Raw genomic sequence first — 72,089 nt, forward strand, 5'->3', positions numbered from 1 at the left:
CTTAGAGTTATTGGGAAACATTGAGCCGCTGGTAAAATCCCTAATATTACCATTAGTGGAGAGGATGAAGAAAATTGCAGAACAACTAGCATCATTAGAAGTCATGACTACCACTAACACTGAACTTCTAAGTAAGTTGTCTTCTCATACGTTTAAACCGCTCACACATGTAATCCCCACAGGGCCGGCATTCAATAACGAAACGACTAGCCAGAACCTGCTACCTATTTTTGAAGACCACACACTGGCAGCTAGGCCTTCTGGGAAAGGACAAATCACACATAGCCAAGGGAGCAAAGGAGGGCAGGCAAACAAACCGGATCTTTCTTTAAGAAATAGTATTAAAAATCACCTACCTTTGAAGAACTTGATGGGTAATTTACAACATATAGACCTGCCTCCGGAGGCAGCACCCTACGTAGTAGTACTTACAGGTGTTCCAGAATTAGCAGCTGGCAAATCAGAAAGGTATCAGGAACTCAAGAATAAAGTGGTTTACTGGCTGAGGCAAAATAGACCACTACCTCCAAACATTGACGGCCAAGTTTTATATGTGAGAAGACTAGGATGGGTGGGGCTTAGACCGAAGGACATTCAGGGGGATGTTATCATTATTAACTTTAAAGATCGAAGGGCAACAAGTCACATAGTAGACTGGCATACTGAGAGAGGTGGGGGAGGAATATTGACACATGATTTAAGTTACTTCTACCCTCGCTCCTTATCTTCTAACCAGCAAAGACCTGGCCCAACATACTCGGGCATTCGCGAAGGCCCACTTTTTGACATCCCCATTTTCAATCGCTTTGCCATCTTTTCTAGCCTGGATGGAGTGGACTGACTCCTCAATTCGGTGCTTAGGGCCAGGAATCCCCTACACACTCTAAATTATATAGCAACGCAAGCGACCCCTAATCGAGAATTGGAAGATACACAGCTTGATTGTATGAATTCGAGCAAGGCATCACATTTGGCAACGGTATCTTGTGCTGCCAACACAAAGTTATTAAACATCGGTCCGGATAGCTTTCCATCAATCTCTGAGCCAGACAAATCAAACTGCCTGCCACTAGTTAATGCTCCATCAATGCAACTATTAAATAGTGATAAGACTCACGGTTTGCTTTCTACTTTTTTACCTGCCCAGGGTTCTAGGCAGGGATTAACAGCTCGTACTGATTGCACTGCCCCTACTAATAAGGATGTCCAGATGCATAACCTAGTATCGTGGAATGTGGCAGGTTTATCTAACAAGCTCACTATTCTTTTATGGGCTGATACTGTGACCCGATTTAGCATCATTTGCTTACAAGAAACCTGGAACATCGAAGAGATTCATCTTCTGGGCTATAAGACTTTACACACACCAGCAATATCTAGTTTGCATGGCAGAAACAAGGGGAGATTATGTACATATATCTCAACTGAGTGTGGCTTGACACCAGTAAAGTTTACTGGGATGGAATTTTATCAAATTCTTGTCCTCTCATGGGGGCATTTAAAAGATCTCATTTTGGTAAATTTTTATAACAATGTTCCAACTCCCTCTGTTGAATCAGTTCTTACTAACTTGAAGACGGACTTAATAAAGATAGAACAACAGGCGGGAGCTGACGTGGTCCTCCTTTGGACAGGGGACTTCAATTGTCCTCTGTGCCCTTGGAGTAATCTGGGCGTCTGTGGCTTGGGAAAGTGTAGGGAAGACACCCTACACATTTTTCACACAGTAAATTGGGGGATTTTCTTAACAGTCTGATCTTTCACTTTGATCTCTCTTATGTAAACGAACTGTGCACCCCACCGAAGCCTTTTCAACCAACCTATAATGGGAGAGGTTGTCATTCTATAATTGATTTTACACTCTTATCATCTAGGCACTCGGGGATATTGCATGACTGGGCCACACTAGATATCGCTCTCAGCGACCATTATCCCATCTCTGTGTTCTTAACACTAAGTACATATGCCACCGTAAATAAAAAGAACAGCCCTTTTAATACTCCACCGGTTACATTGGCTAGTACCAACGGGTATTATCTTAAATGGGACAAAGTAGTCCCTTCCGACTTCCTCAAAGCCCTGCTTAAAAATACCTATGACTGCATCCAATCTTGTCTTTCAATCGCTGAAGACCCCCAGATAGTTAACAACTCTTTTTCTAAAATCTCCCTAGAGATTAAAAGATTACTGGTCAGGGTACCTGGAATAGCATCTCCGCATAGCCAAGGCTGGTTTAATGTGAGTTGTACCAAGGCTTTGAAAGCCCTAAAAATGGCCCTACGCACTATCCCTAGACAACAGGCACAAATACGGTTAGCTAGCCAAGCGTATCGTGCTGCCCTATCAAGCAGGAAAAAGCAACTGAAGAGAGAGGCTTGGATGGCCTTGCAGGAGGCGTCTGATAGGAGGGATAATATAGCCTTTTGGAAGGCAGTAAAAGCCCCTTTCCTGCAGAGTACGATGTCCCCAAATATAGACCTAGTAATACCTGGTGATACCTGGGTTAGACACTTTGGTAGCCTATATGACAGCCGGGAAGTTGCAGGATATCTGGGCATACAGCATTCTGACCCTGGTATACCCCTAGGGTAAAATATTTCTAGTCCTTTTCCAATAGGCATTACATTCGACTATGAGGAGGTCCTCGTGGCCTTGAAACAAAGTCCTTTGGGCAAAGCTCCGGGCCCGGATTGCATACCAATTGACATCTTTAAATCTCAGTTGGATTTCTGGGCCCCTCTGCTCACAAACGTGCTAAATTCGCTAAACACCACCGGATTCATCTCTACCTGGCAAGAAGCTATCGTAGTGCCTATTTTCTAAAAAGGTGACAGGAACGATCCCTCCTGCTATCGTCCAATATCACTACTTGATGCCCTAATGAAAGTTGCTGGAAGAATTATCCTAAATAGAATCCAGGAGTGGACAAATGAGCACAATGTAATTTCCAATTTACAATACGGCTTTAGACCAGGAAAAGGGACTATCGAACAAGGTTTAAATTTAGCTCTTATAATCGCTAAATACACTCAGGCAAAAAAAGGTAACCTCTTCATGACATTTGTTGACCTAAGTTCCGCTTTTGACTGTGTTGACCATGAGTTGCTCTGGGTCACACTTGCAGAGATTGGAATAGAGAAATGCATTCTCTCTTTTATTAAAGAACTTTACAGGGGAGAGGGAGCATGTGTAAGATTCAGGAGAGGGGGCGAATGTTCCGATACATTCCAGATCCGCAGAGGCGTTAGACAGGGATGTATACTAGCACCCTTATTGTTTAACCTATATATAAACTCAGTTGGCAACCACCTCAAGAAAACTTACCACGATTATTACACTATAAACGGTACACCAATACTGATATTATTGTATGCAGACGACGCTGAAATTCTGTCTCAAACGTCCATGGGATTACAAAGGGCAGAAGTGAAGTTTACCGACTTCATGAAACATAGAGGCTTAAATGTCAATGTGTCTAAAACTTTTACCATGTCTTGCGGACCTGTGCACTTTAAGAAACAATGCCCAATCCTATTGAATGGAAGAAGGACAGACCACATAGATAGGTTTTCGTATCTGGGTATTAATTTTGATAAGAGGGGCACTTGGCTGGCTGCCGCACAGGCAAGGGGAATTGCGTTTTCTAGGGCTACGGGCGCTCTCATCAATTTTTCAAAAAAACTGGGAGGGAGACCAGTCAAGCCCTTATTACAGATCTACAGGGCCAAATGTACATCTACTGGCACCTATGGATCTGGGATATGGGGGATTGAGCACCTACACAGCCTCCAATGCTCCGAGAATTCCTTCCTCCGCTATCTCCTTGCCGTCCCACGTGGAACTTCAATATATGCGGTACATAAGGAATTAGGCCTCACATATATCACGGACATCATTAACTCATCACCAATTTTACTGTGGCACAGTGTATGGACCAATCAGGAAACTAGCTTGAATAGGGAAGTTATAAAAGAATGTCTTAGCTTGGCGGGGGCTGATAACAAAAAATGGCTAAAGTATGTGAGAAACATGTTAAACGATCTTGGACACCCTGAATTCTTTTCCAATCCACCATCCATGAATAAACTGCCTAGGGCTACCTTTAAAAAAATGATCTTACAGCACCTGGACAGTCATCGATGGCTCATGGAACAGGGCAAGAGCATGGTGGTTGAGTATCAACTGTCAACCTCTGTGGAAGGGATCCAACACTACTTAACACAAGAACCATCACCCTTTACGCGTATGCTCCTGACCCGTTTTCGAACTGAAACTTTTTTCAGACTAATAACATTCCCACGTCAAAACAGTTGGACCAGAAACTTGGGGAAATGCCCATGTGACTGTATCTCACCGCAGACTAACATTCATTGCATCCTTTTTTATAGGTTTTATCAGCTTCCGAGGGTAAGCTTTTTGAAACCCCTATTAAAATCTTGGGGTATACGCACTTGTAGAGCAGCCTATCACAAGTTAAAAACCTTAGACAACCCCCTCATCATCGCAGCTGTTTCCGCTTATTTAAAAGCGATTGTTAGAGTCAGGGTTTCGATGCAACCTGTGCTTTTTTAAATGCATTTTTAAAGTATTTATTTTTCATGTGGAATTTTATTATTGTGTTTTGTACTATCATGAAAACTGTTTGCTTTTCTGATACTGTTTTTACATATCGAATAAAGTTTAGCACAGGATTGTTCCCCACCACGCCCCCTCCCCACACACACACACACACACACACAACCATGGGCGTTTCCACAAGTCAATAGGAGAATCCGTAATGGAGGATGGTGTGTCTAAAGATAATCACTTTTCAGCCAGTGCGATTGAATTAGATTACACCCACTACCTGTTCTAGAAAAGAGTATAACATGAAACCCTAAGTGTTAGATTGACAATGCTCCCATTTTTTGATATATTGAATGTGTATTATGGAGAATTTTAGATTGTTAAATTGGTTTTTAAATCTGATGCATTTTATCTGTACTTTTATGGTATTTTTTTTATACCGAATAAAGTTATGAGATTGAGATAGTAAAATGGTACTAAATGTACACAGGACCTGTAAATTAAATGGTACTAGTGGGCCTGCAGAACTTATTATGCCACCCACTTGTGTGGCCCTTTTTAAACATGACTCAGGCTGCCATTGTACCCTGGGTGCGAAGTTTAAAACTGCAGTTTCAACCTGGCACAATAAACCTTTTGCCAGCCCTAAATCTTCTTTTTTAATACATATGTCACCCCTAGGATAGGCGCTAAACAGCCCATAGGGCAGGGGGCAGTGTGTTTGAAAAGTTGGACATGTACGTTTAACTTTTACATGTCTTGGTAGTGAAAAACTCTTAAATTTGTTTATCACTAGTGCAAGGCTTGCCTCTCCCATAGGACTGAGTTGCCTTATTACATTTAATGGGTGATAACTTTCAATTGGGAGCAGATAAGAAAGTTGAACTGTAATTTAAAACCCTCTTTATGGTAAAGTTGGATTTTAAGTCACAATTCTGAAAATGCCACTTTTGGAAAGTTGCCATTTTTTGTGTTTACCATTTGGTACCTACAGCTTGTAGCCCCGGTCACATGAATAGATGTAGTTTGCAGTTACTCTTTGTGTGTTACTCCCAGACAGTGAGACAAAGGGGGAATACTTGTTGGGAGGATGGGCCGTGTCTGCTCTGATGAGGGGGAGAAGCTGTCACCTACCACACTAGCACATCACAAAAGCTATGCCAAGCACAGTCATGATCCAAAGGCCACCAATCAGCACTTCTCAGATGCCTTAAATCATATGGACTGAACATTTAGTCCCCAAAGGATCTTTAATCGCCCTCTTAGATGATGTTGAAGCATCAACCTTCAAATCATCATTCAAGTCATCATCTTGGTCTACATTATAAATGTATTAATTGTAGACTTTTTCTGACCCTTCTAAAACTGTGTCATCAGTTTCCATTAAATAATAATCCTCTGATAAATCTTGCGTGCTGCCATGGACACCTTAGCTCTGCATGCCATCATGGGCACAAATGCTTGTGATGGAGTTAAATTCATCCTTGCTGTTTTTATCCATACGTTTTGTTTTCTTAAGTTTCTTCCCTGGTCTGCTCTTTTTTCTATTTCCTTCCTCTTCTGTAAAAGACCAAAAATCATTCCCTGATTTAACTTCCTTTCTTTTCTTATCCAAAACAATCTCTACAACCTCCCTTACTGAAGCTTTCATTTCATTTTGAATCAATCTTCTCAAGTTTCCTCACTTCATCTCCCTTCAACCACCTGCAGCTGGACACCACTCTCCTCAGTGGACAAGTGGACATCTCCTTTTTTTTAATATACCACTAACAAAACTTCAACCAAACTCTTTACCTGATCTATTCTGATTAATATATATTTTCCGTAACCCCTAATGACCTTCTCTCTGTCCGCTTGTAAAATTCAAAGCACCGCTCTTCTCAGCTGATTGAGAGTGTGCCTAGCAATGCTTCGCACTGCCTCCTGTCACAAGCAGCAGTGCGAATATAAGCCAAATACATGGTGGTCCACCCAAACCAAGGTCACCATGATCTCACTAGATCATGGAGAACCAATCACTGGACCCACTTACTCCGTGTACGATCTCGTGCAGTTTCTTCTCTTCAACTGCCACGTTACAGGACCTCGTACGTCCGCACGAGCCCAGGTAGGTGCCAGCCCATGTCTAACTGCAGTCACTTTCCTCTCAAAGACTCATGTCGGTACACGTGCTGCATGCTGATCAAACGTTAAGTCCATCTTAGTGGAGGAGCCGCCACTGCTTTCTTTCCTCTATCTTTTACTTTGCTTTTCTCTCTTTTATTTTCATGCGCTGTCTTATGCCACAAGCGCTCCACACTCTCTCTGGTTTGCTTTCTTTCTCACGCTCCTCTCTTGGGGCCAAATACGCTAACCTGTTTTTGTGGTTGGAAAGGCAGGGTTTTGTGACAGTCCCAGAATCGCAAAGAGTAAGGCGTTTGAAAGAGGTGTTCCCATCTTCTTTTTGAGTCAGAATGTTTTGTGACCTAAATACCGATATCTTAAAGAGGGTGATAACCCACCTTGGGATAGATTCCCTTCTGGGATTCGACTTACATTGCTGGTGTGGGCTGGGGAAGACAGTGGTCCTCTTTCTGCTCCTCCTGACGTATTCCAAAACAGGAAACATTTTTAAAGCAATACCTGTCTCTTTAATCGACACAAGCTTCTCTTTCATAAAAGGTTTCTCTTTTGGGAAAGCAAATTCAGGGATGGTGCTTTGCTGTTGTTTGTAGCCTAACATTCATGCATTTTTTGCCATTCAAAAGGGGTCACAAAATGGGACCTTATTACCTATTATTCTTTGGGCAATTGGGACAGAGATTTCACAGCAAATTACATCTCCATTTGCAAACGAGTCAGAGAGCAATTTGAACAACCTTGGTTTGCTACCTGGGTTAGTGCATCAGACCCTAGCTCTCTCTTCCCCTCAATCTCTCTGTCTCCCATGATTCTTCTCTAATGTGATTTACATGTGAGGGTCGTGTTGTTATGCCTGGAGTGAGTGGACAGGAAGCTGTTGTAATCTTCGCTCTTTTGAGGTCTCCAATCACGTTTGCTTTTCTTGATTAATTAGCGGAGTTTGTTCCATCACCTCTGATATCTTTGCACCTCACACAAACATTAGGTCTTCCATCGATGTGAATCACCCGATGAGACAAGACTCAATTGTAACTCATGTTTAGCTAGGTTGGAACAAATAATGCAATAACTGCATGTTGGATTAGATGATACACAATATTTATTTGTTTTTTTCTGTGGATATTTAATTGACATTCTCTCAACTGCACAAAGACAGCTTTAGCCACATGCCTCTCCTTCTTCTATGTCCATGATAAGACTTACTGCACCAGATCCACCTACGTTGCCAGTGTTGAGTCCTTCTGCAATACCATGGACTCTAATGAGTGCTGCATCACTGTGATTCCATTATACACAGAGATTAGCAAAATCCTTTTTGAGGTGATTTATGGCCCCAAAGACCCTAACTATATTCTCTATGGCTTTATTCTTAATTATTAAAAAGGTTTACAGCTGCATAAGAAGTCCATGTGGGGCTATCAACAGACAGTCGGTTCATAGAAACAGCAAAGCGCTGAGATTAATATGATCAGAGTTAATGTCCAATCTCGCTGCTCTGCCTCCCAGCACACAACAGGTTGCATGGGGAGGGAGCCTAAAGAAAGACGAGACTGGAGGCCGCTTTACACAGGACAAGCTGCACTGGCATACAGGGGGTTTAGCTGTGTAGCTGGGAGATTCTGATATAGCAGAAAAACACTTAGGGCCCACCGTCAAATAGTGGCGGAGGTGCCACGCTCTCACTTTATTAACTAATGTATGTGCCGGAAGCAAAGGTCAAAAACAAAGAGGGATCTAAAAGGAGCTGTGAATAGGTGGACCGAAGGAAAGATACAGGGCATGCTCATTTGCCTTGTCTACTGCCCAGCAGGCAAATCCTTTTGGGTTCTACCACAAAGGGGGTGGAAAGCCATGCCATAGAACAGGCACACAGGTTTTATATTACCTTTATTAACAATGATTCACAATGTGCACATATGTTTCACTCTCCGTCCTGTAAGAGAAACGCCATGAGCCACTGGAGAACAACTGCTAAACATCTGGCAGTCAAACTATCAGAGAGCGCAATCAACCATGCACCGTGTGATCTTCTCTTTCTGGTTAAGGATAAAGAACCCATTCTCAGCAAGCTGTATTCCCTGAAACCAATGTGATCAATTGTGATCAGAGAGAGAGAAACAGAGCTTACTTTCCCTTTCATGTCAAATATATACAGTGCAGCCCTTAGTGAAACACAAACCTGTGTCAACGTATTTTATGCACTGAATGTAAGCCTATGATAATATGTCTATCTCTATAATACATTGGTCAGGTAAGTCTGTGTTCACAATACATTACTCCTGTCTCCACCCACAAGTAACTTATAGTCACAAATATCTGTCCACTTAGCAATTTCTTTATTTGAAAATTAAAAGTAGTATATTTATGCAACTTTTTTTTATCATTGATGTCATGTGTTTCACCTATAACCATTCTCCTTTGCTCCGCTGTCACAATTCGGAAATGTACCTTTACTTTTTTGTAGCAGCTGCTAGAGCTAGTCATAAAAGTCCACCACTTTCTTCCAAGACACAAGTTCAGCACCTGACATCAAGGGAAGTATTCGTGGTCAAGGCAGGTGAGGTGATACCGTATATCCTCTGTGTGTGAAACTACAACTAACCATGCTTGCAACTATAATTTTTGATTCATCTATGCTAAAAAGCCATCTGTAGCTTTTCAGATATTCTACAACATAAAAGACAAAGAAAAGACAACATTGTACAACATAGTAAGACAACATCATTAAAAGACTTTCACAATGTACGCTTCAAATGAACAAAATTATTCATTGGAACAACAAGATTTCTCATCAATGAGCATTGTCAACCAAAAATGAATGCGTAAGATACTCTAGCAGATCATTAAAAGTGCACATTGTCAACTTTAAAACCACAAAAAACAACAACGAAAACAGCAAAAGGGATCAAAGAAAATCAGCCAAAACAAGTGTGCCAATCATGTAAAAGAAATTCATCCCAACCCTAAGTAATATATTATCCCTCCATCGTTCTCCTGGCTCTAACAGCAGCTTTTAAGAAAGAGCATATACAATAACAGACACTGTCTTTAATATCAGACTTACTAGACTTACAGGTAAACATTTTCTTTAAGCTCCTGGAGACTGATGATAATGCCATGCCATCCACAAGTGGAGGATGGTGTGCAGTCCTTGAAGTAAACACTATTCTCTACTGAGTAGCATTCACAGCTGAAGAAGAAGAGGACATTGGAGGTCCAATATTTCAAGAAAGATCTCAAGGAGCACCAGCAGTCTTCCTCTTAGGGATCTTCCCCCACTGCAAATCCACATGGATTTGTCTCATCTGCACAGGAATATCCTGAAACCAGTCCTAGCCTACAGGCAGCTCAGTTGGCCGCATTCTGCACCGCTCAACACATGTGCAGTTCTGGTCTTCTCTCACCCTTCTGAGGGGAAATAATCCCTTGGCGACTTGTTATCCATCCAACAGTATACCTACTACAACCTCCCCGATGTCAACCTCTACAATGTGATGGCACTGTTAGATAGTGATACATCTACGGTGGTGTTGAACTTGGCAAATCCTGTCCTCTGAAAGGGTTACTTCCTCCAAAAACAATCCTTTATGCAGGGGAATATTTGTAAGATGGTAGCGGCCCTGCACAATGTTGAAACCCACCATAGACAGATCCCTAGGTTGGCTGAGAGAGAGGTTCAGATCTTGGAGAACACTGCGAAATAGCTCAGAAAAATGGTGAAGTGGCACTGTTTGCTTCTACGTGTATTGAGGGGGGAGGATGTATGGTGTCATGCCATTGGTATGCAGAAAAAACAGGCCAAATCTCACAGCTGCCTGTGTCAAACTGCAGACCCAAGTCATGTACCTCATTCAACAGGGGCGTGCCACCAACCTGCAAGACCAACTCCACCCAAAAATCCTACAAACAACCCATTTGCACCCAGACAAATCCAGCATCTCTTTTGCACAACATTATATTAATGTGGGCAGAGTACTGCTTAGTTGAATACTTAAAGAACACCCCCCATGGAAATGAGCATCCTCCACCATGGTATGAACAATTTATCTACCACTGATTGACTCATGGTCATGTAACATGCCCCAACATTTAAAACACTTTTACTATGTTTTAATGTTCATATTCAATAAATATTACTTTGACTTACCTCTCCCATGTGTGTTATCTCTTGTATCGCGGTCCATGATTTTGGATATATGAGACTGATGTAATGTAATCAGACAGAGACTGTGTGCATACTAACCAATAACCATTGTAACAACATAATCATATACATCGACAAGCATGCCCACTCATGCAGAAAACAAACAAGTTTTCATAAAAGAATCTACATCTGTTTATAGTTGTATTATATTTAAAAAGGGGCAAAATAATGTTAGCATCTGCTTGATGAAAGCCAGCTGTCCTCGAGAAGAGGAGAAGGAGCAAAAATAATGCAGAAGTCCATGGAGATAAATTAAACTTGGAGTGGTGGGAGGGGTCGGCTGAAAGAAACACTCTGGGAATGCCAGTGGATCAGTCCATCTCCCAATGTAGATGGAGTTTCTGGAATGCTTGAGGGGCACATTTCATGGCCCTCTTCCTCAACAGGGACTTGGACTACCTTGAGTTCATAATCAAACACTGGCACTTGAGGTGTGCTGAATTTGACCAGATACCAACTGAGTATTCAGACACATTAGAATAGTTTTAGGGACAGATATAGAAGGCATACTGGGGGGGACACTACAACACCAGTAAGGTGTGGTTGAGAGATGGTACAAGTGGAAATTACAGCAGCTCAGGACAAAAAATAGGTCATAATGTACCTCTCATTGTGACCTCATATCCTCTGCAGACTCTTGAAGGTCCTGAGCAGTGGTGGCTTCTCCACAATGGCAAAGGAGCATCGCTCCACTGACTCAGAGCCAGCAAATGAAATATAAAACGAAGTTCTAGCATCGTTTTATTTTTCATTTGTTGGCTCTGAGCCAGCTTGTGCAGGGAGGGGCGAGGCATGGGATGGGGGAGTGCTATGTGCACTTCCTAAGTGCGCATGTGTGTTTGGCAGGCCGTCTCAAGCTGGCCAAACACACATGCGCACTTAGGTTTCTCCAGCCCGGCTACATTGAACAGCCCGGCTGGAGAAACCCCACAGACTCCCTGATCTGAGCAGACCGTTTTTTCAGCCCGCTTATGCAAATCCCTGTGTGGCTCTCATAGCATGAGGGCAGCACAAAGATTGGATGGGAGTCTGTCCCAGGGACTGCTGGGACCAGGAAGAGGGAGGCAGTCGGCAGCTTCAGGCAAGTTCATTTTTTTATATATATTATTATAAACACCCCCTCACCATGTGTGCTCCCCCCACGCTCACCCTTATGTGTTCTTCCATCTCCCCCGCCACCCTTTGTTTGTGTCTGCCAACAATGGTCATGAGAGAGTGTCTGCTGACAAGTCATCAACTGCCTCGTGGCTTTCTGGAAAGCAGCTATGATCACATACTCAGAAGATGTTTGACATGACAAAATTGCTATTGATTATGTATGTAATATGCATTTAACATTAAATAAATCACTCATTGTAATAAATAAGGGCATACTACATATGTGATGCACACTTTTTACCAAACGTTGGATGCTTAATAAAAGGTGTGAGCATAATGTATTAAAAATTGGAATTCATTATTAAAAAATAACATTGCACATACATATAGGATTACTCACATTAATATAAGTTGTCCAGCTACACATTTTAGTCAACTTCATATGAAAGTAACAAAGTGGACATACACAATCAATTTAAACATTAAGAGGCCCATTAGGATGGCGGGCGGACTTTAGTCCGCTCACTACCCTAGCGGTGCTGGGACTGGCCGCCAGTGGTGCGGCGGTCCACACCTGCAATTAGGATGCCCCGCCACCGTGGTGGTGGCATCCTCCATTCACAGCAATGCCCGCCACAATGCTGGGAATGCACTGTGTGCATTGTTGTTAGACCTGGCACCTTGGCGTGAGTTTCCCTTCCACTTTTTGATGGTGTGCCTCGACTGTTTTGCTGGTGTTGTCCGCTCAGGGCACTGCGCCACGGCTAATCCGTGCCGCAGTGCAAGTGCTCCCTAGATAAAGTGTACCTGTAATTGATGTCCATGATTGGTTTATTGGATTCACTGTCAGTCCCCAGTAAAGTGCACCAGGGGTGCCAGGGCTTGTGAATGCCAATGCTGCTGGTGGGCTTGCAGCGCTGGTTGCGCCACCCACGGAAGCGGCCTTGTAAAGTGTGTCTAGGGTCTGCCACCGCAGACCCTGTGCGCGGTCCGGGACCGTCGCGCTGACTGCGCAAGTGCCCCCACTTGCCAGTCCCTAAACCTTCCCTTACCTACATATTAGCCACCCCTCTGGTAGGCCCGAGGGCAGGGTGCATTGTAGGCATAAGGTAGGACATGCCCTGATGTGTGTGGCGTGTCTTAGTAGTGAATTACAGCCTTGTCGTTTTTCACTATTGAAGGCTACCTGCTCTCCATAGGCCAGAATGGGCTGCCGGGGTCACGCCAACGCTGTGACCCCAGTGGACTCAGAGAGCATGGTAGAGTGTCAAGTTTGGTATGCCTGAACTCAGAATAATAAAATACTTCTTGTAGTCAAGTTTATTTTAGTATCCTGGGTTTGTAAATACTACTTTTAGAAAGTTAGTATTTACTGACCTGACCATCTCAGTCCGCCTCTGCTGTGTGTATGTGTTCTGCCTGGCAACAGTAAGGAGCAGGGTGGGGGGATCCCCAGAGACAGGTTGGCTGCCAGGTGGTGGGTAGAGAGATTACACCTGGATGGGTGGGAGGAGTACACCTTGACTCTTGAATAGACCTGTGCTCTGCCACCACAAAGCCGGCGCCACCCCCTGTGGGGCGGCTGATGTCTCTGCCCTGCTGCTGAAAGGAAAGAGCAGAGTCACCATAACCGAGTGCTCCAGAACTGGACTGAGCCAGGCCTAGGCCCCCTGGCGCTAAAGAACAAAAGAATTGGTGTATAAAAGTAGGAGCCTGGCTCCTAAGAAAGCAGAATCCTGTTTACCACAAAGGACCTCTGCCCGACTAGAAGGAGAAGAAGACGCCGGAGGAGCTGGCCTGCTGCTTGCCTTGCTGAGAGAGGAGAGGAAGAGACTTACTGAAAAGACTTTGCTACTTTGTGCTTGAACATTCTCCAAGGGCTTGATCTGAGCTTGCCCCCTGAACTGAACCCCAGGAACAGTGGGTTCTCTGTGCTTCTTGCTCGTCCTCCAATTCGAGCCGTGTGTGCATCCCGCTGGAAAAGAGACTGCGCCCCTCATCGCCCCTCCTAGGGCCGTGACACTCAGAAGCTCGCCTGCCTCCAACCCGTGAGAGCCCCGCTCCGTCCCGAGCCGCTCTCTGTCCCCGGGCCAGGCCGCCTGCATCCCTGTCACCGCCTGCTACTGGAGCGCGCTGACCGCGCTATCACCCCTCCTGCCGGAAGCCGTCCGACGACTGTGATCTACGCCGGGTCACCCAGCTGCACTGACTGTGCCCTGTGGCCCCGCTTCGCTATCCTCGGACATCTCAGGCCGCGCCGCCCCCGCTGTGGAGACCCTCCTGCACCGCCGTGCTAAAGGGTCGCGGGCCGCGCCTGCCTACTTGCCCACACCTGCTGATTGAGGACCCAAGAACACTTCCCAAGCTGAGAGTCGCACCGACCTGTGCCGACTCTCCACATCACGAAAGAAGTTCCAGTATCGGGCTCGGGGCCCGCAACGCCTTATTTCCCCGTTCCCAGGAGTCGATCCCTGTGAGTACTGGAACTACAAGTAAAGAGACTACAAAGTATCCATTTGAAACAACGAACCAAGAACATTTGCCTGCTGTATAACCTGGTGGCCTAGCGAAAACGTTATTGGTCTTGTGATAAGTCTGTTGAGATATATATACCGTATTTTTACATAAAGAAGCGTATTTTTATATATATCCAAGCCTGGTGTCCGTTTCTGGGGGGATTGATGTATTTGCTGTGTGTATGATTGTAAGTGCTTAACCAACAACGCCTGAGGAATCGCCTTGGCTGCTCACGCCACGCACCTAGAGGGTGAGCAAGGGTCATTCGCGAGGGGTTATCCTGCGCCCTGACGTGGAGGAGAGGGTTCCTGCTTGACACAAGGGCAACCTTGCGCCAACCAGAGATCCCCGACTCTAACATTGTTGGCAGCGGTTGGGATTTCGGATTTGCACTTGTAATTTGCATACAGTGAATTATTAATCACCAGATAGTGAGAGCAGACCAAATAACGCAGCCACAGGTTTAACTTTGTTGAGACATCTGCCATTACTGCAACCATGCCTGGCTCACACTCCGCTGGGAGAGCACTCTCTGTGATTTCTGGAATCGATGAGGTGGATTGGGAGAGACTGGAAGGCTACACGATGGAGCAATTGAAAGGCTACAGTGTACAATTCAGAGTCCCCCATGCTGGATGCAAGAGGAAGCCCCAGTACACCAAGGCGTTGAGAGCCTGGAAGGAGTCACGAGACCTACGGAATGCGGGGGACATCGTTCCACCCGACAACCTTGAGGAGCCCAGCAGAGTCCGGTCGCCAGAGGAGCTGGCAGACAGGGCAGCAGACAGGGCGCATGCAATGGAGATGGCAAAGTTGGCAGGACAGATGGAAATGGAAAAGCAGAAGTTGGCCCTGGAGGCACAACAACGCCAAATGGATCATGATATCAGATTGAAGGAGTTGGAGCTGAAGGCAAAAAGTTTGGACACCGCTCCTTCTGGTGGCAGCACTCCACCAGCGCAGGTAGAGTCCAAGGTGTACATCCCCAAAGATGTAGTAAAGGAGTATTTCAGAAAGGATGACATAGGGCAGTGGTTTAGGGCCTACGAGGTGGCCATGTCCTCACACCGGGTCCCTGAGAAAGACTGGGGAGCGGGGTTGTGGGGAAGGTTCCTTGCTGAAGTGCGTGACACCCTGTTAGATTTACCCTTAGATCTCCAAACCTCATACCCCCATATGAAGGAAGCTTTAATGACCAGGTATGGGTTAACTCCGGAGCTATATAGACAGCGGTTCAGGGAGACGAAGAAGATCCCTGAGAGTACGTATGTGGAATATGTGACCTTTTTCTGCAGAGCGCTGGATGGTTGGGTGAAGGGTAGCAAAGTGAATGATTATCAAGGGCTGCTTGATTTAATTGCATGGGAGCACTTGTCCAGTCAATGTTTTCCTGAGCTACGCCAGCACCTGATAGATAGCAAGCTGTCCAACCCGAGGAAGCTTGCTGAGGAGGCGGACCGCTGGCTCAGCACCAGGGTCCACAAGGGTCAAGTGGGAGACTCCGCCAAAGGTGGGCAGGGTCCCCAGCAGAAGAGTGGGGGGGACAAGGGTAAACAGAAGGGGTTCCAAAAAGGCCCCCAAAGTAATTCCCAAGGGAACCAGCAGAAGGGTTCTCAGCCTCCCCCACCCCCGCAGCAGAACGGGGCCCCGACCGGTAGACCTGTTCCAAAGGGGCCCTTCAATTGTTATAAGTGTGGTGATCCGGGTCACATTGCCTCTGATCCTAAGTGTCGCCTGTTTGGTAAGACCGCACTCACTGGTGCTCCACCCCGGCAAGTAGCTAGTGTTAACTTTGGGGAGGAAGTAGCAGTCCAGGAGGGTGGGGGTCCCAGGCAGATGACCCTAGTCTCGCTAGGAGACAGTGAGATGGTCCCTGTAACCTACCTACCCTCTAACACTAAGAAATATGGGCAGGTGGTGACCATCAATGGAAAGAAGGTTGAGGCTCTTAGAGATACAGGAGCCAGCGTGACCTCGGTGAGGCAACACCTGGTGTCTCAAGAGCAGATTGTACCCAATGCCTACTGTAGGGTTGTCAATGCTGACAACGTAGAGAGTCGTTGTCCAATGGCTCAAGTTCCCTTTGAGTGGGGGGAGGTCTCTGGTACTCTACAAGTCGCTGTGAGAACTGACATGCCTGTAGACTGTCTGCTAGGGAACGACCTGGAGAGTTCCCCTTGGGAAAAGGTGGAGAAGACCACGCATCTGAGGATGGTGGGTCTACCCGACTGGGCGTGCGTGACCACCCGGTCCATGGCAGCCAGTAGGGGTGTTGAGAGGGTCCTGGAACCTGAGGGAGAGGTCCAGGGACCGGCCTTAGGGAGAAGGCGCAGGAGGCGCGGGAAACCGGCCCCCGAAGTTCCCACGGCCCAGGAGGAAGTAGACCCTGAGGGGGATGCTCTGGAGCCTACCGGGGAACAGATTGCCGAACTGGGAGATCTGCCTGAGCTGACCCATTGGCAGCAAGAAGGAGGTCCCTCCAGGGAGGAATTCTGCAGGGAGCAGAAAGAATGCCCTTCTCTCGTAGGTATGCGGCAACAGGCTGCAGACCAGGCCAATGGTGTTCAGGCCAAAACACACTACGTGTACTGGGAGAGTGACCTCCTGTATTCCGAGCCTAAGGCTGCTGAACCTGGGTCAGCCCGTGTGCTGGTGGTACCCCAGAAGTTCAGAACCTTCCTACTGGGGCTGGCTCACGATGTGCCTTTAGCAGGACATTTGGGGATGGACAAGACCTATGACAGGCTTGTCACCCACTTTTACTGGCCCCAAATGCACAAGAATTCCGATTCCTACTGCAGAACCTGTCAGACTTGCCAGGCAAGTGGTAAGAGCGGAGGGAAGCACAAGGCTCCTCTGCAACCTTTCCCTGTGGTCGGTACGCCATTCCAACGAGTGGGTATTGACATTGTGGGGCCTCTGGACCCCAAGACAGCCCTGGGCAACAGGTTCATCCTGGTCTTGGTGGACCATGCCACCCGGTACCCTGAAGCCATCCCTCTGAGGACAGTGACGGCCCCCGTGGTGGGACGGGCACTGATGGGGATTTTCTCCCGAGTGGGATTCCCTCTAGAGGTGGTGAGCGACAGGGGGACCAATTTCATATCCACATATATGAAATCCCTGTGGAAGGAGTGTGGGGTAACTTACAAGTTCACCACTCCTTACCATCCCCAAGGAAATGGGTTGGTTGAGAGATTCAACCGAACCCTCAAAGGCATGATCATGGGCCTGGACGGTCCAATGAGGCGTAAGTGGGACGTCCTCTTGCCATGCCTGCTCTTCGCTTACCGAGAGGTGCCACAGAAGTCTCTAGGGTTCAGCCCCTTTGAGCTTCTGTATGGTCACCCGGTAAGAGGACCTCTGAGTTTGGTGAAGGAAGGCTGGGAGCAATCTCCCAGGAAACCTCCCCAGAATGTATATAGTTACATGCTGGCCTTCCGAAACCAGACTCGGCGTTTCAGGCAACTTGCTGAGGCAAATCTGGAAGCCAGCCAGGAGGAGATGAAGCGGTGGTACGACCGGAATGCCACTCTGGTAGAGCTTCAACCTGGACAAAAGGTGTGGGTCTTGGCCCCAGTGGAGCCGTGTGCACTTCAGGATAAGTGGACAGGTCCATTTGAGGTTGTGGAGCGCAAAAGTCCTATCACCTACTTGGTGGACATGCAGACTCCCAGGAACCCTTTGAGGGTCCTACATGTTAACCGCCTTAAGCCCCACTTAGAGAGGACCGAAGTGGGCATGCTGCTGGCCACTGATGATGGAATGGAAGAGGAGACCGAGCCTCTTCCCGACCTCTTAGTGGCCTCTGAGAAAGATGGGTCAGTGGAAGGAGTTAACCTCTCACCCTCCCTGACGCCCGAACAACAGGAAGATTGCCGCCACTTGCTGGGACAATTTTCCGACCGATTCTCCCTGGTTCCTGGTGTCACAGATTGGTGCGTCCATGATGTGGACACAGGAGACAGCTTACCTGTAAAGCACAAGGCTTACAGGGTAACTGACAGGGTCAGAGCCTGCATTAAGGAGGAGGTCTCCAAAATGCTTGCGCTAGGGGTGGTTGAGTCCTCCAGCAGTCCTTGGTCCAGCCCCGTGGTCTTGGTCCCCAAAGCTGCTGCGCCGGGAGCCACACCTGAACTCCGGTTCTGTGTGGACTACAGAGGACTCAATTCAGTCACGAAGACTGACGCGCACCCCATCCCCAGAGCTGATAAGCTCATTGATCGGCTGGGGGCTGCCCGGTTCCTCAGCACGTTTGATTTAACGTCTGGGTACTGGCAGATCGCCTTGACCGATGGGGCCAAAGAGAGGTCAGCATTCTCTACACCAGATGGGCACTTCCAGTTCCGAGTCATGCCATTTGGGATGAAGAATGCCCCTGCCACCTTTCAGAGGTTGGTCAACCAGGTACTGGTTGGGCTGGATGCGTTCAGTGCCGCCTACCTGGATGACATCGCAGTGTTCAGTGCCACCTGGCCTGAACACCTGCGCCACCTCTGGGAAGTGTTGATGGCGCTGCGCCGAGCAGGCCTCACGATCAAGGCAAGCAAGTGCCAGATCGGGCAGGGTTCCGTGGTGTACTTGGGACACCAAGTGGGGAGTGGCAAGGTGGCACCCTTGCAACCCAAAATCGAGACCATCCTGGCTTGGGAACCCCCCAAGACGCAGACCGCAGTGAGGGCCTTCCTGGGGCTCACTGGGTACTACAGGAGGTTTGTCAAGGGCTATGGAACGATCGTTGCCCCCTTGACAGAGCTGACTTCGAAGAAGCAGCCCAGGAACGTGATTTGGACTGACACCTGTCAGAAAGCTTTCGACACCCTGAAGACTGCCATGTGCACGGCGCCCGTGCTCTTGGCCCCCGACTTCTCCAAGGAATTCCTAGTCCAGACAGACGCTTCAGAGCATGGTGTAGGGGCTGTTCTCTCACAGATGACTGAGGAGGGCTGGGACCAACCCGTAGCCTTCATCAGTAGGAGGTTACTTCCACGGGAAAGTAGGTGGAGTGCAATTGAGCGAGAAGCATTTGCTGTGGTCTGGGCGCTGAAGAAGCTAAGACCCTACTTGTTTGGGTCTCACTTCCGGGTTCAGACGGACCACAGGCCCCTCAGATGGTTGATGCAAATGAGGGGTGAAAACCCGAAGCTGTTGAGGTGGTCCATCTCCCTACAGGGTATGGACTTTACGGTGGAACACCGTCCTGGTACAGATCACGCCAACGCTGACGGTCTGTCCAGGTATTTCCGCCTTAGTGACGAGGAACCCCCTGGGCAAGGGTAGTTCTCCCCACATTTCAGCTGGAGGGGACACGTGTTAGACCTGGCACCTTGGCGTGAGTTTCCCTTCCACTTTTTGATGGTGTGCCTCGACTGTTTTGCTGGTGTTGTCCGCTCAGGGCACTGCGCCACGGCTAATCCGTGCCGCAGTGCAAGTGCTCCCTAGATAAAGTGTACCTGTAATTGATGTCCATGATTGGTTTATTGGATTCACTGTCAGTCCCCAGTAAAGTGCACCAGGGGTGCCAGGGCTTGTGAATGCCAATGCTGCTGGTGGGCTTGCAGCGCTGGTTGCGCCACCCACGGAAGCGGCCTTGTAAAGTGTGTCTAGGGTCTGCCACCGCAGACCCTGTGCGCGGTCCGGGACCGTCGCGCTGACTGCGCAAGTGCCCCCACTTGCCAGTCCCTAAACCTTCCCTTACCTACATATTAGCCACCCCTCTGGTAGGCCCGAGGGCAGGGTGCATTGTAGGCATAAGGTAGGACATGCCCTGATGTGTGTGGCGTGTCTTAATAGTGAATTACAGCCTTGTCGTTTTTCACTATTGAAGGCTACCTGCTCTCCATAGGCCAGAATGGGCTGCCGGGGTCACGCCAACGCTGTGATCCCAGTGGACTCAGAGAGCATGGTAGAGTGTCAAGTTTGGTATGCCTGAACTCAGAATAATAAAATACTTCTTGTAGTCAAGTTTATTTTAGTATCCTGGGTTTGTAAATACTACTTTTAGAAAGTTAGTATTTACTGACCTGACCATCTCAGTCCGCCTCTGCTGTGTGTATGTGTTCTGCCTGGCAACAGTAAGGAGCAGGGTGGGGGGATCCCCAGAGACAGGTTGGCTGCCAGGTGGTGGGTAGAGAGATTACACCTGGATGGGTGGGAGGAGTACACCTTGACTCTTGAATAGACCTGTGCTCTGCCACCACAAAGCCGGCGCCACCCCCTGTGGGGCGGCTGATGTCTCTGCCCTGCTGCTGAAAGGAAAGAGCAGAGTCACCATAACCGAGTGCTCCAGAACTGGACTGAGCCAGGCCTAGGCCCCCTGGCGCTAAAGAACAAAAGAATTGGTGTATAAAAGTAGGAGCCTGGCTCCTAAGAAAGCAGAATCCTGTTTACCACAAAGGACCTCTGCCCGACTAGAAGGAGAAGAAGACGCCGGAGGAGCTGGCCTGCTGCTTGCCTTGCTGAGAGAGGAGAGGAAGAGACTTACTGAAAAGACTTTGCTACTTTGTGCTTGAACATTCTCCAAGGGCTTGATCTGAGCTTGCCCCCTGAACTGAACCCCAGGAACAGTGGGTTCTCTGTGCTTCTTGCTCGTCCTCCAATTCGAGCCGTGTGTGCATCCCGCTGGAAAAGAGACTGCGCCCCTCATCGCCCCTCCTAGGGCCGTGACACTCAGAAGCTCGCCTGCCTCCAACCCGTGAGAGCCCCGCTCCGTCCCGAGCCGCTCTCTGTCCCCGGGCCAGGCCGCCTGCATCCCTGTCACCGCCTGCTACTGGAGCGCGCTGACCGCGCTATCACCCCTCCTGCCGGAAGCCGTCCGACGACTGTGATCTACGCCGGGTCACCCAGCTGCACTGACTGTGCCCTGTGGCCCCGCTTCGCTATCCTCGGACATCTCAGGCCGCGCCGCCCCCGCTGTGGAGACCCTCCTGCACCGCCGTGCTAAAGGGTCGCGGGCCGCGCCTGCCTACTTGCCCACACCTGCTGATTGAGGACCCAAGAACACTTCCCAAGCTGAGAGTCGCACCGACCTGTGCCGACTCTCCACATCACGAAAGAAGTTCCAGTATCGGGCTCGGGGCCCGCAACGCCTTATTTCCCCGTTCCCAGGAGTCGATCCCTGTGAGTACTGGAACTACAAGTAAAGAGACTACAAAGTATCCATTTGAAACAACGAACCAAGAACATTTGCCTGCTGTATAACCTGGTGGCCTAGCGAAAACGTTATTGGTCTTGTGATAAGTCTGTTGAGATATATATACCGTATTTTTACATAAAGAAGCGTATTTTTATATATATCCAAGCCTGGTGTCCGTTTCTGGGGGGATTGATGTATTTGCTGTGTGTATGATTGTAAGTGCTTAACCAACAACGCCTGAGGAATCGCCTTGGCTGCTCACGCCACGCACCTAGAGGGTGAGCAAGGGTCATTCGCGAGGGGTTATCCTGCGCCCTGACGTGGAGGAGAGGGTTCCTGCTTGACACAAGGGCAACCTTGCGCCAACCAGAGATCCCCGACTCTAACAATTGTCATGCACAAGGTGACAGGCACCGCGAGGTGCCTACCAACATGTCCATGACAATGCCCCCCTGTGCACCCCCCACCCCCCCGAACGCCCTGGGGGCCACAACAGGCCCCCAATGCCAAAACCACCTGCCTTTCCATGGCGGAGTCTCCGCCATGGAAAGGCAATTCCCCGACATCATCCTAATATGGATAGCGGTGCCTACAAAGCACCACTACCATATTCCTGGGCTTTTCCGCCCGGTAGGCTATCGGGCGGATTGTCTACTGGCGGAAAAACGGCGGACGGTCTTCCAGTCCGCCGGGTTCTCCCCCGCCATCGTAATGTGGTGGGGAAAAAGTCATGCAGGCGGAGGAGTTTAGCGGGTGCCCGCTATCGTAATGTCCCCCATAATGTTAATTCTACATGAAGTATAGAGACTGTGATTATCTGCAGAATGTTGCACTCACTCTATGCATACATACATGCATTCATTCAGTGTAAGTATTATCTGTGTCTATGATGAATGACGCTTATTAGGTACACATACAGTCCCAGAGTGAGTTAATTAAACGTACCTAGCTAGCACCACGTCAATGAAATGGGAATAGATACGGTTTTACATTTTCTTCTTATATTATAAGACTTACTGCTGTGCTGCCGACCGTGGGCCTCCAGCAAAGTGTGACGGGTCAGTCAAGCGGTTCAAAGACCCCTTCTGCGCACTGTATTCGGGAGGATCCTGTGCGTATAATTGTGGCTAGCATCAGTGGTCCTAACAGTGCTTGCAGTATTCCCTGGCTCTTTGGGAATGAACACCCACAGTACTGCAGTGTGTGGCGATATCGCGAAATATCTATCAGTTGGATTTCAGGCCAGGCCCCTTGTGAAGCTGAGAATATTTCTACAGGACCACCTCTCCAATGATTTCCAATTCCTCATGGGAGAAGCAGGGGGTCACTCTCCGTTCTAAGCCATTTGGGGGATTTCTATCTCAAAAGGAGAAGCAGCACAGTGATGGAATGTTTGATGATCCCTGGATGGCCTGCAAAGGTCTACTTTCTTTTCCTTTATGTCATATCATTTTGTCAAAGTAGGTAGGGAAATCTGAAGTGGGGGCAGAGGTCAGTGCCTCTGCTATCGAGTTTTTTGGCTATGTAGCAGAGGTGAAGAATCTGCTATGGAGGCACATTAAGTAGGTATTGATAGAGAATGACGGGGAACGCATGTCATGGGGGAGGTTCTTCCTATTCCTACATGAAGTAACGTTTTAAGTTAATATCTAGTATTACAAAGAAATAGAAGCGTGTGAATATAAACATGCGTACCTAACCCTTCAAGTGTTATATGTTACCGTCCGTTCACTACATGTGGGGTGATATGCTGTGACTTGAAATTGCTGGTGGTGTGTGAATGATTAATGTAGTAATGTAATATATTCTATGGACAAATAAGTGAGTGATCCTTTAGCGGATGCATAATACATTGAGACTTGCAAGTTTGGATGTGACATCATGGTAGTGCAACAGAGAATGTGGACAGTGTCATGTCAACCATTCATCATAGACTTCACACTGTCCAAAAACTGTGATGCAGCAACCAAACTAGCAGCTTAAGTGAAATATAAGGCCACTAGTCCGTCACACTTCTGCAGACATGACCTCTAGTCTGAGATCGAACCCAGGAACCTGGATGGGATAGTAGTGCATAGCTAAGATCTACATTTAAGTTGCAAAGAATTTCACTATTGTGGGGAGCAATGGAGCAGACCTCCCCATATGGTCAAGTCATCTGAGGCATACCTTTAGAACTAGCATACACTTGCATATGTGTCTGTGTTCTGTTATATCCCTTTTGAGACTGTGCAGTTGGTTGTTGGAAGGTGGCAAGAATGCGGGGAGAAAGGGCATACCAGACACCACTTGCAACAAATATGTGGTGTTCGTTAGACTTGACATACATTCATGCATTCAATGTTAGTGCTATGTGTGTATATTGAGATAGATGAAGTTCAAGAGGTATAGGTGTAGTTCCAATATTGGTTAGTGAAACTTACCTAGCAGTCACATGTTCTTAAAATTTGCAACAACCAGGTGACATGAAATAGTGAACTCTTGGAAACGGTAGCTGTCATAACTACACCCATATTTGGCAGCATATACATCAGTGAAGCAGCCACTAGTGCACTCAGCTGGTGATGCATCTCAATACCTTTCGCAAGCGGCTTGGTAGACTTGCTGTGAGATGCCCAAGATATCCCAACTGACCCTCTGGAAATTTACAGTGGCCAGGAAATGTGGAGTCCACATGTGAAGAATCACATCAGGGAAAACGTTGTTGAATAATGACTGCTTCCAAGAACGAACAAATAATGGTGATCCTCCGGCTCTACAACCCCTCTCTCCACCTCAAGTAATTGGTCCTCAAAATGAGGGGCAAGAGAACAAACATATTCCCACCATGGAAGAAGTGTTTCATTCATGACTTGCCTTTCAATATGGGCATTCTGTGTGTGATTGGTTAATGTTGTACGGATTTTCACCTCTTTGTGCATGTGGTGGAGCCCGGACGGTTCACTCCCCCTTGCAGTGGTAGGTGTGTTGATTGTGAATGACATTTGATCTCTACCATACTCTACTAATATCTACAGCTATATTTTTAGCTGTAGTTAATGATGCACGTCTGTGTTTTTTCTTTTTTTTAAAATAAAAACATGAACTATATATTTCGAGAATAACATTTATTGTTTTGGCCCATAACTATCTATTAATTTAACTTCCCATCTTCCCCTAAGTTGCTTTATTGTTTCCCTGCCTCCATTGATTTTGGAGACAATGCTTTGCCATACCAGTGACTGCCCATGTGTGGCTGGAGTAGATTTGAGCATGCTTGGCCAATATTACCATTAAAGTAGATGGTGGTGTAACTTCGGTGAATAGCAATCGTCTTCCTCTTTTATGGGTGTTGTAGTATTTGCCTGCGCCTCCCTATGCCTTGACTCGCTTTCACTTTAAAACCACCTACTTTTTAGTAAATATTCTCAATTTTCCAGCAACTGCCCCTTTACTTTCCCACATTTACAACAACATTGGATAATCGGAGACCACATTTATGGTGGAGTTCGTCATTCATAAAATATAGGGCAGATGTAGACAGAGATCTTGGGCCAGAGGTTAGAGAATAGCATTTGTGAATAAATAAAGCAGTGGTACTGGAGTAATACTTTACACACTCAAAAAGCCATTGGTGAATTGACCGCAATATTTTTGCTAATGTTATTTTGACACACAACCCAGGAGAGTTGTGACATTCTTCATAGGAAATGCACAAAGTGTAAAGTTTAACAAACCAACCAAAAAAACATCACAATGGTAAAATAGCTTGAATGACCACACCAAGTGTGATTAAAAATGTAAAGAAAAATGAAAGTATATGGTATTCATATATCATAGGGAAAGAGAAATGTAAAATAATTCAAGTGAATGTGAAAAGTCATTGTTTTAAAAAAACAATGGAAATTTGATAAATAGTAAAAAATAAACTGATTGGACTCATCCATTCCTTGAGGGTCATCTTCAAGTGTTTGCATTTGAACACAAGCTAGGAGCTTGACCAATGAATGATTTTAACTTAACGCATAGGAACTTTATGAAGCAAATAACTGTGTAGTGGACCCATCCAGAGAATGTTTCCAGACAGGGTTCCAGGAGACTGTATTCATGTCATGAAACAATAATCATTTGATTGAAAACGCTCAAAGTGAGGCCAAACAACAAAGTAAGGCTGACTCATGAGTGTACATGGCCAGACACAGGATGTTGATTCCACTCTTTCGAAGGTTCTACCTTTGGACCTCAAACACTCCAGGATGATAAACGCTCCTGTTGAGGGCTCCATGAGGTGGGATTTGCTTTGCGGGGATCCAGGTCAACATATTTCTGGACTTCAAAAATTCTCAAGGAAGAACGAGGTTGTATGCCATAAAGGTGGACAGGAGGTCCCCTAGTGAGTTGATGAGGCAGAGGTTCAACACTAGCATTCTTCTCTTTTGTACTGTTTCAAAGACAATATTATGCTCTCTATACTAAATTTCTGCAGGCAAAATCAATACTTTCAAAAGTGAACATAACAGCTTCTTTGAAATATATGTTATTGCAAGGTGCTACATTGTTATATACATGTATACTACAGGATGTTTTTATTTTATTTTAGAGCAAATATTTAAAGAGAAACATTACATGGTTTACTCCTGCAAAACCTTGGAATAATCTTCAACAGGCGTTATGGTTCCGGCATAGCATAAAAATGGATCCCTTGCCCATCACAGGGTCACAGCTCCCACCCTGTGGAACACTGAACAGTATATACCACCCTAATATGCAAACTGGCAGGAGTCACTTATTGGCAAAACGACCTCCCTTTGCAATTAAGGCCTAAACTATCACAATTCCGAGGTCAAATATCAATGTGGTATTGCAGTTGTGGTGCTTGTGAACACCACCCACATTATTCCAGCATATGGGGGCTGATAATGAGAGTGTTGTGTGCAAGGCCCACCCCACGAGTTGGTGGGGTACCATTAGACCCCCAATCACCAATAAGGAGCGAACTACAGAGTTTTGCTACCCAGTGTGCATCCCATGACATCCTTAGGACTAGCTGATACATTTTCGCCTAACATTTCAGGTGACCAAAGGTCTAAGGGACAGAAATAAGGTCAGCCTAAGTCTTCTCTGATACGGAATTCCACCTGGCGGAGAAATGTTCCACCTGCCTTGAATTTATCCTACTATTGGACTTTGTGTTTTCTTCTGTAAATAGATCGAATAGGTAAGCAGATCTGTAAAGATGTGTTTTTGAAGGAAGATATGGAAATAGTGTAATGAATTTTAAACATCCAACAAAGAGGTTGACAAAGCACCTTTTCGAAGGTATGGATAAATATCTTCCATCAAAACAAAATCTATTTGAAACACCTTCAGATATTTATTTTCCCACTTCGATTCTCTAGTAGAAAACTATATTTACTGCAGTTCTTCTATTCTCCGTCTAATTGAGAAAAAGCAGGATAAAATACACATGCTCAGCTTTTCTTCTTCCATGAGCTATTGATCTGTGTTTGATTCAATTTCTCAACTCTGTTTAGACGTGCTGTGCTACATATTTTCCAAGTACGGGTCATATTTTACCAAAGGTGCAGGCATGCAATTCCTGTAGTTGTACTGAAGATTGATAAACTCGAAAATAATGAGACTGGCAGGGCATTTATTGATTTATAACTCAACATTCAATGCATTACCAGAAAGCCCCTGCTTGTTTCATGCTGCAGAGCTTAGAGAGTGTTGAAGTGCTTGTATTGTGTGGAATGTTTTTATGCAGAGAACGATTATTAAAAGCGAAGAAGGACCACATGCTCATTTGTAGGGAGCCATTGGTATGTTGAAGCGGCTCTGAGATTAATTTCGCATACAGTGGGGAATTCAGACCTAGGTCAATTAATGCACGAGTCCCTTTCAGCTCATTCAAGTGAGGTGGGGACCTGTGGACTTATCAGACTATGAGGAGTAAATTTACAATGAAGCAGGGATATGACCTGTCAGGGCATCCCTCCACAAAAGAGGCGCACTAGTGACCGCAAGGTGCACAGAATAATCGCTGAACATTTCTTCCGACTGGATGCCTCGTGTAATCAGCATTACACGCACACACCCACGCACACACACACTCTGCAACATGATGGGCCCTGCTACAGAATGTGGTGAGAAGTCCAAGAAACTCACATATCTCCAAAATACTCAGTATTGGGTTGAAGTATTGGCCCCAGAAGGATGGGGTCCCTCACAGCCAGGATGCTGTGTTTGCCTATGTTATTCCCCCCCCACACACACACCCACGCACACGCACACACACACACACATCTTTGCCCCCAGCCCTGCTCCTTTAATAGCAATGCCATATATGAATGCAGCTGCCACTAAAATGCTGGTAAGCCAAATGTAAAAGTGTCACGATCCAGCATGAGGCAATTTAGATGACAAGCATTGGAAAAGCCAATAGGTCTCGGCAATGCTTGAGCTATTGGTCTTGTCAATGTGAATGTCTTTTAGCCATGTTGTCTAGCAGATCATCTGCTGTTGGCAGAAAGTCACTGAAAGCCCAGAATCTTAGGATGTAGAGCTGACGCCGAGTCTCTTCGCCCTCCATGTTTAGTTTATTGTCCTGTCCCTCCTAACACTAAAAAGCTCTATGATGTGGCCCGCTCTGGCCACATCATATGATTTTTACAGTGGCTTTCAGTGATGCTGAACAGCAGATGTGATGCTAGGCAACATGGCTAAAAGACATTCACATTGTCAAGGCCAATGGGCGGGGCATTGCCGAAATCTATTAGCTTTGCCAATGCTTGTTCAGTGTTGACGTGGTCTTGCTGAACAAATGTGTAAGTGATAGTGAGAAAGAGTTGAAGAGCTGTGAAGTGAGGCAAGGATGTGGTGTAACGGCCAGAGCTGCTGACAGGGGAACTGGGAACCAGGCTCGAATCTCGGGGTCGACTGAACAGTTTGTGATTCTGGGCAAATCCCTTACGCTTCCCCCTGCATACAACAATGAATGTGTCACTGTGTAATGTAACTGGGGGCACTTAAACTGCTCCAGTACCATCAACTGATGTTAGTACTGTGGCAAGATGGAGGACGGAACAAGCGCTCCAATACCATCCGATCGTGCAAAAAAATTAATAAATAAAAGCAGCAGTGAAGAGGGGAGTAGAGGCGGGACAGGTCAAGCAGGGAAGCAGGAGGCATTGGGGAGATGAACAAGCAATGACAGGAGATGGCAGGAGGAAGCAAGAATGAAGGTATACAGAAATACCTTCTTTAAAGCAGGATCAGTGGAAAAAATGAATGCGTCATTGTGAGCTTTGAATTGAAGCGAGGATGTTGTGTATTGGCCAGAGCAGCTGACACAGGAACCAGGTTTGAATCTCGGGGTCGACTGAACAGTTTGTGATTCTGGGCAAATCACGTATGCTTCCTCCTGTTTATGACAATGGATGTGTCATTGTGTAATGTAACTGGTGAGCACTTGAAATTCTCCAATATCATCAGCTGATGTTAGCACTATGGCAAGATGGAGGACGGAACAAGCACCGTGTAAAAAAATATTGTGTAAAAAAAAAAACAATTGGTCATGTTTCAACACATTTTTAAGAAATGCATTTGTTTATGCACATGTGCATGCATTTTGTGTATGGGTAGAAAGAAGGGAAACTATGGTGAGACGGAGGATGGAACGAGAGCTCCAATACCATTAGATCATATAAAAAGGCTAAAGAATAAAAGCAGTAGCAATGGGGGAGGTAGTGGGGGAGGGGTCAAGAAGGGAAGCAGGATGGAATGGGCAGATGGGCAAGCAATGATAGGAGAGGGCAGGTGCAAGCACCAATGAAGGCGTAAAACAAAGACCATAATTGAAGCAGGATCAGTGAAAATACATAATGAATGTGTCATTGTGAAATGTAAGTGGTGAGCACCTAAAGCACTCCAATATCATAGGCTCGTGTTCATGCAATGGCAAGACATAGCAAGCGCTCCAATGCCATCAGATCATACCAACAAAAAAAAAGTGCTGCTCGTGTTTTAACAAAGTTTTAAGAAATGCATATGTTTATACACATGCATATGTATGTTAGTGGTAAGTGTCAATGTGTAGAAGGGAGATGGCCTGAAAACACAAAAACCCCTTTGGAGTGCTTGAAAAAAAGAAGAAATAGCTGCGCAAACTGGGTGCAGTGTAAGGAGGCATGTACTTGGTCCATGTGCTATGGGAGGGCCAAACACAAGAAGAGGGCAGGACGCCCATATGCCATGATGAATGGCATCACAGAAAATGAGAGTGACACTGACGTTTACCAGAGGTAGGAGATGGGCAGCCTGTAGCCCACATGCGCTGTCTAGCCTAGACCTAAACACAATAGAATTCACACACGCCAAACCTACTGGCTTTGCCAATGCTTGCTGTGTTTAGAAATGGGGAGATTACGTGATTTATTCGTAATCACAAAATGTGGAACTGAGGCCAAGACTACAATACCTTCGGATGGTGCTGGTGAGATATCTAATATAATGGCACTAAAAACAAAAAAGGGAAAAGGAGAGTTCGGGGTGGGGACCTGGTGGAGGAGAGGATCTGTGCAACGTGAGCTTAGTGTGGGCAACTAGCGATAGGCGGGAGGTTGACGGACAAACACAAGCTGCCACGGGGAGATTAAGCAATTTGCCTAAGTTTACGGTGTCCTTGTGAAAAGTAATTGGTGTTAATGTAAAGCATTTCAGTACCTTCAAGTGTTCTTAGCGCAATATAAAATTGCACAAAAAAGAAGTAACTGGTGGTAATGTAAAGTGCTCTAATACGTTTGGGTGGTGTTGGCACTATATAAAACTGTCCAAAAAATTGGAAAAGCAGAGTCAAGAGGAGGGGATAAGTGCAACGGAGTTCAGCAGGGCAAGCAGAGACGGGTGGGAGGTGGATGGGCAGCCAAATGTGGGCTGCAACAGGGATATCTAGTGATTTGGCCGTAATCACAGAATTTGGAACTGAATCTGAGGCTAAGGAGAGGATGTGGAGTCCTCTTGGGAGAGGATGTGGCGTATGGCCCACAGCTTCTAATTATGGAGCCGTGGAACTGGTTTTGAGTTTCGGCATTGGTTTAACATCCTTGATTCTGGGCAAATCACTTAATCTCAGCGTGCTTAGAAAAATGAATGTGTCCTTGTGTAAAGGAACTGGTGCTAATGTAAAGCACTCAGTAAGTCAGAATAACTTTATTTCGCCAAAACAATATTGCCATAAAATGTATACTACAGTTAAAAAAAGCGTCTCGCAGCATTTCACAGCATTACAATGAGGTTAAGATGTATTAAAAATATAAAAAATTATTGGATTAAAATATACATTCATATTTATTTACACAGTACAATAAAATCAATTCATTGTTCAGGATATCATTTTAGCATATTGTACATCTCTTTTTTAAAGCAGATAACAAAAAGGACGCCAAAGAAAAACAGGTGAAAGGGTCAGGTAATAATTGCAGGTAATAAAGGGCTACACGACACTGTTTGAAGTTCATTTTGCGCATAATGGAAATAATAAATCGTTACCTTTCATCACAATAAAATTTACAGAAGAACAAAAAGTGTATATCAGTCTGTACAGATCGCTGATCACAGGAACAAAATGGGAGGTCAGAAGCAACATAAATGTTACGGGGAGAACCCAACATAAAAGGAATATAGTTTAAGGGAAATCTGACCAGGATGTACCTGTGCTGTAAATTAGTTTGCGTTATACTCGGAGAAGCCAAGTATGTTTTTACTGTCAACAGATTAATATTTTTAGTCTCCCTTCTTATCTGCCTATTAGAAAGCAATCACGCTTTTAAGTCATTTTTGGAGATAGAACAACAAGTAGTAGGATCCAAAAAAGACGATGTAGCCCAACTGCTTTCAACGTGTTTTCAACATAAGATAACCAAGTAATGTTTCCTACCCCATCTAATTTCAGAACATCCTTTATAATGTCTCTTGTTAAAGCAAGGGTCTCCTCTCGCCATACTGAGTGCCACATTAGAATCGGTGCCAGTGCAATTTTGTCAGTAATGTAGGGTGCTCTCAATTCCACGTGGCACTTATAGTTGGCACATGACTTTGGTAAAGAAAGGACCCTTTTAAAAAAAATCATCTTCAATAATCTATAGTTTTGAACAATCTCTCATTCCCCAAACAGCTGCTCCATAGGTGGCAGCAGAGACAGTCTTAGCTTGATACACTGTTTTTTATTACATCTATTGGTTTTAAGCCAGTTTTTTAAATAAATTTAGTTAGTGCCCCAATATTCTTTTCCATCTGGGACCCTCTATTAGCAATCATATTTTGCCAATTAGCTTGGGGGTCAACCATAATCCCTAGATAGTTAAAAGAATCGACAACTCCCAGTTTTCCCACTTCAGTAACAATTTGCAGATGATTTCGCTGCTTAGTACCTGCTACTAGAATAAAAGACTTTGAATAGTTAACTTTCATATCAAGATTATTCAAAAATTGCGTGTATTCCAGGACTAGGCAGCGCAGTGCATTACTAGTACGAGCCAAAAGCACAGCATCTTCCACATATAATAAAATTGGGACCTGTACTGAATTAATATAAGGGACATCCGGAATGGAACCTAACAGTGCAGATTCCACGCCGTTGGTATACAGTGCAAATGAAAAGGGGGCAAGAACGCAGCCCTGCCTCACACCTCTTGCAATTTTGAGGATCTAGGGCACTCACCATCCCTTCCATAGCGAAAACAGGCTGAGGCACCTGAATGAAGGTCACGGATGAGATTGATAATATTCAAGTCAATTCCCATTAAATTTGCAGTAGAATCTATCAGAGAGATAGGTCTATAGTTTTTCGCAATCGACCTATCCCCCTTTTTGTATATTGGGACAATTACAGTTGTCTTCCACGATGGCGGTGCAGCTGTTTAAAAACATTTGTTAAAAGTGGAGCCCAGAGATCTTGATTATCTAGAAACAAGTCAATAGGGACTCCATCCGGTCCCGGAGCCTTTGCTCATTTGCATTGGCTTAGAGCATGCTTAGTTTCAGCAAGTGTAAACTTAGCAGCAACCTCAACTCTTTCTAGAATTTGGGAAGTAGATTGTGGAGTTGTCAATACGCCCACTCCAAAAAGACCTTCAAAGTGAGTCACCCATTCTTCCTGATCAAAGTTGGTATCTGTGGTCATAGCCTGCTCATCTTTTAAAAATGGAGCGTTGATCAAAGACCAAAATGCTTGCGAGCTTTTTAATATTGCAGCGTTCTGCAGGTTTTCCCACCTTTCTTCCTTTAACCCCTTCGCTGCTAGGCCTTTTCTCCTCCTGTGCTAAGCCTTTTTTGGGCTATTTGGGGTAGTGCGCGCTTAGGGCCCTGTAACTTTTTGACCACAGTAGGTATCCACGCCAAATTTGCGTCCTTTTCTTCCAACATCATGCGGATTCTAAAGGTACCCAGGGTTTGTGGATTCTCCTAGAGGGTTCCCAGAAATTAGTCAAAATACAGCAACATTTTGTTTTTTTTGTGAAAAATGGTGAAAAGTGGCTGCAAATGAAAGCGTCTGGGTTTTTCTCTGCAAATGATATCAAAAAAGGGTTTGTGGGGCTGAAATCACCATTTCTCCAGCTTTTAGTGAATGACAGATTTTTGTCAGAAATCCAACTTTTTTTACACAGTTTTGACATTTTTCTGGGACATACCCTATTTTTGTAATTTTTTGTGCTTTCAACCTCCTTCCAGATAATGGTAAAAATGGGTGGAAAAGCAATAATGGATCTCGGAAAGCTATACATTTTTGAAACATAGACAAAATTATGAATTCAGCAAGGGGTCATTTGTGTAGATCCATCAAGGTTTCTTTATAGAAACTAACAGTTAAATATAGGAAAAATTAAAAATTAGTTGAAAAAAGCAGCCTTTTGTGTCAACGTTTTCACCTGTAACTTCTAATTATGACATCTCTTAGAAAGCAATGTACCGTTACATCCGCTGGACCTTCCTGGTTGTGGGGATATATAGGACTTGTAGGTTCACCAAGAGCCCAACGAACCCAGAGTAAAAAACTGAGCAGTAAAAATGGTGCCTCACTTGTGTGGGAGGCACAAGTACCCGCGGCAGGCAAGGGCCCAAAACGTAGTGAGACCACATCAAAGTGGCCTATTGCAAAACCACCTGGTTTTGCAAGGGGGGTCACTTGTGTTTTTGGCCTGGTGCTCGGCGGCCATCTAGGGAAACCTACCAAACCCATGCATTTCTGAAAACTAGACACCCAACGGCTTCCAGGGAGGTATGGCTTGCGTGGATCCCCCAACGTTTCCTTACCCAGAATCCCCTGCAAACCTCAATTTTAGCTGAAAAAATCACTTTTTTCACACATTTTGGTGCGGGAAAGTTGTGGCATCACCGGGCTCACACAAGTTTACCACCACCCAGCGTTCCCCCAGGTCTCCCGGTAAAAATGGTGCCTCACTTGTGTGGGAGGCACAAGTACCCGCGGCAGGCAAGGTCCCAAAACGTAGTGAGGCCACATCAAAGTGGCCTATTGCAAAACCACCTGGTTTTGCAAGGGGGGTCACTTGTGTTTTTGGCCCGGTGCTCGGCGGCCATCTAGGGAAACCTACCAAACCCATGCATTAGCCACTTCGATTTCACAGACTTCTTTTCTTCAGTGAAGCGAAATTGAGCAGTGAACACAGTGGACACAGTGGAAGAAATGAACTTCGAAGTGTGTACGCGCCCAAATAAGAGAGTGGACAGGCAGTATATGTACGGGCTAGGACGAGCTGTCCCTCGCACCCCCTCGCTCCTCCTCCTTGCTCAGTCAATCCGCCTCAGAGCAAAGTTTCAGCGTTGTAATGGCGTTATACTGATTTGGAGAAGAAACTCGTTTTTCCTCGTTTTTCCTCGTTTTTCATCCTTTGAGGACACAATGAAGTAACATCCTCCGGGCATAAGTAGCACAAAACCGCCAAAAGCAGCTCAAAGGCTCATCAAGGAAACAGTGCCAGTTACAGCTTGTCACGAACGCACAAAGCCGTTTTCCGACATCTCGAACAGCTGCCTCCAAGCCGAGGGGAGGGGCTCCCTGGTCACCTGTGGCTACAGACCAGCGGGATTCGCTGCAGCCATTGCAAAGTTTCCGGGTCGAATCAGTCTTCTACCATTTTTACCGGGAGACCTGTGGGAACGCTGGGTGGTGGTAAATTTGTTTGAGCCCGGTGATGCCACAACTTTCCCACACCAAAATGTGTGAAAAAAGGGATTTTTTCAGCTAAAATTGAGGTTTGCAGGGGATTCTGGGAAAGGAAACGTTGGGGGATCCACGCAAGCCATACCTCCCTGGAAGCCGCCGGGTATCTAGTTTTCAGAAATGCATGGGTTTGGTAGGTTTCCCTAGATGGCCGCCGAGCACCGGGACAAAAACCCAAGTGACCCCCCTTGCAAAACCAGGTGGTTTCGCGATAGGCCACTTTGATGTCGCCTCACTACGTTTTGGGCCCTTGCCTGCCGCGGGTACTTGGGCCTCCCACACAAGTGAGGCAGAATTTTTACCGGGAGACCTGGGGGAACGCTGGGTGGTGGTAAATTTGTGTGAGCCCGGTGATGCCACAACTTTCCCACCTCAAAATGTGTGAAAAAAGTGATTTTTCAGCTAAAATTGAGGTTTGCAGGGGATTCTGGGTAAGGAAACGTTGGGGGATCCACGCAAGCCATACCTCCCTGGAAGCCGCCGGGTGTCTAGTTTTCAGAAATGCGTGGGTTTGGTAGGTTTCCTCGGATGGCCGCCGAGCACCGGGACAAAAACCCAAGTGACCCCCCTTGCAAAACCAGGTGGTTTTGCGATAGGCCATTTGATGTTGCCTCACTACGTTTTGGGCCCTTGCCTGCCGCGGGTACTTGGGCCTCCCACACAAGTGAGGCACCATTTTTACCGGGAGACCTGGGGGAACGCTTGGTGGTGGTAAATGTGTGTGAGCCCAGTGATGCCACAACTTTCCCACACCAAAATGTGTGAAAAAAGTGATTTTTCAGCTAAAATTGAGGTTTGCAGGGGATTCTGGGTAAGGAAACGTTGGGGGATCCACGCAAGCCATACCTCCCTGGAAGCCGCCAGGTGTCTAGTTTTCAGAAATGTGTGGGTTTGGTAGGTTTCCTTATATGGCCGCCGAACACCGGGACAAAAACCCAAGTGACCCCCCTTGCAAAACCCGGTGGTTTTGCGATAGGCCATTTGATGTCGCCTCACTACGTTTTGGGCCCTTGCCTGCCGCGGGTACTTGGGCCTCCCACACAAGTGAGGCACCATTTTTACCTGGAGACCTGGGGGAACGCTGGGTGGTGGTAAATTTGTGTGAGCCCGGTGATGCCACAACTTTCCCACACCAAAATGTGTGAAAAAAGTGATTTTTCAGCTACAATTGAGGTTTGCAGGGGATTCTGGGTAAGGAAACGTTGGGGGATCCATGCAAGCCATACCTCCCTGGAAGCCGCAAGGTGTCTAGTTTTCAGAAATGCATGGGTTTGGTAGGTTTCCCTAGATGGCCGCCGAGCACCGGGCCAAAAACACAAGCGACCCCCCTTGCAAAACCAGGTGGTTTTGCAATAGGCCACTTTGATGTCGCCTCATTACGTTTTGGGCCCTTGCCTGCCGTGGGTACTTGGGCCTCCCACACAAGTGAGGCACCATTTTTACCGGGAGACCTGGGGGAACGCTGGGTGGTGGTAAATTTGTGTGAGCCCGGTGATGCCACAACTTTCCCACACCAAAATGTGTGAAACACGTGATTTTCCCTGATAAAATTGAGGTTTGCAGGGGATTCTGGGTAAGGAAAAGTTGGGGGAAGCACGCAAGCCATACCTCCCTGGAAGCCCCCGGATGTCTAGTTTTCAGAAATGTATGGGTTAGGTAGGTTTCCCTAGATGGCCGCCAAGCACCGGGCCAAAAACCCAAATGACCCCCTTTCCAAAACCAGATAGTTTAGACATAATTATTGTTTTGTTTCTACAGCGTGTGAATTTTGGAACAATATTGCAATGAAAATGTGGCAGACACTTTGAGGTTTGCAGGACATTGAGGATTAAAAAACTTTTTGGATTCACAAGAGACATCACCATGAACTCCCAAGGATTTTCAACAATATCTACAGTTGGTGGGTTATTCTTACATGGAAAGTACACCTTGGCAGAGAAACTAAAGACAAAGATTCCTGCACAACCATCTATTCCTCAAACACACACATACTGGTTGGATTTGGCAAGAGGGCAAGTCATGGTTCAGTGTATTAAATTTTATTAACAAGAGAGTTCACAAAAATGAAATGCACTGTCAATAATTAAATTCACAAAAAACCAAACCAATGACTCGCAGCTCGTGAGCTGTAAAGCCACGTCAAGGCACCAACCACTTTACAAGCCATTCACACACCTTTCATGCATGATACAAACAAGACCATTCACACCACCACGCACAAAAGCAAAACACATTACAAAATTCACAATAAGGGACAAGGATCACCCTGCTTCAGAAAGACAAATATTACTGCACAGCCATCTAATCCTCAAGCACACACACATACTGGTTGGATTTGGCACGAGGGTGAGTGATGGTTCAGTAGATACAATTGTATTAGCAAGTGATTTCACAAAAATGAAATGCACTGTTAATAATTGAAAGGGCGAGAAACTGAACCATTGACTCACAGCTCGTGAGCTGTAAAGCCACGACAAGGCACCAACCTCTTTACAGGCCATTCATACACCTTTCATACGTGTGAGACATACAAAACCATTCACACCGCCAGCCACGGGCCCATTACATAACAAAACTCACACCAGCACACAGCGCCATTCAAGGGCCCATCACTTTCACACGCCCACAATCCTGACACAGCAACTACACAGGCTGATGGATTGCGTGGAGTGGCACTCAGCTATCAGTGTGTGTAGTGACCAGCAGAAAGTCACTACTCACACACAGCCAGCCGAGCGCCAGTCCACACACCGCCAGCAGAGCACCAGTCCACGCACACCGCTAGCCAAACACCAGTCCACGCACACCGCTAGCCAAGCACCAGTCCAGGCACACCGCCAGCCAATCGCCAGTCCAGGCACACCGGCAGCCAATCGCCAATCCACGCACATCACCAGCCAAGCTCCAGTCCACGGACACCACCAGCCAAGCACCAGTCCGCACACACCACCAGTCCACGCACACCGCCAGCCAAGTACCAGTCCACGCACACCGCCAGCCAAGCACCATTCCACGCACACCGCCAGCCAAGCTCCAGTCCACGCACACCACCAGCCAAGCACCAGTCCACGCACACCGCCAGTCCATGCACACCGCCAGTCCACGCACACCGCAGCCAAGCACCATTCCACACACACCACCAACCAAGTGCCAGTCCACACACACCAACAGCCAAGCGCCAGCCTACACACACCACCATCACATTTAGGATTTTTTTAGAAAAAAATAAAAACACAAACAAATCGCAAATAGATCCAAATCTTCAAACACAAAATCAGCAACTAAATAAATTGCACTAACACCAACCTTGAAACAGAATCAAATTTTCCAAAGAATACAGACCAGGCAGTTCACTTTACCACTCATGAATACTCCCAAAAATTCTTTTGCGTGTGGTATGCTCTAAAACAAGCAGGGACACACAGTCCAGGTTGAGAAGGACAGTCGGGGCAGTACATACGACTCTCCTTCCGCGTACCTCTTCGCCAACAGACTCTACATCTCCTACTGGGAAAATCTTTTGAGGGTGTGGGGGGAATGTGATCAGGAAAGTGGCGATCTTTCAATCTAGCAACATCCTCCACCACTCCAACTCTAGGAACACTTGCCTGTTCCACTACAACAAGGCTGCCTATTACAGACTCCTGAAACTTAGCAAAAGTCATGTTTGACTCAGGGCAAGAATCCTGGAACACAACAAAAGCATTAAACATTGCCAAGTGGAAAAGATGGATAGCCAACTTCTTGTACCAAATGTAAGCCTTACGAAGAGCAGTGTAAGGTTCCAACCTCTGATCTACTCTGTCAACACCACCCATGTGCCTATTATAGTCTAAAATGCACACAGGTTTGCGCGCTTCAGCGACCTGACCCCAAACAGTCACAGGTGCAGTGCTTTCATCATGGATGGTAGTCAGCATGTAGACATCTCTCCTGTCTGAAAACTTTACAGCAAGAAGCTCCTCGCAACGCAACGCACTGCACTGTCCCCGCACAAGCTTTTGACAAACAAGTTCTTTTGGGAAACCTTTACGGTTAGAGCGGATTGCGCCACAAGCAACAGTGTCCACTTTGGCCAATTCCCTGAACAACCGCACACCAGTGTAGAAGTTATCTACATATGAATGGTGGCCTTTGCTAAAAAATCCTCTACCAAGTTCCCAAACAATTTTCTCAGTCACTCCAAAAGTGGACGGACAACCAGGGGGATTAATCCTGGATTCCTTACCGGTGTACACCCTGAAATTAGAGACATAACCAGTCCTACTGTCACACAGCATATACAGCTTTATTCCATAGCGTGCCCTTTTACTGGGAATGTATTGCCTAAAAACCAAGCGGCCCTTGAACAACACCAAAGACTCATCCACTGCAATTTCTTTCCCAGGAGCATAAATCTCAGAAAATCGATCAACAAAGTGATCAAGGACAGGCCTAATCTTAAAAAGACGGTCACACTCAGGGTGATCTCATGGCAACGCTAAACCATTATCAACAAAATGCATCAACCGAAGCAGAACCAAATACCTGTCACGACTCATGACTGCCGGAAAAATAGACGTTGCCATCAAGGGACTGCTAGACCAATATGAAGACATTGATGGCTTCCTTAGCAAGCCCATCAAAAGAGTTAAACCCAAGAACTTCTTCATCTCTTCAAGATTTGTGGGAGTCCACCAGGTAGCTCTAGAGTGTGGCTTCAGACTGGCACTGTTGTCCCTCAAAAACTGTTCGGCATACAAATTAGTCTGCTCAACAATCCCTGCCAAAAACACATCGTCCATAAACAACTGAAAAAAATGTGTCAGCAAAAAAAAAGTTTTCAGTATTCACTCTACTCCCTGGAACACCAGTAAACTCTGGCAATGCCGGCTGCACCATGCCAGGGGCAACCCAGAGGTCATCACTTTCAAAGGGAAGCCTTGCAGCCCCGGCCTGCAGCCCAGATGCCTCTTGCCACACTACACCAATGGGAAGCCTTGGAGCCAAAGGCTGCAGCCCAGAAGCCACTTGCCGCACTACACCAACGGGAAGCCTTGCAGCCCCAGGCTGCAGCCCAGATGCCTCTTGCCGCACTATCGGCACATCAGTCTCCTCCTCTAACACAGGCACTTCATCCGCACTAAGAGTATCTTCATCATCCGATGACTCCATATGGAGAGAAAACTCACTGCCAGAATCGTCCCCTGCCTCCTCTCCCTCAGATGCAGAGTCAGTCTCTGAACCATGGTCAGAGGAAGACTCAAACAGCAAACCAACAACCTGCTGAGCAGTAATCCTGCGGCTAGCCATTATACTTACTAGGATAGAAGACTGCACAAACAAGTCAACAACAACCAACAATGTGCAAACCAAGTAAGTAAAGAAATGTGTACCTTTACAACAAAGATCAATGTACTCAAAAACTATACAATTCAATTACAAGAGACAGCTACACTCTCCAGAACCTACTCTGCAGTGACACAGCAAAAACCAACGATATCCAACTAGAAAGAAGAAAAAAAAACAAATTACTCTCAAGACAACAAAATACACATCGAGCACCAATGCAAACCATACTGCTATTATTACACCATTTGCAAAAAAAATTCATGCAGAGAAATCAAACACATTTACATTGTAAAGAAAAAAGTCTCTTACCAAACTACACAAACAGCAGAACCACCAGTAACGAACCCGCAAACTGGAAAGAGCAAGCCTTCACCTAGAACAAAAAAGTAAAAAAAAGAAAACATTACAATTGCAATTCAGAAAAAATATAACAAAAAACATTATAATATGCTATGTTACAACCCAAATGGTCAATCGGGTTGTGTGCCAGGTGGGGCAGAAAACAGCAGGAAAAAAAACAGGCTAATCTGTCATTTTATAAAAAATTGCCCGCTGGAAGCGACCCTTGCCCAAGGGGTCGCTTCCTTTACTCAAAAAATAACATCCCTGGTGTCTAGTGGGCTTTTCTGCCCCCCTTGGGAGCAGAAACGGCTAGTTAGGCGACCGATCTGCCCCCAGGGGGGGCAAAAAAGTCTTAATAAATTTTTTGGCCCCAAGGAAGCGCCCCTTGCCCAAGGGGTCGCTTCCTAAACAGAGAAAACACATCCCTGGTGTCTAGTGGGCTTTTCTGCCCCCCCTGGGAGCAGACAGGGCTAGTTAGGTGACCGATCTGCCCCCAGGGGGGCAGAAAAGTCTTAATTATTTTTTTGGCCCCAAGGAAGCGACCCTTGCCCAAGGGGTCGCTTCCTAAACAGAGAAAACACATCCCTGGTGTCTAGTGGGCTTTTCTGTCCCCCCTGGGAGCAGAAACGGCTAGTTAGGCAACCGATCTGCCCCCAGGGGGGGCAGAAAAGTCTTAATTAATTTTTTGGCCCCAAGGAAGCGACCCTTGCCCAAGGGGTCGCTTCCTACACACAGTAAACACATCCCTGGTGTCTAGTGGGCTTTTCTGCCCCCCCCCGGGTGCAGAAACGGCTAATTAGTCAACCGATCTGCCCCCAGGGGGGCCAGAAAAGTCTTTATTAAATATTCAGCCTCAAGGAAGCGACCCTTGCCCAAGGGGTCGCTTCCTAAACAGAAAAAACACATCCCTGGTGTCTAGTGGGGCATCTCTGCTCCACGATCGCGACGCTGTGCGAGATCGTGAAGCAGGAATGCCCAGCATTGAGACATCAGGGGAGAGGAAATACTCTTTCCTCTCCCCTGATGCCTCAAGGCATCCCAATTCCCCCCCCCCCCCGCCACACCGGAGGTAAACACCTACCTTCCTCGTTGGACGCGCTGGAAGAAATGAATTTCAGCGCGTCCAACGCTTCCTGATGACGTCGGCGCGCGCTGTGCACGCTGACGTCATGGGGAAGCGTGGGGGGGCTCGGGGGTGGCAGCGGAAACTCTTCCGCAGCCATCCCCCTCTGTGGGGGCACGATTGATGCCTCAGGGGGGGAGCGCTTCCCCCAGGGGCTGTGCTCATGACGGAGCGGTTCCGTCATAAGCACAGCCCAACCAATGCTCATGACGGAACCGCTCCGTCATGAGCATCGAAGGGGTTAAGGTCTTAAGTCTGGTGATTCTTGATTTTTTATGAGCTTTGCGCAAGCATTTGACTAATATTATATTTCAAGGTTTAGACTTCAAGGCTATATGTAGACATTTTAGTGTTTTATCACAGTCGTCATCAAACCAACTATGGGGCATATCAGCAAGCAGGTGAAACAAAATTATCGCCGCTTTTGCGTCCGTTTTCGGACGAAAAGCGGTGATAATTTTATCGCCTTATCAGCAAGGTCACGCTATGGCGTGAAACCTTGCCTTATCACCATTTCCCTTAAAGCCCATCTTTGCATCTCTAATGAGATGCAAAGTGGGCGTTCCTCCCCAGGATAACGGGAGAAATGTCGCTAAGCGACATTTCTCCTATTATCAAGCCTCACGCAAAGCAGCATAGCGACAGGAAAAGTAGCGATAACCTCTGTTATCGCTACTTTCCTTATGCCTGCTTTGAAACTGACTTAGCCATGATATCCTATGAAAGGTGGGTATCATGGCTGTCGCCAAAAGTTGTGTGATTATCGCTGGATTTCCAGCGATAATCACACATTTGCAGCTTGCGATCTGAATTTCACTTTGGAGATAAGCGTTGCTAATAGCACGCTATCTCCACGATAAAATTCAGAGTTGGCCGGCGATAATTATCCTCACGCTAAGAGCGTGGAGCGATAATTATCGCCGGCCCTTGCTGATATGCCCCTATATTTTTTGCGCAAGCCATTACGGAGAACACAGTTTAAGTTATTTTTAACATCAGATAAAATTAACTCAAAATCCGAAATCATGCTGTCATGTAAAGCTGGATCTAAGCAGAGCATTATTTCCCCAAGATGGTTGGACACTAGGGTGCTGATTCCAATCCTGTAAAACCCGGGTACGAATGGTCGTACAGAGCATATTCTCCATACGACTCGTACCCGGGAAATCCACCTTACAAACCAGCAAGTACGATTCGTACAGAAATACCATTTCCAAACGATTCGTAAAAAACTACGTGCGGCTAAAAAATACCCACAATTCTGATCCGGGACATCGCGTACGTGATGTCCGTACGGAGTCAGGCAGCGTTTTACGGACCAGCAAGTACGATTCGTGCCTACGTCACTCCGCACTGCTCTTTTTTTACGGCAGCCAAAAACTCCGGGAAATTTAGTACGACGCGATTAAGGAGCACCGGTACGCGACGGACAGCCATGGACCCCATCCTACATGTCATCCCGGCCCTCCTAGCCTACGACCTGGTGCACCGAACCCGACGCACACGCCGCAGAAGGTGTGAACAACACCCATGGGTCAAGGGGGGTAAGGGGCATGAAACATACCACCTACACAAATTAAAACATACAATATGGAGGACATACATTACCTCCAGGGTCTGGTCACTTCGGGGGGCGTGTCCACCAATCCCTGCATACCGCAACAACGGAAGTGGACGTGTACGCGTACCCGTCACCACTACAATGGTTAGACGGACCGTACCCACGCCCTCAGAGCGTGGGTACGGTCCATACCACCATTGTAGTGGTGATGTAGGGGTATGTGTGGTACGGACCGTACCCACGCCCTCAGAGCGTGGGTACGGTCCATACCACCATTGTAGTGGTGATGTAGGGGTATGCGTGGTACGGACCGTACCCACGCTCTGAGGGCATGGGTACGGTCCGTACCACCATTGTAGTGGTGATGTAGGGGTACGCGTGGCACGGACCGTACCCACGCCCTCAGAGCGTGGGTACGGTCCGTACCACCATTGTAGTGGTGATGTAGGGGTACGCGTGGTACGGACTGTACCCACGCCCTCAGAGCGTGGGTACGATCCGTACCACCATTGTAGTGGTGACGTAGGGGTACGCGTGGTACGGACCGTACCCACCCAGTGAATACGGGGGTACGGACCGCATCACCCATACCCCTAGGGCACCAGTACATTTGTGATACAAGGCATACACACACCACAAATGTTGGCTTAGGACCTGGTGCAGCATATAACCAGTATATTGGGGTGTGTGTATGCCCAGGACAGCAGTGTACTGCACCAAGGGTGCGGGTGGGTGGGTGGGTGGCTGCCTAGGATTCTCAGCAGTGGACAAAGACATGTGAGGTGTGGGTGCCTATCTCTCCCAGCAGAGGATGGACAGAGACATGTGAGGTGTGGGTGCCTATCACTCCCAGCAGTGGACAGAGACATGTGAGGGGTGGGTGCCTATCACTCCCAGCAGTGGACAGAGACATGGGGGTGGGTGCCTATCACTCCCAGCAGTGGACAGAGACATGTGAGGGGTGGGTGCCTATCACTCCCAGCAGTGGACAGAGACATGGGGGTGGGTGCCTATCACTACCAGCAGTGGACAGAGACATGTGAGGGGTGGGTGCAGAGGAATACCAGCAGTGGACAGAGACATGTGAGGGTTGGGTGCCTATCACTCCCAGCAGTGGACAGAGACATGTGAGGGGTGGGTGCCTATCACTCCCAGCAGTGGACAGAGACATGGGGGTGGGTGCCTATCACTCCCAGAAGTGGACAGATATGTGTGAGGGGTGGGTGCAGAGGAATACCAGCAGTGGACAGAGACATGGGGGTGTGTACATCATTATCAGATGACCACAACTCCATGGGTGTATGTACGCATCCCTAATTTTCGACTATGTTGATAGTGCCATAACAACACATCACTGACAGCAGTGTCCCACTCCCATGAGGATGGATGTCTTTCCCCCACTGCATGACTCACCACATGTGGGTGTGAGGACAAATAACAACACTGGCGGATGCAGCACAATACACACACTAAGATCATGCCACAAGACTGTATAGTCATGTCAATGCCTACTAAACTAAGAGAGCCAAAGGGAACACACACTGTCACGCACATCCCAGGACTGATAGGAATGCACAGGTGCTGGGACAGCCACCAAGATGTTGTCTCTCATGGAAGGAATAGGGTGGAGTACCCAGAGATACAATGCCCACAATTGTGAGTCAGGTGCCCAAATACCCTGCAGAACAAGTACCATATGTGTGCTAGGCTGGGATTACACACATGCATAGTGCGGAAAAGGGAGAATTTCTCCATGAAGGCATGGCAACATACTCAATACACAAGTACAGTGACTAGCAAGGATGGCACAGACGATGCAGCCGGAGACATTGCTGAGCAGGCATGGCCATAGTTGAAGGGATCCGTCACCAAAAAAGGGAATGTATACACAGGTCAGCACAACAATTGTGCAACTCTCTGCAGGGAAAATGTCAGGTGCCATGGAGGAAGGGACACTCCTTGGTACAATGTATCAAAAAACAAATAACACACGACCAAAGATCCTTTGCAGAGACCTTGTGATGGCACGCAGTTCCCATGGTCCACCTCATGACCATCAGACTCAAACCTTTGCCCGAAACATAACACATTACCACAACCCCAACTCCTGGAGCATCAGCACCAACATCAATACCTGAAATGCAATAGTGTTCAAAGTAAAAATAAAATGCTTTATTCAGCATAAAAAACAAATTATGAAATCACACTATATACAAAGGCCAATGGCCAGTCCAGAATAGAAGTCCTTGGGGGGGACACATGGGCACGCGTCTCCCCTAGTTTGCCTGCACATTTGAACCCTCAGGTTCGTCGACTGGGGGGGCGCATCAAGTGCGAAAGGACCAGGCACAGCAGGGACAGGAGGTTTAAGGGTAGGTGTGGTGGGTGCAGGGCCGGACGCCTCCACCACAGGGGGTGGGGCAGCGCCAAAGGTGGAGGTGAGCTCGGCACTGCACACTTCTGCCAGGGCGTCCAGAGTATCCCCTGCACCGGAAGAAACCACAGGCACAAAGGAGAGGGGGGTAGGAGGGATGGGGTGCAGCATTACTGGGGGAGGGTATGGACATGGGGGGACTCAACTCCCCTACCCGGGGAGTGCCTTGCCCGTTTGCGGGCTGGTGACCCAGTGGGGCTGAGGCCCAGCACAGACATGTATCTCTCCTTGTCTGACTGTGTGGCAGGGGAGCCAAGGGGAGTGCTTTTGGAGGGACTGGGTAGTGAGGCATGCAGACTCAGACTGTGGCTGCGTGTATGTCTGTATGCCCCAGACCCAGTGGGTGTGCCTTTATCCCCCTGAGTGTGCGTGCCAGGAGGTGTGTGCTTGCCCTTACGTGTTGGTGTACTGCCTGTGTCTGGTGGGGTGCGTGCTTGGGAATGTCTGGGTGTGCATGGGACAGGCATGGGAGTGGGAAGTGTGGATGGGGCTGGGGTAGCGGGGGTTGAAGCACTGCAGGAGACTCACTGCTGCCGTCAGTGAAGAGTCCATGGACCTCAGCAACATCCGTTGGTCAGACATCGCTGCTGACATGCCCTCCATGAATGACACCATCTGTGTCAGCTGTCTGGTGTGGCCATGGAGGACATTCAGCATCGATGTCTGGCCAACCTGCAACTGCCGCTGAATGTCCACAGACTCTACAGTGAAGGCAGCAGGGTTGACAGGGGCAGGGGGTATGGTGCTGGGGTATGGTGCGTCCAAGTACGGGACTGGGGTACGGTGGTGGGGTACGATGCGTACAAGTACGGGGCTGGGGTACGGTGGTGGGGTACAGTGCGTACATGTATGGGGCTGGGGTACGGCGCTGGGGTATGGGGCTGGGTACGGCGCTGGGGTACGGTGCATCCAAGTTCGGGCCTGGGGTACGGCGCTGGGGTACCGTGCATCCAAGTATGGGGCTGGGGTACGGTGGTGGGGTACGGTGCATACAAGTACGGGGCTGGGGTACGGTGGTGGGGTACTGTGCATGCATGTACGGGGCTGGGGTACGGCGCTGGGGTATGGGACTGGGGTACCGCGCTGGGGTACGGTGCGTCCAAGTCCGGGCCTGGGGTACGGTGCTGGGGTACGGTGCGTCCAAGTACGGGGCTGGGGTACGGTGGTGGGGTACGGTCCGTACAAGTAAGGGGCTGGGGTACGGTGGTGGGGTACGGTGCGTACATGTACGGGGTTGGGGTACGGTGCGTACACGTACAGGGCTGTGGTAGAGTGCGGACATGGGGGGGGTACGGTGCTGACATATGGGGGGGGCTGTACAACTCGTATCCCGGGCACAAGTTTACCCAGATACGAGTGGTACGGCGTTCGCTCCGTACGGGGCCTTTTCCATGCCCTTGTGTTTTCGGAAGGGCGGTACGGATCGTACTTGCGCGCTCGGACTTCAGTTTTACGATTTGTATGTAAAACTGTCCGGGGACGTCTCGTAGACTTTCCCCAAAGCGATTCGTATGTATTTTTCACGTACAAATCTTACTTCACCGGTGGGACGGCACAAGTCGTACGGTAATTTTTTTTAACGGATCGGAATCGGCACCTAAGTTGGTCAAAAATCTCCCAGTGTCTACTTTTTCCCATTTTCTCTTGCAATTACGGGGTTTATAGGGAGTTTAAAGGCATAATCAACTTTCTTTACGGATTGCATAAAAAAAGTTATTTAATACAGCGTGGTCACTGAATGGGTAAAACACACTCTCAAAATGAGAAAAAGGCCTTTTTATAGAGTCAGAGACCAACACATAGTCAAGGGTAGAAGAAGAGAAATGAAATAAAAAGGTAAGTTCTAACTGACCAGTTAAATTTTAAAAGTGTTTAAAAATATAAGGTTATTTATCGTTAATAATCTATTAGGCTGTTGCCATACTCCTTGTGACAGAAATGAGGGACAGTCTCCCCATCATCATCCTGTTTTCCACATGCTAACACATTTATTTTATTACATGGATGAATGTTAAAGTCCCCAACCCAAATTATTTTTTCAGGGTTTGGTACATTTGTCCTGCAAGTCATCAATATCTTTTTCCAGCGGGGCCAGCACCTCTGCTTGTTACTTCCAAATGTATTATTATAAAAGTTATTAAGAAGCCAACAATAATGCACACAATATTCAATTAAAATAATATGATAATAAGGTGACATATTAAAAAATGACTTCACTTTGAAAGGAAAAGCATTGGAAAGTAGCGTCAACAAACCACCGTTAGCCCGACCAGCAGGTGACGGTACAGCAGGAGTATAAAAGGTGCGGTACCCATTCAAGAATATTGGATCTATGACCCAAGTCTCTAGAAGGCACACTGTGTCAGTAGATGTCAACAAAGACAGCCAGTCCATATTAGACCTCTTTTGATTATAACCTGCAATATTCCAATACATAGCTGCCATAGATCCAGAGAGGTTCTCTCTGAGTTGTTGACTCTTGGACAAAATTAAGCTGTCTTGGTAGCTGGCTGATGCCACTGTAGAAATTATATGGGGAGAAGTGCGCGAGGGAGACAGCTTTTGTGTATCTAAAACACCATCCCCAGTAGGTAATATAATCCGAGCATCCAGTCAATCACAAGTGGACAGGGCTTCTAGAGCAGCACATCTATTCCTTAAAGGAAACGGTGAGACTAGGAGGGGAGGTGGTTGATTAAAAGGGAAACGGGATGGCCTCCAAGGAACATTTGAACTCACAGTAGATAGCTGTGGTGGAGAATAGAATTCATAGAATGAAATGATGGCATATTTGGTAAAACAGATAATAGTTCACCCACTATATGATGGTTATCAAAGTTCACTATAATACAGTCTCCTTTGATACTTTAGGGAGCTCTTCCTACCCAAGAAACCCTCCTAGCCATAATAATATTATGGAAGGCATTGACATTTTCGGCTAGGCACTTAGATAGCCAATGCTTGGATTTATTTATTAGCTGCTCCGTGTTTTCTATCATATTTGGTTTCAGTTCTGGGGTATTAACCAGAACTATAACATATGGACAAGCAGCTGGGGGGAGATCTAATCTTGACTTAGGCTTCCCACTTTCATCTTGGTGCTGAGAGGCTCTGGTTCCTAAGCGCAATGATTGTGACCTTCCCTCCAGGCAAGTTATAGGTACAGATGGGATTGTATATGGGCGAGGGGCTGTCGGACTAATGGGTGTTTGTGGTTTACCGTGTAGCCTTAAGCAACCAGTATTCTCATGATTACCTTGTGTCTGTGTCTGTGCCTGTGTCTGTGTCCTACCGTTGTTTTTGCATACATTGGCTCTCAGCATTTTAGTAGAATCACGGACAGAGCCAGGAAAAACTGAAGGAAGCCCTGTGGTTTGTCGTAGGGCATGGGTTCCACGCTATCAATAGTTACCTTTGGCCTATCAGGCAACGTAGGGGGGAACATGCCCAATTGGGGATTGGGTCTAGGTACATTAGTTAGCATAGTAATGTCAGAAGGGGGCTGATTTAAGAGATGAGAGGCCTCAAAAGAAGATAGTTTTTCCTCTATTTTAGACAATTTATACAATATAGGGTCTAGCAATGCAGACAACATAGTCTCTAATCTTTCCATTAAGTCAAAGTTACAAGAATGATCAGTCCCTAAAGCTGGTTGATTAATAACTTCATTTTGTCTAGTAGATCTAGTAGTTCTTAATTGTGATGATAGTCTTGTGTCCAATCTCTTGCACCAGGTATCTTTCTCCTTACAAACCCGCTTTAGTGTTTTTTGTCTTAAGAGGCCGCCCTTGTTTCTTTTTTTTAGATTTTTAATCAGAATAGTCATTTTCCACTTGAATGGACATTAATTGCTCCTGGGTTGTGTTGCAGTTAAGCCTGGGCTAAAAATCCGTTCCGCTCGCGGAAATTGCGATAATTTGACATTTTCGCTTTCCGCGGAGAGTGCGAAAATGTCAAAATTTCCGCAATCGGCATTTTACCGGATTTTTTTTTGCTTGCTCGCGCTGTAAAATAATACATTCTCGCGTGTGCGCGATCGCCTTACCTGAATCGCCGCGTTCGCCGACAAGTTTTCCCGATCCGGTCGCGTTCTCCACGAGATGTTGGATTGTTGGTAGCCATTTGCGCTGTCTCGCGACAGTTCGCGCCCGCAGTAACGTCATTCGCTGCGTGATCACGTCTTTCTTCTCGCGATCATGCACCGCGAGACAAGTGAAAACAAGATGGCCGCGCCCGCGAGCAACCGCATGGGTAAGTTGGCGAGCCGCGACCACGCAGAAAATAACGCGAACGAGCGGGAAAAAAACTTCTGCATCTTCACGATATTTCCGCGTGTTTGCGGAGATTTTTAACATTTCGCGATAATTTGCGAAAGTGAATTTCGCAAATTCCGCCCACCCCTAGTTGCAGTCCTCATCTATGTTGGTGGTAGGTAAAGATGGATTCACTGCTGGAGCTGTGGCAGAGTTCAGATCATCTACTAATTGGCCAGGAATCGATCGGTCAATGGCTAGAGTCCCTCCACCAAAAGAAGAACGTTTTTGCATGATCAGGGTATCCAGAGAAAGCCTTCTCTCAGTAAGTTCGATTTCATGAGCCAGGGCAGATTCAGCCCTTCTTCAAAAGGCACCCAGGGTTCCGACATGTCCAGACCCTTGTTTTTCCTTAGAATCTTTCTTTTGCTCATTTTGCCCTCAGTAATACTAGTAACCCCGTTTGTGGCTTCAGTGAGTAACTTCCCCAACAGTGCAATGAATGTATTAAAATCTGCAGATTGTAAGAACAAGAGAGATCCAACGCCGCCCTACCTTTGCCTTCAGGGTACAGTAATCACTTCCTAGTGTGCCAACGGTCTCCAACGACAGGCCAAGAGGGTAGGCCCAGCCCCACCCTTCCTGCCCTGGACGGGCCGGCCCGGGCATGCCCGCGTGCATCCCGCGCTGCGGGAGTCTGCAAAATCTTTTATGCACCGCGGGCGCGTTGGTGTGGTCACAGCGCCCCCTGGCGCAATGGTCAACAGGGGCTGGAGTCCCCTGCTCTCCTGCCTCTGTGCTCTGTGCAAAATATGCCAAAAACGGGCTCCCGCGGGAGTCCACAAAATCTTTTATGCGCCGCAGCTGCATTGGTGTGGTCACAGCGCCTCCTGGCGCGATGGTCGACCGGGGCTGGAGTCCCCTGCTCTCTCCTGGAAAGTGCCTCTGTGCTCTGTGCAAAAGATACTGAAAACGGGCTCCCGCGTTGCGGGAGTCCGTGAAATATTTTATGCGCCGCGGGCGGGTTGGTGTGGTCACAGCGCCTCCTGGCACAATGGTCGACGGGGGCTGGAGTCCCCTGCTCTCCACCGGAAAGTGCCTCTGTGCTCTGTGCAAAAGATGCCGAAAACGGGTAAAGCACTCCAATACCTTCGGGTGGTGTTGGCACTATATAAAACTGCACACACAAAAGTAACTGCTGTTAATGCTGTTAATGTAAAGGGCTCCACGACCTTTGAGTGGTGTTTGTGCTAAAAAAACTACACAAAAAAAGCTGAATAAATCACAATGTTAGGCTGGTTTACAGTAGTGAACATGACAAATTACATCACAGTGGTAATCACATTAAAAGGACTACTTTTGCCATGGACACTGCAGGGCAGACAGACCTCGATAACATCAAGACTCAGACTGGCTCCTTTGAAGAGAATTTAAATTAAGCAACAATGGTGCACAGAAACACTTCACTAGTGAATGCAGAAAAAGTAAGAAAGTAAGAAAATATCCGGACAGGAGAAATATGAAGAAATAGAATCTCACCCTATAAAATGAGAAGCAACAATGTGAGACACGAACTGTTCAATATTTTTGCACATGAGAAACGTGGCTATGCAATTACAGCAGAAGACGCAGGTACTTTAGAAGCTCTGACATGCTTTGTGATAGCGTATACCTGATTCAAAAGCTATAAACACTATTGCTGAATGACTGCATATTGTGCAAACACACACACACAGCTAGTACCCACACATGCGGAAAATAAACAGAGACTACATGTGTGCCAAGTAATAGCAGCCGTGCACGCATGCTCCAATCAGCATCAGCACATCAGCTATACACTAATGGGACATTAAAAGGCAGAAATCACCACTCATTAGAACGAAACAGATGACAATGGGGGTTTAAAGCAGTGACGGGGGAGGGGTTGATTTGTGGACGAGGCAAGCACCGTGAAGTGCAAGGGAGCAAGCAGAGACAGGAGGAAGGAAGTGGGTGAAAGGGAAAGCAGCAACAAAGAGAAAAGCAGTGACAGGGTGATCTGTGGATTGGTCATGAAGGTTGGTGGAAGGAGACCGAGCTGGTAAAAGCACGAGAACTGTGTAGACTGCTAGAAAAGAAAGAAAATAGTAGGTCCTAAAATGGTCATAAAAACAGGAGAGGTGGATGGTTACAATTAGTCCATGCTCTGGGGGAGGGCTAAACACAAGAAGAAGCATGTCCATGCTAGCCAGGTAGAAATGGTAGTAAAGAATATGAGACAGACGATGGAGCGAGCAAATGGGAAGGCTGTGTGCGGTCTGAAGCCCACAGATTAAACACTACATGTCTCGTCAAGACAGCACATGCACTGTGTAGCCGAGACCTAAAAAGGACCCCACATGACTGTGTGGCTGCTAATGGCCTGGTGTATAGCAGAAGTGTAACCCTCAACTCTTCATACCTTTCCAGGTTTTTGTTTTCAGAACGTGCACCATCCAAATAATGTAGATTGTCTAGTACATGTGTACATCATTGCAATATACATGTGACAAACATTACAGGCCTCAACTGGGGGGTGTTTGGATTTTTCCATTCTGCAAAAAATACAGATTGAAACAGTTTTAGTTCTCGCATATCTACATACATTATGAGCAGGATACAAGAATTGCAGTGTTTGTTATCTGCCAGTGAGTTTAACTTGCTGAATCCACATAATACAAAGCTCACTTTTTGTTTGTGTGACATGCTACAGTTAGAATGCTTGTATGTGTGCTTGCCATAAATATATGAATTTAATTATGCAGTCTACTTGTGCTGCTATACACATTTGTGCAATGTTCAGAGTGATGTATACAGTATTTACAATGTGTGCAAGTATGTTTGTGTGCGTATATTACTGTCGGGGAGGCACTGACTAGATATCAATGGGTGATACAAAACTCTGTGATAAGATTACTAGTTTGTGGTTTTATTTTCATTTCTATAGGATCATTCACAGTAAAACTCAGTCTCTGCTCTCCTTTTAGCAGAATCCCCCCAAAGTTTGACTGGAAGTGTTCTAGTGGTCAGGCCTTTATATATATGGTCTTCCTCTGTCAGGTGGAGGTATTCTATCTAGAGTCCCTCGGAAAGAAAAAAGTAAAGCACAGGTGAGTACTCTATTCTGGTGTAGTTTCAATGAACCCTTTTATTTTATTTTATTTATTTTATTTGCTAAGTATTACATAGCGCTGGCTAGACCCGGAGATATCAGAGCGCTTTACATGAGAATCAGCAAGTTACAGGTTACTTAATTACATCAATTACAGTAGCCAAGTATAGACAATAGGAGAAAACAAAAGACATGAGATTACACAAGAATATGATGTATTAGCGAGTAGAAAAGCCAAGACGCATGTCTTATGGGGAAAAGGAAGGTAAGTTAGAGAGGGAATGGTAAACGGGTCAGGAATGCAGATGGAGTCAGGCAGGCCGGCATGGGGGAGAAGTACAACAGAGGGAACAAAGCAGTACAGGCAATCAAAGTGAAAGACAGTATGTGAGGGGAGAGGTGTGGGAAGCCGAAGGGGGGGGGGGTAGGGGGGGAGTAGACTAGTAGAAACGGACAAACAGGCGACAGGTCAAGCCTGCCAAGATGGAGGACCTACAGATGCCGGTATCCCAAAATGGCGGGAAATACAAAATTAAATCAAGGTAGCTGAGCTCCATGGCTCCAAGCAGGGCTGGAAAAGGGGAGGCAGCCCAAGAATCAAAGAGGGAGGAGGAGGGTGAGGAAAGGAGATGTCTGGCTGGGTAGGTGACGGCTGAGGGGGTAAACCAACGCCAAACTCCTCTATAGCTGAATAGGACAGCTCCACCGGGCAAGGTTGCTCGGGCTCCGTAGTAAGTAGAAAACAGTTATGGTGTCCGCCCAATAGGCCTCATCATAGTTCCAATGAAAAACACTGGTCCTGGTGTTACTGAGAAGCACCGTCCGCATCGTCCTCCAACTCACCCCCAGGTCAAGAGTGGTGAGAGGAGAGGTGGAAAGAACAGATTCCAAAGTCTGCAGATTGTGGGACAACCCATCGTTCTTGTCTTCAATCCTCTTGGCGGGAGTGAGGCTGAAGAGGAGTTGTGTAAAGGAGCCTGATCCTCATCAGAAAGATTGGATGCCTTACGAGCAGCGACAGTGGAGTGTGTGTTTGGGCCACATAGCCTCCTATGGAGAGTGTTACTCCTGCAGTCCTCATGTGCTAAATTATACATAGGTAAACGCAAGCAGGCAGAGCTAAAGTATAGGTGTGTCGCGGCCAAAGAGACGCTACAGTGGGCAGGTAATTGTGGTAATCAGCACAGGGCCCCAGAGCCTGTCGCCATGTTGTGAGCAGCAGCATTCAGCTTGAGAGAAAGTCTAGACGGGGGGGGGGGGAACCTACAAGCAGGTGTACTCAGGAAGACCAAATATTAGCAGCACTTTTTCTAAATTGTCAATGAATCAGTTCATTGGCCATGGTTTAATATGAACAGGAACCCTTTCTGCCTTCTCTCTGAACTCTTGCTGTGCCTTCTCTTTACTTCGTCTTATTCCTGGTTTATGGACTTTTCTACAGCCCAGTCTTTTCTGGGTTCCAGTGGTAACTAAGGGTGGGCATAGTTGGCAGAACTCCACAAAGTTAAACAAAAACTCTGTGAATTCCACTGCTGCACTCCGCCAACAGAGACCTCATATATTTTTGGTAAAATAACAAGTATCTCTGTCTTTAAATGCTAAAATGCATATAGTCATCACGTGAAAGTGAAAGTGATAATTTAGCTAGCAGTGAGAGAGGTGATGATTTTGGGATCCTCCCTAACGTAGGGAGAGAACCGAGCAGATGCTTTGAAAACAAAGTGCACATCTTGCTGAATGATTCAGTGCTGGTCTCATCCTCTTAGGACCACCCCAAGCACAGTTATTATGGGCAAAAATACAATCCCAACCAAAGAACCTGCAAAGCATTATGGGACAAGAATAGCAGTGGGCAGTGAATATTATAAGTATCCAATATCAAAATAATTCTACAAAGAGCTGCAGTTCAACTCGTCGTTACTAGATGTCCCTCACGAGTCAAATGAAAAATCATTGAATCAAGCTGCAGTTCCACTAGTCGTTACTAGATGTCCCTCACAAGTCAAATGCAAAAGCATTGAAATTATTTCATCAAGCTGCAGTTCCACTAGTCGTTTCTAGATGTCCCTCACGAGTCAAATGCAAAAGCATTGAAACCCTAAGCTGAGAGCTAATACTATAAATTCTACAAAGAGCTGAACTGCAGCTTCATGAAAGGGTTTCAATGCTTTTGTATTTGACTCATGAGGGACATCTAGTAACGACTAGTGGAACTGCAGCTTGTTTCAATGCTTTTGCATTTGACTCGTGAGGGACACCTAGTAACCACGAGTTGAACTGCAGCTCTTTGTAGAATTTGTGGTTGCAGTTTAGAAGCTGACTCCATTACGTGGTGGAGCGGATTTTTTGCCTCATTATGTGTTTTTCATGGAATGCGTAGCTAACAAATATACGGAAACAGCAAACTCCGAGGTGTTCATTGCCCAGGGTTAGTGGTAACCTTATCTCCTTAATGATCTTGGCCACCGGAACCTTTTTTCACACCCTTCCATGAGGTAGGACATTTGCAACAATTTGGTGAGAGCAAGAAGAAAAAACTTAAATAACTCTCCCAACAAAACAAAAAATTCCAACCAGAGAGTATGGGTAAGGCTTCTAGATATTGTTCCAAGTAAATTTTACACATGACCTCCTCCTTGGTTGCTTCCTGGGGTTTGAACTACCGTTAGTGGCATCCTTCATTTTAAAGAAGTATAACCTTCCTAATTTCCAAGAAGGGCATGTTGCCACTAATGAAGGTGGTTTTGGAAAGTAGCTTGTGCTTCTCCGACTAGTAAGGGAGCCCAATAATGGGGCTACCTCTAAACTGGACAAAGAATGGCTCGGCAGCCTTCTTAAAATTGAGGGAAAAGCCCCGGATCTTTACCTGGAGTGAATTTCTGTAATGACACTGTGGGACCAGTGGGTACAAACCCTTTACTCTGTGCAATTCCGGTAACAAGTTGCAGTTGTCCCTCAGACACTTTTTGTAACTGTTCCGCTTGGGTCTTCAAGGAGTCCCTAAAGATGCTCCATCTCAGAGGTCTTAGTGTAACTCTTTAGGGCCCATTCTAACGGATGAATGACATACTCCATCTTGTAGCAAATGGCACTGATCCCACTTCTGACACCATGTGTCGGGGGAGCATGGAATAGCTGACAAAGATTGACACACAAAAGAACAGAATAGGATTGCTAGTTTGTGGTTTATATTTTATTAGCACCGTACACCATACTGATGACCCATTTCTCCTTTTAGCAATGTTCTCCTGAAGTTCATATGGAAGAGGTCTTGTGGTCAGTCCTTTATTCACTTTTCCCTCTGATCTTCCCATTTCAGGTAGAGGTATCCTGTCCAGAGTCCCTCGGGAAGAGAAAGTAAAGCACAGGTAAGTACTCTCTTCTGGTGTGGTTTCACTTACCATTTTCCCCTCTCTAAACTATCGGTGTGCCTTCTCTTTGCTTCATCTTGCTCTTGGTTAATGGACATTTCTATGTCCTGATCCATTCTGAGTTTCAATGGTAACCTTATATCTTTACTGATCCTGGCTACAGGGAGCTTTCTTTGCTCCCTTCAACTTGGTAGGACTTTCACAGCAATTTGGTGAGGAGGAAGGAGAAGAAACCTGAAGAATCCCCCCCCAAGAAAATTCCAACTGGAATCATCCTGACTGTTGTTTTTCGCTTTTGCACCTTCAATTTGTTCTGTTTCTCTTGGCATAAATTGCATTATCCTTTGTCACAAAATTTTCACTATTTTTTTCTGACTTTCTATCTAGGATCTCGTGGTCTGGCATGTCACTTCCCTTGCTTACTGTCTTTGCAGGATTTAACTACCCTTCCTCCTTTTGAGTGATCAATCCAGCTATTTATACTTCACCTGTGCCCTCCACCCTGGTACCATTTCATGCTCCTGGGTTAGCCTCAGGAGACCCTTCAGTGAATACAACAGTCTTTTGGTCATCTATTTCTCTCCCTGTTCTCTGTTCACCAAGACCTTCAGCATTTCCCTCGAGTCATTTGGACCCTCTGCTTCTCCTGGTTCCTGCTCGTTCTGTAGTCCTTCATCTCGTTCACTGTCTCCATCTTCCTCCTGTTGGGAGTAGAGTCCTTTCCTTGTTTCTGACCTTTTTTTTAACTTCCTCTCTGTGTCCTTCTTTGTCTCACATATTATTTCTTCTGTTAGTTTTATAGGTTGGGAACCCGACGTAGACCAACGAGGGACATCAGGTAATCTGCTCACTGAATTTAGATGGGCTGGATTAGAGATCAGTTTTCACTGCCCATCACTGACAGGAAAGCCCTGGCAGTTAGGGACAGTGAAAAATTGCTAAAAGGTTCCCTCACCATGGGAGAGGACTCTATATGCGAGGGGGTCATTTTCTTTATTATTACCCCCCATAAAAGGTTTGGTACATGGCTTCATCATCATTACAGAGCCATGCACCAAACTGCAAACAGCATTGACAGGAACCGCTGCGCCAATGCTTTAGAAGTGAGCACTAGCTTGGCGGTCATTTCATCAAACAAATCAAATGTTATTCAGAGATCTTCCTTTCTCTCATATAACTTTCTGTTACGACACAAACAGTGCTCTCATTGTATGAAAAAAACTCAGGGGCGTGAAAGAATGAGCAGTTTGTATGACATTATACGTATTTCAGAGCTGTGCCAGTCACATCCGTAAATGCCGCCTAATCATTCTCATCCATGTTATAAAATTTAAACCATGTCAAGCAGAGAACACTTTTTAACTTGGAACCATAATATGGTAGGAGAACGAGGCCTGGATTAGCATGAGCCTAGCAAAACACAGTCTTGTTAAATACGTTTCATGCATTTGTAAGCTTCGGCAATGTGCTTCAGGATGTACTATTTTCAGGAAAATGAGGATTTAAAAGGGCCACTTCACTAATGCTCTGCCTGTATAACTGTGTGTATATTCTATGTCTGTTTAAATGTACTGAACTTCAACTGAATGCATTCTTGTATGTTTTTGGAGTCAAAGAAATAAGGTGACTTGCATGCATGCATCTCGCCTTTAGGGCAATAGTAAACATTATTAGAGTTTAACATTCAAACTTTAAGGAAAAGCCACACAGTAGGTCCCTAAATATTGGGTCTGTGGCATTGCAGATCTTTCAATATGGGAACAAGTAGGGTGTTCACCTCTTTGCGTAAGGTCTAAAATTAAACAAAGGAAAAATATTACAATTAAATCTAAAACAATGATTTATTGGGAAAATGCTGCACTTCTCCTAATAGTCAAGGACTGGAAGTAGAGATGGAATGTTGGGTGCCATTCTAGATTGACAGAGGAAAGAGCGACTCCTCACAGAAGCAACAATGTCACCCTGACCCGAATAATACATGGGGAACTGTGTCTTCTTTAAAGCATCACAACTGGGAGGAAAACTCACTAAGAGAAAAACCTTCTTTTGCATTATTTATGATTCTTTATTGAAGATGTAGATGGCACTGGTGATAAAAAAGAGGGTGCCGAACTCATCTTGACATCAAGAAGGAGAAAAGAACCAAGCAGAACAACAGATCCAACAACAGATGATCCACAAAGAATTAGTCAACTGATTAAAAAGAAGATGAAACAAAAGATCAAAGGAAGGAAAATTCATTAAGGATAAATCCAACTTGTCAAGACAAAATCACAACAAAAATTAGTAACAAGTGGGACATTAATGAGATTCATTGTGCCGCATTGTTACTGCCCTCCTTTTATATTCTTGAAAAAGGAACTGACCTCAAAGGAAGACACTCTCCCACCTCTTTGATTGGAATAATCAAATAACTCACAATGGACTGACCACAATCTTGGAAAGGAAATTTTGCAAGACCAAGCTCCACTCTAGTTTGGAAATTCCTGGGGTCCGCTTTCCTTCATAGAAGAAGCCCAAATGTGACACTCTGAGGATTGTAAGAGGTTCTGGATCTCTGCAGTTACCAACTGCACTCTGGACTATTCGCAGCCCATGAGATATCCCCTGTGGCTTCTTGCTGCATCCAAAATGATGGAGCGGCCCCAGTGGCTAAAGAGCCCCATGTGAAACAAGACATGACATGCAGGAATATGCAGACATAAAAATGTAGAAAATGTCTTCCTCTTTGTGTTTGCATTGTTTTTAGGTAGGCTATTTATATAGTTCTGGCCACGAAGGTGACAGTAATCCTTTGTACAGAATTTTGTATGGGGAATATTAACACAGTAGCCTCTCTTGCACTGCTGTTTTTAAATAGATTATATTGATTTGTGCTTTCGAGGGTCTATGTTATATGCAGCAGAGGTTTAGGGAATGGGAACTGTATTACCTGTCCTTATTAATAATGTTTTTCAGTCAGACAGCCACTTTCTTTTTAAATATTGCCTCATCTAGAAGGACCACAAGGAGCCACATGGGATCCACAATGGGGGCCCAAAAATTTGATTCCTTTATAGCCATATCACAGTGGCCCAAAACCGAGTGAATATGAAAAGTTCTTGAAGCAGAAAAATCTGCATAAAAATAAATCAAAAAAGCAAGATCAATAGCCAAAGATCAAATAACTCAGTAGACACATGCCCAAAGAGTCAAAGATCACAACGATTCACTTTTACAATGACCCATAAGCCCCTCCTCCCCCCCTGTCTTGACTTTGCTCCATTTGTCTCTCAGAAGCATGTCTTCGAAATCAATAATTAAATGTTACCTTGTTACTTGGCAAGTGAAAGTGTTGTAACATTAAAGCCAACTGGGGTGCTGGAAGAGCAGGATTTTGGGAGCCTTCCAAAACTCTCTCCTAGCTTCCAATGCAAAGGCAAAATGTTTGTGCATAAATGCTGTATTCATATGATTATCCTCAAGTGTCTTGATTACATCGTGACACAAAATTAGTAAATGTACGTGTTAGATCTGGTTTCTGGGAGTACAGCAATGTAGTTGTCTTCCTGCGTTGCAGGTGTGGAGATTCTGGTATTTCCATCACCTTCTGTCCCAGTTTCAGAAAGAAGTGTGCTTTTTTCCAGAAATCTCTTTGAGGAACACACAATCTGCACAAAATGCCATTTATAACATAACAAATGTGCCCTCATTTAATATTTCTTAGTGCTCAATTAATAATAATTCATACATGGAGGCATGGCATAATTCCTAAGGAGGAGGGCGACGTCTGTTTAGTTCTCCATTGGGTGGTGGAGGAGCTCTGTTTACAGTGCCGGCATTCCTACTCTCCGTCCATCATTTCTTCACGGAATGGCAAGTTGAATCTCCGGAGAATAACCTTGTCTCCTTCTGGGCCTGGGTAAGGAGTGCATTATGCAGTTTGTACTTGCGATGTGCCTCTCTCCCTCACAGCACTCACTATTTTGTGAGTCAACAGTGTTTGATCGCTAATGATGAATAAACAGCATTGACTTTTCCTTGCTTTCATCATCCCCAACAGGAATATTTTATTCACGAACCAGCTATGTTATGTTAGTTTACTTCTCTAATGCATCTCAGCATATATTATTTGGATGGCTGCTCACTGTTCTCAGTTTTGGTGCTCGGTTGCAGATTACCTCAATGGTCTTTCTAGTTGTTTGCTCTCAATAATGCTTCTGCTTTTTGCAAGCTGAGGCTGCATCATCGGCCCTATATTCCTCATCAATATTACTAGCTCAAGTCTGAATTATATTCCCCCATATACCTGCTGCACTTCATAAATTCTCCATATTGCTTCATTGCCATAGCTGGAAGACGGACACATATTTTGATACTTAAAGCTTATATGGGAATACTGAAAAAAACCTAAGGTATTTCCTAAGTGTGCCCCCAGTCCATCTCACAAGTATACCACGCACTTTTCTCTGCACTAGACTATAAATTTAGAGATGGAGGATTCTATTTCTCCTGCGACTCATGGATCACTTCCTTCATCAGCTGTAGCCACAGGCAAAGCTGCTCTGTCTCAGACAGTTTGGAAAGCTTCCACTTGAAGGCTAAAAAGGATCCTACCTCCCCTACTAAACCTCTTCCTTTGGTCTCAATGGATCTTCTATTGTAGGAAATAACGGCCTGACTTCCTTACGTGGAAGGGACAAATACAAAATTGCAGAGTCTTGACAGCAAATTGTCATGGAGGGAAGAGAGAATTGACAGCTGAGCAACAAATCTCCTCATTTACTGACTCACCCATCTCCAAACTCAAGTCTCTATCTTAAAAACAAGTCAAAGATTTGGAAAACAGAAATAGAGGGATCAATCTATGCATTTATAGTTTATCAGAAGGCTCTGAAGGTTCAGATCCTTTTGTATTCTTTGAATCATTTCTCCCTAAGTTACTGAAATTACTGGAATCACCTTCCCCCAACATATAGAGTGCTCACAGATTAGGTTGTTTACCTACTGCTACATCTACCTCTAAGAGACTTATAGGAGTTATTCTTTACTTCCTAGAATATACACATTTACCAAAAGTTCTTTCATCTGTCAAAGGAATGAAAACATCTTTTGGTCCGGTAACACCATTTAATTTTATGCTAAAAGTACTTTAGAAACATGCAAAGGATTTCTGAACATGAGACCAGCATTGTACTCATTTGCTGCCAGTTTTAGTCTCTTCCATCTATGCTTGCTTCAAGTCACCTCCAAGAATAAAACCTCAACGTACGAAGACTCCACTTGTTTAAAAACATTTCTGCAGGGCTGTTTTCTAGATTAGTTTTGAATGCTTAGATATAAATATTATAACACATTTTCATCATACTTAATTTATCTTTCCTTTCATAGGTACTATTTTTCTTGTTTAAATCTGTGCTGTTCCTGTGCTAATCTTTGGTCATCCGTGTTCCACAACCTCCTTTATGATGTTTCCCTCAGAATCCAGATGTTTCATCCCTTCTATGTGATTTTAACACCCCCACTTCAATAAAAGTCATTTTAGGTATGGTTACCTTCTGTCGTCTTTTTTTTTCCTATTGCTCGCATATTTTCACATTCATGGTGCATTTTTCTTATCTATTCAACTTCTCACCCTTTCACTATTTGCTCTCTTATCTCTGAACCTTCGCTTTACTCTTTTTACTCCCTCTTTATGTTATTGTTTATTTCAAACTTGATCTTTGTTATCTGTTTTCTCCATTATATCTGATCTATCTTTCACAATTCTTCCTTTATGTAATTGAATGTTGTATTGTAGTGTAGTTCCTATTTCCCTAATAGGCTCTGCACATTGGAATAATATACCCTATAGATGTGGCATAGGACTGAGGTCAGTATGCCCCTATCGAGTATATTAAACTTAATTATTCTGTACCAGCTAACTCAGAGGCCACTAGAAACTCCTTGACAACAAGAAGGGATTCGTTTCTGGCAACTGCATAAACATGACAACTTTGTTTCCCTTTAGAATCGGAAAACACTCTCAGAATCATGTAAACAACAGATAAAAGTTTCACTCAGCAAATCGTGCATGCTTAGTTTCTTCAGAGTTACACAGTAAGAATAGACGGCGCTTCAATAAAAGGATTTATTGAACAGTCTTGTTTCTTGTGTAAGACATATGAGCTGTTACAATCGTAAGACAGTATGCGAGATATATTATGTACAGCGTAGAAAGAAATAATACTGCGCTAGCATTATCTTTTAGTATTGACACATATATTCATATACATAAATAACATAAACTAAAAATGCGAGTACTCATGAGATGCTTCTCTAACTAGTTCTACCCCAGTGTACCTAACCTAAGTGTAGTACAAGGTAAGAAGTAGGTGATGTATTCTATAGTATGGTATGCTAAGTTTAGTATGCCAAGTCTAGTATGCCAAGAGTCCCTCTGGGTTCTAGTTAGCGCCATACCTTGAGAATGAGAGAGATGGGAATCTCTTTCTGGGTCTCAAACTCTAACACCCCGCGAAGGGAGTCAGAACACTGAAAGCTTGATTCTCTGCAAGCAGGGATGACAGCATCTCTTATCAGTGCGTCAGGCCGGGACACGGGCTCCTCTAAAGTCGAGGTCTCCTCCTACTTGTTTGGGCAAGGGAAGGTATATGTAGGTGCGTTGGAATGTTAGCATTAACGTAAAGTCGGGCACAGGAAGATGTCAGGAATGAACCCTTAAGGAATAGCGGTTCATGCATAATAAATGAGTTCTTGGAAAAATCAATAATACTGTGCTAGGGTTACTCCCAAGAGCTTAAGGGTCTGCTTTCTAAGAACTCGTTGTGACGTTGGGGTGGACGGATGTAGGTGACCATGCCTGTATTTGGATAGCATGTCTTATGCCTAAATAAGGACTGGGATCTTATGCCTTTATAAGGGCAATGCGAATTGTGCCTATATAAGAACCTGTATACGGGCACCTAAAGCAGAATACAACACCCACTCCACTTTCGAATGAACGATAATACTAATGATTAACATAAAAATACTAAACATTAAACTGAGTACCACATGTTGCTAAAAACACTTGTAAAAGCATACTAAAAGAAGTTTTAAAAAACTGCTGCTAAACATATAATGCAAAGGTACTATAAAGTTTAAAGCAGTTTTTCATTCTAAGCATAGATCAGAAAGAAATGCAATAGGAATGAATAGAAATATATACATATGACGAAATGGTCGACAAGTATTAAAAAATCAAAGCCATTTCATAACTTGGTAGTACATGAAATTGTGGTAAATAAGGTGACAATGTGTCCCTAGAAGTATTCAAAGAAGTACGTTCTATATGAATATTTCTACTGTAAGCAGATTGATTTGCCATGCGTTTTCAAATTTAAAAAAAGTAAATTTTAGGAAGAGTTCCAAGTCCTGTTCTGTTATGAAACTATGGAGGCCAAATGCATTGCTTTCCTGGTACACTGTGAGCTGAATCAAAGTCAGTGTATGGGTCTGGAGAAAACATGAAATCATCAACTCTTGTAGACAAAAGATCATCTGCCGATGTCGGTGACAGTTGGAACACATCGTTTAGAAGGTTAACTGCACAGAGATGTGAAGCATCTCTTTGCATTAACAATAGTTGCATACAACAAGTAACCCTGGAGCTAACCGTTACCAGATATGGGATTCCTGGCAACATGCCACAGCAACTTTGATCATTCAACATGAGGTAACTCCTGTTAGAAAGTTGGCCAAAAGCTGGATTAATCACAGCAGCTGGTGTACCCTGCAGGTGGCAGCACAAGTTTGCCACAGAACCATTACAAGTCCTGTGTAAAGAAATGTCCTGACATATGAGAGATCCTCTCAGTGCATTTTCACAGTGTGTACCGCTTAGAAACACTTCATGACACCCACTTCGAATATCTGTATTCATAAAGTAAATCCCAGGATGTCTTAATGTATTCTTTACCCAACCTTTCATATTTGCCTACTTGCATTTTTTTGAGGCAATACTGAAAATGAAAAGTAGTGACAGGCAGAGTTATTTTGCCATGGATAAGCCATTCTGAAGCTGGTTTTACTGCTACCGTAAATGGTAATTTTTCCAGTTTTTCAATGCTCAGCATTGTATACTTTGCTTCCCTTTGTGCCAGTTTGATCTGTTTATCTGTGAGATTGTATTCAGAAAACAGAGACGACGTGATGATAAGACTCCAAGGCACATAGCCTGCACACAAGGATTGCAGCTTCCAGCCTAATAACATAATATAACGTAACTGAGATTGGCCTTGTTGTAACATGGCTAAATCTTGTTCCAGTATGTCAATAGCAGAGGATACAATGTTGTCCAGTGAATATATTCTGGATGACAAAGTTGTTAACCCATTGTCAACCACAGAGAGAGATTTCTCTAAGTTAATATGATCAAGTTCACGTGTTATTTCTACGGCCTCCACCTGTGAAACCTTCCATATTTCATTGTAAGCAGCATAAATGCTGGCATATATGAAACATTTTTGACACAGTTTTCTCAGTCCTAGCAAGAAATCCCTAAGGTCTGCGTCTTCTTTAAGTAAAGATAAGTGGTGTTACACATCCTCGAGTATAGATTTTTGTAACCAGTCGAGGGACAATTTTCCTACACTGTATGTTGTTACTGCCCCCGGGTGCTGTCGTTGAACATAATGTGGGTCTGGCCTATGGATAGTAAAGACCTGCAATCTATTCAGGAATCTTTCTTGACAGATGTTTGTGACTGTGGGCCAGAGCAACCTTTTTACCCAATCAGAATCTGATCTGTTGTTTTGTAGTATTGTGTCTACTGTGACCGCTCCCTGTGTAGTGCTATTACTTGCAGGTGTTGGTACAGAAGGTGTGTTCATGTCTTTGATCTTGGCTAATCCAAGGCACGACATTTGTTACACAGGGTCATTCAAAAACAGTATTTGCTGTGGGATGATACAGGCTCTAAACAAAGCTTCTCTCCCCTGCACTTGCCAATCCTTAGAACCCAGGACAGATTTTGTGTCAATTGTGTCTTTTCAAAAGTCAAATCCTTGTCTAGACAGTTGGGCAATAAAGACTGCAGAATAAATCTGTTGTGTATTAGTTAACATATTTTCTGTCCTGTTGTGTTTACATTTCTATAGAAAAAGAATTCTGGATCAGATGTATTGTACCCTTAAAAATATGGAAACTTATTTGCAAACATTTTTGAACTACCCTTTGGTGGTGTAGGACAATGTTCCCATTGGTTAAACATAAATACATTTCTAGATGTTGCAGATCTTTGCAAGAAATGATGACCATACTGGTAGTAACAAAAAAGCTATTCGTAGTCTGATGAACCCTCTAAGTTTTCATTGTTAGAGAACGCAGCAGACCTTTCTAGATCAGACATCATGTTATTAACAGTCTCAAAGTCCCAATCATCAGAATAGGTACTGGAGGTAATAAAGTTACTTAATGAAATTTTAAATAAATGTGGAATCTTCAAAAGATCTGTCGGGCAGAATATGTCGAAATCGGTTTTGTCCCAAACCATACCATCCTGTATAGGAACGGCGGTCATGTTCACTGCTGACAAATCTCTTGCTTCACGATGGGAAGATTGGAGTGGTTTTAAAAGTAAGTTCACATTTTTACTTTCAGTGTCCAAACAAATGTATCTGCCATTCATAAGCACGCTAAGAGTCATTACCAAAGCTAGCCAAAGCAGAAAGAAAAATATTCCAGAAATAATCCATAGTTCAATCCATGGTAAAACCAGATAAGTGACTTTCAGAAAACAAAAAAATTCTTGTACTTGTTGTTTGAAAGTTTTTAGGGCGGGCATAGATTCAGGGTCACTTGGATCCTCAGAAAACGTATCGAAGTTAATGAAGTAGCCAGAAGCAGTTCGATCAATTATTGGAATTGCATCAGGATTTGTTGAAATCGCTGGAACCAGTTGATCACGTGTTACGTTTGTGTAGACAGGTGTATCTGGACGACCTGTTACTTGAGTTTCAAAAGGGATGAGTTCCATAGCATTGTTACTTAGTCCTTCATCTCTTACTGCTGAATTCTCGATGGTTATGAGTCTTTCAGTCTGAACCTCTTGGATAGTAGCGAGAGGAGGGCGTGTGCTACTAGGTCGGAGTCCACAAGGCCTACTATTTAGTATCGGTAACATAGTGTGGTTTGATGAGGTCGATTGACACAAATCTTTTCTCCTTTTTTCCAGCAAGAGGCGGCAAAAGTACTGTTCTTGTTCCGTGGACGGCTAGGAGAGGTACTGGTTGTCTGTAAGAAGGTCCAAATTCCTTCTTGTCCACAATCTTCTCTCTGACTATATCCCAACTTTTGGGATCCAGACAGGCCTTGCTGGGACTGCCGGTTTTTCCCCAGTGGTGGTTGGCTTCAGGAACACGTTGCCTTGTTTCGATCTTCGTTCATTTATATCCTGTAAAACAGCCAAACGATCTTTGATATCAAAGGGTTTATTTTCCACCACTGTGCCTTTACATTCGAGATCAGGAACCCACATACTTGTCTCAAATAGGACCTCATATGGAGTGACACCCCCTAGAGAACTTCTTGGCAAATTATTTAATAATCGTTGGACCCCATAAAGATGTTTGACCCCCCCTTCACCCGAACCTAATACTCTAGCTGTTATAGACTGCTTTATGTACCGGTTTTTCCTTTCCACCACAGAATTTCCCTCAGGATGAAACAGAGAGGAGTACCGCAATGCTACGCCCAAACTGGCCATGGCTTCTTTGTAAGCCCGAGAGTTAAACGCAGGGCCCTGATCAGAATAAGGGGGCATATCAACAAGGGCTTTATCTCTGCTTTTTTGGCTTTAAAAGCCAAAAAAGCAGAGATAAAACTAGCGCCCTATCAACAACAGGGTGCTAACACGCAAATTTGCATGTTAGCACCCTTTTACTCTACGCTTCCCCTTGCATCTCTAATGAGATGCAAAGGGGGCGTTCCAAAGTAAAATAATAGGAGAAATGACGCTAAGCGACATTTCTCCTATTATCAAGAATGTCGCTAGCCCTGTTAGAGACAAAAAAAGCAGCGCTAACCGCGGTTAACGCTGCTTTTTTACATCTGCTAATTTTCAGACTTAGCCATGATATCCTATGGAAGGAGGATATCATGGCTAAGTTTGCCTGTCCCTATCAACAAGGTAACGTGTGATTATCGCTGGGTTTCCAGCGATAATCTCACGTTAGCCTGTTAGCGTGTAGATTTTTATCGCTATTGAGATAAGCGTTGCTAATAGCACGCTATCTCAGCGATAAAAATTCACGCTAGCCGGCGATAATTATCCTCACGCTAAGAGCGCTGAGCGATAATTATCGCCGGTTGTTGTTGATATGCCCCATAGTGTGCCAATTGCGTTTGTGCCGATAAAGACTCGCAAATCTTTTATAACAGTTTGAGCGTCAGTCGAGCACTGAGGCCACATCCATAGGAACCTTGAGCATGAATCCACTGCGACCATTATATATTTATAGTTACAGTCCCTTTGCAAGCGGCCGTAGTGGTCCAGGTAAACACAAGCTAATGGTTTTTCTGAAATCAACAAGGGTGTCTGCGCAGGAAATTTCACTGTGGAGACTTTCATCTGTTGGCATTATTCACATTCCAAAACATAGTTTTTAGTCCGTTTCCTAATGTCAGGCTACCAATATCTTTGTTTTAGTAAAGATACTGTTGCAGAAACACCTGCATGGGCAGAGGCTATCCCTTCATGTGCTGCTAGGATCAGTCCTAATCTACGTCACATGTTTGGAATTACCCTATCCCCCACTCCAGGGATTCGAGCAAAAGGAACGTTGTTCGCATCAATTACATAAGAGCACTTGAGTGGAAATTTCTTTGGTAACGCTGCACCACTGCCTTTGCTTGAAGTATTGACCGCCAACAATATCTCACAGTCCATTCTCATTTTTGAACGAGTGATTGCAGCTACGGAAGCCTTCTGAACAGCCCCCTTTGCGGCTTCATCAGCCAATGAATTCCCTGCAACGTGAGCGCCATCACATTGATGACTCAGCATGTGCATCACGTGAGCTTTAGGTAGTTCGTTTCTCAACTGAACTACTTGTTCCCAAAGGGTTTTATGCTTTATTGTGCCACCTTTTGCATCTTTGAATCCGTTTTGAAGCCAATTCTGTAAATATTCATTATATGACTGGACACAGTAAAATGAATCGCACACTATAAGTTTGGGGAATTCACAATCTGTACTTTCAAGTGCCAGTTTGAATGCTTGTAGTTCAGCTTGCTGAGCTGTACAATCTCCTAGAGATTGAGTTTTAGTAACCATTGGTAAGAAGTTACCATTGCGCATGCGACCTTTAACGATTGCGCACGCTGCACTGTAAGCTTGCTTACTCCCTGTAGAATGTTGTGCTGATCCGGCAGTTTAAATTATAAATTTGTACTGATCTAAAGGCAGAATTTCAGTGGGCAGAGGACATTTAGTTCAAATTGCAGGAACGCTTATGTTTTTAAATCAAGATCAAAAACATATTCAATATCTGTTGCAGCAAGAGAATTAGCCCATTGTATTCATCTAGGATGTAAAGCTTTTGCATTCGGAAGGCTCTCTTTTGTAACCACCTCTAAGTCTGGCACTGGAGTCATGACAATAATGCGTTTCCCCTGAGCTAGTGCTCTTTCTTTTGCTACAGCGGTTTGAACTGCTGTCAGTATCTTTTCTGTAGAAGTGAAGCGCATTTCTGCTTGTGTATACAAATGTGATTTGTATGCTATTGGTACTTTTTCACCCTCATTAAATGTTAAATCGGTGAATCCGCATTGACCCGAAATTATTCGGATCACTTAATTGCGCTTATTTACGCGTGTTTGTAATTGCTTTGTTGCTAACATGAGCTTGGAGTGAACGCAGCATGTCTGTGTGTTCCTGTGTCCAATGTTTTGTTGAAAAATCAGGTTTGATTAATTCGTAGAGAGGTTTAACCCTTTCTGCGTAATTTAGAATGTAAGTTCTTCCAAAATTTAAGAAACCCAAGATGGATTGTAAGTTTTTCAGCGTTTTTGGAGTTTGGAGCAGTGCACACTTTTCTAAAAAGTTAGCTGCCCGGCTCTTGCCTTCACTTGAAAGCTCATATCCTAGAAAAAGACATTGAGATGAGCAATTCTGGATTTTTTTAAAGTTGATGTTATAGCCCTCAGAGGCGAAGCACAGTATAATGGTATTCACCCTGTTCAAGTGCCTATCTAGGTCATCGTCTGTCAGATAGATGTCATTGACATATGACAATGCCTCGTTATCATACATTTGTAGTAACTCTTGCTGAGATTAACCCTGGGCTATTTTTGAACCCTTGTGGGAGTCTACAAAATTGACGGTAGGTCCCCATTATTGAGAAAGCTGTTAAGTACCTGCTTTCAGGTGCTATGTTTTGACAAAAGAAACCATTTGAAATGTCCAATGTGGTTTTATATTTTTTACCCACACTGTTATTCATTAATGCTGAACTATATGCATTTTGCGCTGCAAATGTTTTAGAACAAGTGTTCAAGTGTCTGTAATCCAAAAGTAGACGATATGTAATGTCTGGTTAGGAATCGGATACAGGAAACAAAGGATTGTTCATTGAGGAGGTGCATGTTTCAATCACCCCTTGGTATTCAAGTTGATCTAAGATCTCCCTGACCTGTTTTTTAGATTCTTGCTTTATTGGGTACTGCCTTTGTGCAGTAAGTTGATTTTTTATCTGTATTTTGTGGTGAGTTGAGTCCTCATCCCATCCTACATGATTTTTGTATAATGCTGGGGCTTGGGCTACTGCCCATTTCTTGGCATAAGTACATTTTAGGTGAATTGGAATATGGTTAGAGAAGGCTAGCATAATGATGTCCATGCCATGTGGGCACTTCCTGACAATTTTTGGTGGCTAGTCCTGTTCTGCTAGAAGTATATCATAACCCCTTGAAAGTTTCTCCCAAAAGAGTGCTTTCACTTTTCTTGGTATGTCTCCCTCCATTCGGAGTGTTATTTCACATAACTTTTGTGGAGTACTAACCTTGGTGACGCGCTTGGAGCTGACTGAATCCTGCTGTGAGGGGAACGGCCGAGTTCCTGTTGCCTACACTCATTCCCACTTTGTCAACAAGCCGTGAGGGGAACGGCGGTGCCTCGCCTTGAACTACCATACCCAGCGACCCTCTGTGTTTGCCACGCCCACATCACCAGCTGAGGCGGGTTTGCCTTTTTAAGGCCGGTGCGCCTCCCGCAGCGCGGGACGCGCTTGGAGCTGACTGAATCCTGCCGTGAGGGGAACGGCCGAGTTCCTGTTGCCTACACTCATTCCCACTTTGTCAATAAGCCGTGAGGGGAACGGCGGTGCCTCGCCTTGAACTACCATACCCAGCGACCCTCTGTGTTTGCCACGCCCACATCACCAGCTGAGGCGGGTTTGCCTTTTTAAGGCCGGTGCGCCTCCCGCAGCGCGGGACGCGCTTGGAGCTGACTGAACCCTGCCGTGAGGGGAACGGCCGAGTTCCTGTTGCCTACACTCATTCCCACTTTGTCAACAAGCCGTGAGGGGAACGGCGGTGCCTCGCCTTGAACTACCATACCCAGCGACCCTCTGTGTTTGCCACGCCCACATCACCAGCTGAGGCGGGTTTGCCTTTTTAAGGCCGGTGCGCCTCCCGCAGCGCGGGACGCGCGCGGGCAGTGCCCAGGCGAAGCCCGGGCCAAGGGCGGGCCCGGCCTTGCCTGTCAAAGGCCGGATAAGGCTGGGCTGGGCATACCCCCTAACATCAGAGGGGGCACCTCAACTAGTAAGTACCGGCATCTCATTGTGTAGATGTAAACTGTACTTGAGACAGTCTGTTTGTGGACCTAATTTTCCCAGGAACTGGGCGGACTGGTGTCTCGTCAAAATTCACCACGCAGGCTGAGTCTTAACGCTCCTGCATATTGTGGTTCTTGTATTACAAGAGGAATCCAAAGGTGTTTGTGTTGTGTTGTGAGAGTAAAAGGAGGTGAAGTAGGTTTATCTTTCTGTGGGACTCTGAACTCATTTGTGGGTCAATTAAGCTTATCATACTGTTAGCCTGTTTTGGAGGAAAAGGGGCTTACCATCATATTGTTCACTATGAACACCAGGCCTAGCACGAGAAGAAAATCGTCGGTGGGGGGATCCGTTAAAGGCACCCTAGATCAGTTTATCACAAGGGCTGCCTCATTATTAGAACGTGAAATCGTGCATACTGAACGCCGCTTATCATCTGAATTACTGAGGAAACGTTCCTCACTGGGGGCTATCCAGCAAGCAGCTACCCCCCCCCATCATCTTACACATACCAAAGATTTAGAACCAAATACTGATATAGGTATCCCCCCGCAATTACAAGATTTAATAGAATCACAGTTAAGATCAAGGGAATCGGTCACTATAGATAATAGTATAGGCTCACAAATTGAACTTTCTCTTGAGGAGCAGTTAGCGACCCCAGTAACTAAAAACCCCACTAAAAAGAACAGTATAATTAAAACAAAAAAACCAGGACCCGGGCCCTTAAAACATAAGAAGAAATGTGGCACTAATAAGCCAAAAGGAGGCCACACTAAATCCCCAAATATTGCCACAAGTCCTGTGAATATAATAGAGGTGGCAGAACGCAATACTGGCCCAGTTAGTACGGCAGTGCACCCTTATAAAGACCTAATGAGGGACA

Source organism: Triturus cristatus, chromosome 11, assembly GCF_964204655.1.
Source record: "Triturus cristatus chromosome 11, aTriCri1.1, whole genome shotgun sequence".
Lineage (NCBI taxonomy): Eukaryota > Metazoa > Chordata > Amphibia > Caudata > Salamandridae > Triturus > Triturus cristatus.